The 72089-nt window shown below is 36.8% G+C and overlaps 3 protein-coding genes across 5 annotated transcripts in view; 2 read left to right on the forward strand and 1 right to left on the reverse strand.

Annotated features, from left to right (window-relative positions):
• Window positions 1-4649: 4649 nt before the first annotated feature.
• On the forward strand, window positions 4650-19193 carry Gmfb (glia maturation factor beta). Its single transcript, XM_076850476.1, has 7 exons — window positions 4650-4738; window positions 9080-9176; window positions 10500-10549; window positions 11109-11182; window positions 11628-11716; window positions 13391-13464; window positions 15466-19193. Exons 1-7 carry the CDS (start codon window positions 4736-4738, stop codon window positions 15535-15537), a joined length of 459 nt encoding a protein of 152 aa, XP_076706591.1. The 5' UTR covers window positions 4650-4735; the 3' UTR covers window positions 15538-19193.
• Window positions 19194-43008: 23815 nt separating this feature from the next.
• Cnih1 (cornichon family member 1) lies at window positions 43009-59389 on the forward strand. Its single transcript, XM_076850478.1, has 5 exons — window positions 43009-43168; window positions 47712-47780; window positions 51806-51918; window positions 53177-53320; window positions 55396-59389. Exons 1-5 carry the CDS (start codon window positions 43088-43090, stop codon window positions 55421-55423), a joined length of 435 nt encoding a protein of 144 aa, XP_076706593.1. The 5' UTR covers window positions 43009-43087; the 3' UTR covers window positions 55424-59389.
• An 8814-nt stretch (window positions 59390-68203) lies between these two features.
• The window catches only part of Cdkn3 (cyclin dependent kinase inhibitor 3), a 13597-nt gene continuing 9711 nt past the window's right edge, over window positions 68204-72089 (reverse strand). For 2 of the 3 annotated variants that reach the window (XM_076848373.1, XM_076848371.1), the window contains 3 exons: window positions 71481-71512; window positions 70473-70576; window positions 68204-68564 (listed from right to left, as the gene is read on the reverse strand). In XM_076848373.1, coding sequence (XP_076704488.1) covers window positions 68478-68564; window positions 70473-70576; window positions 71481-71512 — 223 coding nt within the window. In that variant the 3' untranslated portion in view covers window positions 68204-68477. The remainder of the gene's footprint in view (window positions 68565-70472; window positions 70577-71480; window positions 71513-72089) is intronic. The other variant, XM_076848372.1, reaches the window with a different exon arrangement.

Below are 72089 nucleotides of genomic sequence, written 5' to 3' on the forward strand. Positions count from 1 at the left end.
TCATTTTGGGTAGTGTACAGAACATTGATTTAAAATAGTTGAGGTAGATATGAGTAAATATAGGTATGTCAATTACTAGATTTTTTTTCAAAAGGCCATTTAAGAAATGGCTAACTCTGATTAAAATAGTGATAAGGACACACAGAAAAGAAGATTATTTGTTAGAAATGGTTTTATATGTGAGTGACAAAAAAGTAACAACAGTATCTTACTAAAGATAAAGGTTTATTTCTCTCTGAACTTAAAAGTCTACAGATAGGCAATATAGAGCCAATATAGTGCTTCACTATATTGCAAGAGACCAAGACTCCTAATTTGTTCCAACCCATATGACCCCAATTCTCATGGTCCAAAATAGCAGTTCCAGCACCAGCCATCGGGTTTGTATTCTCACTAGCAGGAAGGGGAAAAGAGAGGAAAACTGGGACACCATTTCCATTTAAGGATACTCTAGGGACACAGACTCTAGGGACATACCATACTTCCCATTGACCACATCTCAGCCTTATATCTGCATTTAATGGCAAGAAAGACTAAAAATACAGTCTTTGTTCAAGGTAGTCATGTGCTTGACTAAACTAGAAAGTTCTGTTACTTATATAAGGAGGAAAAAAATTTTCAAAGAGAACTACAAGTCTCTATCATAGGAGAGGTATATGGGTCTTAATGATTGAACCTGAAGCATATGAGAGAAGCAAGAGCTGAAATTCTGGCTTCTTCCACCAGAACAATGATGTACTTGTCTTTCACTGAAATTGAATTCTAAATCTCCAATATCTCACCATTTATTCCTGTTCCCCTTCCCTCCTCTCCTACGAACACTGATCTTAGCCCTATTGAATTACCAATCATCTAAAACACACTTGAGTTGAATGCAGGTTTGTGAGGCCTAAAGCTTATAATTTGGGGAATCCATTCTAAGATGAATACAAACTTACAAATACAAAATTAAATATAAAGACTTTGGAAGAACCCATGCAAATGAGGGCACCCCCAAAACTTACTCTTCATTCATGTTAGGGTACTTTTAACTGCACCTTTATCACTAAGAAAAAATTTAAGATACCATGGATTTTTAGGTACATCTTATTCTATAAAAGTTAAAGTGTGTGTGTGTGTGTGTGTGTGTGTGTGTGTGTGTAGTGGAGAAGCACTGATTTTTTTTTTTTTAAGATGGGGTTTTGCTATGTTGCCTAGGCTGTTCTCAAACTACTGAGCCTAAGGGATCCTCCTACCTCAGCTTCCTGATGAGTAGCTAGCATTACAGATGTTCACCACCATGTGTGACTGGGGTATGGGGTGTGTTAATCTTAAGATCAATGAAATGAACTATTTTGCAGATCTCATAATTGGCCACACATATGTTCTTCCCTTGCTCTCAAAACCCTTATTCTTTCCTCCCCTGCTTCCTCCTAATTTCTACGTAAGCATAAGGATTGATCTCTGCAGCTTCCTTCTCCAGGAAGCCTTCCTGGATGTGTCCTAATCTTTAGGAAGTTGTTTCTTTCATAGCATCCAATATATTTCTGTATGGAACCCCTCCTGTCCCTGTGTAAGTATCTGTTCACTGGTCTATCTATCCTGCTTGTTAGCAAAGGAATGTCACCTAACTGATGTTTGTGCCACAAGCATCTGGTTGTCACATTTGGGATGAACAAATGAATGAAAGAGGTTCTTCTCTATGAGAATAATTGGCAGCTCTAAGGATACTAGGGATGAAAAAATATATAATTCTCACAGCAAGAGGAAGAATGGGTTGGGCACTGTGGTGTATACTTGTAATCCCAGCATTTTGGGAGACTGAGGCAGGAGGATTGCAAGTTCAAGGCCAGCCTCAGCTATTTGGCGAGCCCTAAGCAAGTTAGTGAAACCCTGTCTCAAAATAAAAAATAAAAGACTGGGGATGTGGCTCAGTGGTTAAGCACCCTGAGTTCAATCTCTATACCCAAATAGGAAGAAAGGCCCTTCTTTATCTGTAACTGATCTAGTTTTGCTCTTGAAACAACACTGTACTGAATAGTAGTAGAGGAGAAAAAAAAAAGAGGACAATAGGAATTAACATTTATCAATTGAAACTATCTTAGTCTCCTCTAATTTAATCGACTCTTTTAGGAATCTGATGTATTTTAAGAAAATTCTTAGTTTCTCCTCCTTCTTCTCTTGCTCCTTCCTCCCTAAGATAATATCTGATTGCACAAAATGTTCATGGGATCTCAAGATGGAGGGGGCAGGAAATGAAACCTCATCTCTGCATGATGCCTGTAGTTCTTCACTAAAGAGAAGAAGTTTTCATCTGGCCTTTGATTGCCCCGGGCCAGACCCAACTGCTGAAATCCTGGATTTTAGCCATTTACCTCTGGCTGTAAATCCTTCGTAAGCTATGGCCTCTTAGCTTTGCTGAGTCACCAGACTGTTCATCATCTCCATTTTTACTTATTGGGGGAACATATGAATATGGAGATTCTCCTACACCACGGGCAGTCTACTGAGAACCAGCAGTTATCTTAGGATACCAAATTAAACCACTTCTGCCACTGAATGTCACTGCCCAGGACCAAATTCAAGGGTCCTCTACCTTCTTCCAGGGAAAGTAGACTACCAGCTTCATTTTCTTTAGGTTCTCCACTACCCTACCTTAGGATATTCTCTCCTCTTTCCCCTTGGCAGGTACAATTCTGTTCTTATTCTATCTGCTTCTCTTCATGCTCCACCAGATCAAAAGTGAAAGGCTTTTTCTTGCCACTGACTTTCCTTATGTTGTAGCCTCTTTCATGTTATCAATGTCTGTTTTTTTCTTTCTTTTTTTTTTCCAGTGCTAGGGATTGAACCCTAGATCTCTTGTATTCTACCACTGAGCTACATCACCAGCCCCTGAAATTTAAAAATTTCATAAAACCTTTCTTAATTGTGTCTGGCTTTTTCAAGATAATTGTGTTTCTTGAGGTTAAAAAATCTTATTTTTGAAGTCAAAAGCTCTCTCTCTCTCTCTCTCTCTCTCTTTGTATTCTTTTTATTTATCTCTATCTTTTGAGACTGATAAGTGCTTCTGGGGATGACCAAGGAGAAAGTCCCATTAAAGAATGCAAGAATATTAGCATGTTTTTAAAAATTATTATCTCCATGATATATTTTTCTTGAAACTGACAACTTTTTCATTCATATGGCCTTTTTACATCTCACATTCTTTCTTAGAAGGCAATCTACCTCAATTTTGGAAATATCAATAGGTAGGAATATAATGGGTCATAACTTTGAGGTTCAAACATTGAGACAATCACTACACAATGGAACTGAATTACCAATTTGGCTTTTGATGTCATAGGTGACAGGAATTGTGAAAAATTGTCACTTTCACAGAACCTAACAGTTTAGTCCTTTATAGACTGAACTTTCAAATTGCTCTAGTAAAAAACTACAACAACAAACTCTCATGGTCTTAGATGCTGAGCATCGGTTGCCCAAGCAGTAGGAGGTTACTTTGTGGCCCCAAACCTAAGAAATTCATCTAGAACAGTGGTTCTCATTTGGGAGTGATCTTCTCTTCAACTCAGTATTTAGCAATGTCTGGAGACAATTTTGCATGTTGAAACTGGGAAAGAAGAGTCTACTGGTCTTTGGTGGGTAGAGGCTGGGAATGCTGCTAACCTTCCTACAATCCAGAGTGCACTAACCCACAACCAAGAATTGACTTAGCCCAAATATCAATATTGCTGAGACAGAGAAACTGTAACACAGAAATCTGTATTGGCTCTAGGCTCTTCTCACCAAACCACTGTATCCACCTGCATCCAAGTCATGTCTTCCCCTAGATTACTACAATAACATCCTTAAAAATTTTCTGGATTCTGCTTCTGCCCTCCACAGTCTATTTTGTTTTACACTTTAAAAAACGGAATCTTTAATTTACATATAGTAAGATCCACCATATTTTGTGTAAGTTCTCTGAATTTTAATAGATGTAGAGAGGTCTGTAATGGCATCCTAGTCAGGAATAGAAAATGGCACCTCAGTTTTCAAAGTACAATTAGGCAGTGGCCCATAAGAGTGTCCATTTAAACATCAATCATCATTCAACCATACTTCAGTAAATAAATACTATTGGGTAAAGAAATATATTAACCAGCTTCTTGTGATCCCAGTAGCTCAGAGACTGAGACAGAAGGATCAGAGTTCAAAGCCAGCTGCAGCAATTTAGCGAGGCCTTAGGCTACTTAGTGAGACCCTGTGTCTAAACACATTTTTAAAAGGGCTGCGGAAGTGGTTCAGTGGTAAAGCGTCCCTGGGTTCAGTTCCTGTTACCAAGCCCTGGCAGGAGGGAGTAGGATGGTGGGCGGGGGGGGGGTCAAAGGTGGAATTCTGCAGAGTGTTGGAGGAAGGAGGGCGTGCCTAGATTGGAGGGAGATTAAATTTGGGAGGTAAACTGTGACCAATATACACATTTACCAATAAAATCATTGACTCAATATTGTCACTTTGAAATTGCTCTCAAAGGTTGAAGTTTAAGGATAACAAGATCTGGCGCACGCTTGAAGCCAGGCTGAGCAGTGGGCACTCGCGTTCCAGTTAATTTTGAGCCGCGCCTCCCGCCGTCGGCTGTCACGTGGCGAGCAGCTGCGACCGCGCTGATAGGTGGGGGCGGCTCTGCTGGGCGCCGGGGCAGGAAGGGAGGCGGCTGCCGTGCCATTCTTAAAGGGGCACGAGAGAAGGCAAGGGGTTGCTGCCGGCCGGAAGGAAAATGGTGAGTTGCGGTGGGGAGAGCAGGGCCCAGAAGGCTGGGCCAGCCCGCCGGTCTTAACTGTTTTCTACAATCAGTCGCTGCAGACCGCGGCCGCTTCCACCCCAGCTGCTTGCGGTTGCTCCCACTCAGAAACTTGGCCTCTGCAGGCTCTACTGCCGCGCGTAGTGTAGCATCCTCCATCCTGCCCTGGGGTCGACCCGCCTTGCAGCTACAGCCGGCGGAGGCCCCTCTTCGCCGGGCCCCTCCCGTTGGAGGGCTCCAGCTCCTGAGCTGAAGGTCGGAGGGGCAGGGGGTCTCGCCCTGCAGCAGACTCCCCGAACGCCAGCATTTCTTCGACGGCGGCTGGGGAGGGCCAGGCCTAAGGAGCTCTTGAGCCCCCTGCACCTTCTGCCTTGCGGCGTTTGCAAGGAGGTCTCGAATCTGATTTCATTCTCTCGGCCTTGCCTTAGCTTCTTTCTGTCTTCCCCTTCCCCTATCTTACACTGAACATTTCTCCTTATGCATGCATTCTCCGATTTAAGGCTATGGAAAATCTTTTGACCCAAGGCTTTGGCGCTTGACCGTAAAGTAACTGTCAGAAATTTCGTTTTGTTGAATAAGGGGACGCTCCCTCCAAGCATAAAAATTAAGTGGAGAATTAAATGAATTGCCAACTAGGATCTTCTGGATCCTTCCTATTGGGTTTTTAAATAAGCTCAAGTTTCATTAGAAATAACATCAGAAAAACACTGCTGTCTCTCTGACCTCCCACTCTTTGTCACCACCCACTCTATCGAGTAGATCTTGTCATGGTCACTGAATCCAAAGGATTCTTTTCAGTTTTTATCTTTTCTGACCTTTCAGCTGCATTCCAGAGTGTTGACATTCTCCAGTTTTTGAAGTATTTTCTTCCCTTACGCTTTTTTCTTGGGTTATGGAATACAGAACTCCTGGTTTTCTTCCTGCTTCTCCTCTTGGTCTATCTGCTTCCCATGCATATTATCCTTTCCCTGGACAGTAGGTACTTGTAGGAGTCCCAGATTCCATTGTAATCTTTCTCTTCCATTCTGTATCCTTTCTCCTACATTCATGGCTTCAAGTATCACCTATATTTAGATGATTTGTGAACTTGTATCTGAGATCTTGCTTCTGAGATCCAGTCCAGATATTATATTCCACTTAGTTTTTAACATCCCTGGAAGCTTTTCACCATTTGGGTGCCTCAACGTCTCCTCAGTTTGTCTAGAAGGAACTCCTCTTGTTATTTTGCCTCAAATCTGGTCTTGACTCACTGTTTGGCAACTCAGTGAGGTTGGGCCATTCAATATGTTATACAAACCAGAAGCTTAGGAGACATTTTTATAGCCCTTTTTTCCCTTACCCATTTCATTTACCTCATACCCAATCCATTCATCAGCTCCTTTGTAATGATTAAGAGAGTGGGCCAAAGGTCAGGCTGCCTAGGTTGAATCCTGGCCCCATTAGCTGCATAATTTGGTGGAAGATACTTAATCTGTCCTAGCCTTACTTTCTTGCAAAACTGGAATAATAACTACTCCTTTCATGAAATTGTGTCTAGCATGAAGAGAAATCTGTGTAAAAGATATGACAGTGATTCTCATGGTGTTTAATACGTGTTAACAGTTATTAGCATTGTTCAGTTCTCTTTACTCTTTTCAGTTTCTCTGAACTACTTTTTATCTCTCATTAGGACTAGTCTTGACTGTTAACTAGGTTTGTTGTAATCATCCTGGCTCTCAGCCTGTTTCCTGCTTACCACAAGAAATATGATCTTTTCAAAATGCAAATATAATTGTGTTTTCCTTCCCTATCCTACTTAAAACACCTTATTGGTTTCCCTTTACCTATGAGATAGAAAGCAAAATACTTAATATGACCCAATTCTTCCTGGAGCATGTTCCTGCTCATTGTCTGTGCTTGAGTTCACTTGAATCAGGTCTTTGCACAGGTAGTTTTAATCCTCCAGATGCTTTTTCAGGGAATCATCCTATCACCATAGTATTCTTAACCAGTCACAGGTTCTCACAGTCTTGTGTATCTCTCCTTTCTAGCTCTTGTACAAGTGTACTTATTTTTGCCTGACCCTTTGGTGTAGGTTCCTTCTCTCCTAGACTGTGATATAAGCTACCTGAGGCAAGGGATGATATCTTTTATTTCCTTTTTACATGATTATATCTCTAGCATATAGCACAGTACTGCACTAATTTAATAGTCATCATATGGATAAACCAATAAATGAACACTTTATCTCAACTCTCCACTTTACTTTGTGTGGTAACATTTACCATATGATTTTTTTTAAATGACATTTTACTCCTTTGTAAATGCTTCTACTAAGTGTAAGCAGTTAGAGTTGGCCAAGCCTCAGTCCTCCTTGTAGAAAGGAATTTTGGGCCTTATTGTGGTTTTGAGAAGGGCAAAAACACAAAAATGAGTTATACAGGTTAAATCAGCATATTTTTTACTTGGTTTCTGATCCTAGGATGTTAAGCTTAACACAAGCAGCTCTGAGCGTCAGAACTGGAGGATAAAACTTTCACAACAAATTGATCTTTGCCTAAACAAAAATCTGAAGTGTTTATTAGTTTCATTAATGGATTCTGCCTTTGGTCAAAGAGAGAATAGAAATTTTTGTTTTCTGGTTTTTGTGATCTTTCTTGAAAGAGAGAATAATAATGAAATAGGATTAAATCTTATCTTCAGGAAGCTCCCAATGACTTAGCATCTCTGAAGAGAATGAAAAGGTTGGAAATCCATAATCCCCACGTGATTGTTATTTACTGGATAATATACTTTGATAGGATGTACTTTCCGATTGTATTTTAACATATCCTATGGTATATATCTTACCTTATGTCTTACCATTGTTCTGAATTTAAAGGGCAGTTAAAATTGAAAGCCATTTTCTGCTTTAGCATATGCTGTCTTTTACCCAATACAGGATCAAGCAAACAGGCTCTTATTATTTTTTTATTTTACTGTAAAATTGGAAGCTTTAATGCTTTGGGGTTATGATGAGATGTGTATTTAGCATTTCAAGGAGGAGGAAGGTAGGGGGAAAACCTATATATGAAATGAGACTAAAGTGAATGGACCTTGTATGGAACCTGACTCAATTAAACCAACTATTAAAAAAATTAAAACAAAGAGGGAATTTGAAGACTATTTGGATATTGGAGTCTGGAATTATTGTCTGTCTTTTTTTTTTTTTTAGGTAGGATAATGTTGCTATCTATTTATTTATTTGGTACCAGGGATTGAACCCAGGGGTACTTAACCACAGAGACACATCCCCAGCCCTTTTCTGAATATTTTTTTATTTTGAGACAGGTTCTCACTAAGTCGCTTATGGTCTTGTTAAGTTAGTGAGGCTGTCTTTGAACTCATTTCCAAGTGAAATTACTTTTGGCCTTTGTTGTGTCATAGGTTGCAGGGGCATTGTTGAGGGTGTTGAATGAAATATAGTTTAATGATTGAAACTGAGTAGTATACATAGGTGTCACTGTCCTGCTTTGTCCTTTTGTATGTGTTTGATATTTTACATATTAAAAACAAAAATATTTTTTCACTATCATTTGCAGTAATGCATGTACCACTAAAAGAAGAGTGCTTTTGATCATTTCCTTGCCAGATTTCTGAGCAAGTTTCTCTAATATTTCTTCATAATTTCTAAACAGTTCTTTAAAATTTTATTTTTGTTTCATCTGGTTTTGCTTTTGCATCTTATTAGCTCATTTTACATGTTCATAGTCAATTAAGATATAAAATATTATTCATCTTTCCTCTTAGGACTTGTGTTTATACTTTTGTTATTTTTATTTTAAAAAAATGATTTATAAGATATTTTCCTGTTCTTCCTGAACAGTGTGAAAACGTGATGCTTGCCTTATCTAAAAGCACATGGTGACCCTTGACTTTTCCTGTTTCCTTCCCTTCCTCTACAGTTCTGATGAGATACATATTGTGATGTTTCTGATTTTTTTTCCCCCACTTTAGTACTGGGGATTAAACCCAGGGTCACTCTACCACTGAGCTACATCCTAGCCCTTTTTATTTTTTATCTTGAGACAGGGTCTTGCTAATTTGCCTAGGCTGGCCTCAAATTGTGATCCTCCTGCTTCAGCCTCTCAAGGCACTGGGATTACAGGAATACCATTGCACCTGGCTATGTTTCTGATTTTTTAAATTTATCAACCAAAGAGACTGTTAAAATATATCCTACATAGAAGGTGAACAGAAGTGTATGATTAAACAATATAAATCCAAAGATGGGTGAATTTGAAAGTCTTTAACATACATTTATTGAGGTCATGGCATTTTATTTTTTTTCCTCTTTTATAGAGCGAGTCTTTGGTGGTTTGTGATGTTGCTGAAGATTTAGTGGAAAAGCTGAGAAAGTTTCGTTTTCGCAAAGAAACGAACAATGCTGCCATTATAAGTAAGCTAAAAGTGATTGCTTCCAAGTTACATGATCTTAGCTTGTTTTTATCTTATAGCTGTGTTGAATAAACTGAACCTTTAGAAAGTAGTGTTGCTCCATTTGTTACATCCCTTACCCCTACCTTTAAAAATCAAGAAACAGCCAATCGTACACAGCTCTGGAGAAGATGATCTTCTTGTTCACTTGGGGAATGAGGATTCTCATGTGTAGTGACTGGTCTCTCCATCCTTCTTGGGAAACTAAAAGCCTGGAAGAAATCTGTGCCTATACCTAGAATGATAAAGTTCATCATTGTGTCCAGAGTGGCTTTGGGCACTATTCCAATTCTAGAACTGAATTCTAGTTTCACGGAGAGTGCTTTTAAGTGTGAATATCTTCTGTAAATGGAAAGAATAATCCACAGACTGCCTCTCCACTGTGAAGCTATATGTGAAGCTGTGCAGAGTTCCTTGTATTCATCCGTAATATTTAATATGTAGTTAATGATTTAGAAAGGTAAAAGGTGTGAAAATGTAGAACTACATAGACTATGCTTAACAGAGATGCACTTAGCAGGTGTGAATTAATCAGAAGTGGTGATACCTTGTCATTAATTCAGGTTCTGTTACAAATAATTTCTGTAATGTGAGCATATAATTCTTAAAAGTGAATGTGTATATTAGTACTATTTTACCACAAAAGGTGAAGTGATTTTGAGACCACATTGTATTTCATAGGATTTACTGTGAAATTCATGCAAAACCACACATAACCAGCTCTTCAGACTAGTTAAAAAAAACAAATAAATGTATAGGTTATCTAAACGTATTTTGATTTGACTTTTGATTATGTCAGATGTATTTTAATATGGATATCAGTGCTATTTTATAGTTTACTTTCCGAGACTAATGATAATGCAGCATGAAATCCTGGCTCTGGAGAAGCTGGCAAACACGAGGTTTCTCTTTCCTGACCTGACCGCAGGTCCACTCTTCCTTACAGTTCTAACCACCCTGCCCATAGACCAGTCACATTTACCTTTGGACCTTATCTAGGAAGTTGGGTTTGAGTTATAGAATTCTTCACATACACAGTAAGGAGGTGACAGAAGTTCTAAATAAGCAAACTAGGTGTTGAAAATTGTGGGTAAAGTGTAAAAGCTAACTGCTTAAAAAGCAAAGCTACCAAATAGACCATAAACTAAAACTATGAATGAGTTTTATGCTTGTGTTTCTCAGTGTTTAAATTTTAAATGTCCCAAGAAAGATTGAGAATGCATGCATTGGTTAGATCAAGGTCACATTAGAATCACAGTTTACTCATACTGTATTTTTATTTTAGTGAAGATTGACAAGGATAAACGCCTGGTGGTACTGGATGAGGAACTTGAGGTTTGTTCAATAAGCTAAATACAATTTTTATAGTAAAACAATTACTATCATTCAAAAGATCCTTTATATTAGTTACACATACCTTTAAAACAAGTTCTAAACCTCCTTTAAGTACATACTCATTGTGCATGAAAAGCATGGATTAATTATTGTGTATTGCATTTTCTAGCTAATTTAACTGTCTTTAAGGCATTAATGGAATCCCTTTTAATAAGGGATAGAAGTTATGTCCAGTAAAAAGTGAGTCAGCTTAAGGTAATAATTAAAAACTAAAATCCTACAATTCAAGCATTTAGTTACTAAGTAATTTAGAGTGAAATGAATTAACTTGTTTTTCTAAAATGAGATATTTCCTCTGAGGGGTTAGCTTATCCTGACAGTTGGAACATAAACAGAACACTATGTCTCACAGCCCCATGTTTAGCTATTAATTGAAAGTAAATTTGTTTTGTGACATGTGCTAATGAATTTATAACTATTATTAGAATAGGCTTAGCATATCTCCTAAAGACTTATGGGAAAGGAAATGTTTAAAAGTTGTTTTTCTCTACGGTACTAGGGCATTTCACCAGATGAACTTAAAGATGAACTACCAGAACGACAACCTCGATATCCTTTTTTTAATGCTTTGGAGTGATTTGTTTTCTTTAGTGGTCAGAATTTCATTGTAAATAGCTCATTTGTTAAACTTTCAAAAGATATGTTTTACCAGAATTCCTTCTATATCATGATCAAAACTGAATTAAAATATATCTGTACAGATCAGACTTTAAGAAAAATGAAAAAGTTGATGTCTTAGTGGGGTGAATTATTTTCTTTTAAAAATAATTCTCTATTATAATGTATGTACAATAGAAATTAGAGAAAAATCTATATTAAATCCATACTTTAATAATTTTCTTTTTGACAAATTACATGATTTTTTAAACTTACCTTTGAGGCCCATTTATTATTTTGTAGAAAGACAATAATGAAAGTGTGACCTAAATTAATAAAATATTAATTTGCCACTCAGTAGCTCCCCTGGTGTTGGTAAGTACCGATCTCAGAGCAGTGACTTTAGTTTCTTTAACTTGAGAAAAACCTTCATTGTATATAGTTATAAATATCAACATGATGATGGAAGAGTTTCATATCCTCTGTGCTTTATTTTCTCCAGTCCTGTTGGTAAGTAAATTTCTTTAAATAATGTATATTTGCCTCTGATCTAACTAAACCATCTTTTTTTTTTTTTGGTACTGGGAATTGAACTGAGGGGCACTTGACCGCTGAGCCACATCTCCAGCCCTATTTTGTATTTTATTTAGAGACAGGTTTCAGTGAGTTGTTTTTTGCCACACTTTTTGTTGAGCCTGGCTTTGAACTCACAATCCTCCTGCCTCAGCCTCCGAAGCCGATGGGATTACAGGCATGTACCCGTCTGTAATCCATCTGCATCCAGCCTTAAACCATTTTTATTAGACAGATTTTATGCTTTTTTTAAAAGATTAAATTGTTGAGTAACCTAAATTGAGGTGTGTATGTGTTTGCATACACCTCTGTGCATACGTAGAAAGAAGGTATTACTAAACATCATCTTTAAGAATGTGTTTACTTTCTGAGGATGAATTCCTAGAAGTATAATTGTTGGGTCAAACCTTACATGTATTTTAATAATTATGGCATATAATGACACTTTTTAGATATCAGAAGTTTATTTTAATCTTGTTTATTTAATGTTGTTTAATCTTATTTATAAGTATGTGAACTTTGTGTGGTAATAATAATATATTTTTAAAAAACGAAAAAAATAATAGTATATTTATGTTTATCTTTTAAATAGTAGTCAGCAGTGATATACCTATCACCTTGAAAGTGATCCTGGAGTAGCTTACATTGGATATTAAAATGGATTGGGCTGGGGTTGTGGCTCAGTGGTAGAGTGCTTGCCTCACACATGTGAGGCACTGAGTTCAATCCTCAACACCACATAAAGATAAATTAATTAATTAAAGGTATTTTGTCCATCTACAATTAAAAATATTTTTTTTTAAAAAAAATGGAATGGGGGCTGAGGATGTGGCTCAAGCGGTAATGTGCTCACCTGGTGTGCGCCGGGCGCTAGGTTCGATCCTCAGCACCACATACAAATAAAATAACGATATTGTGTCCACCAAGAACTAAAAAATAAATATTAAAAAAAATTCTCTCTCTCTCTCTCTCTCTCTCTCTCTCTCTCTCTCTCTCTCTTCTCTCTCTCTCAAAAAAAAAAAAAAAAATGGATTGGGCTGAGGATGTGGCCTAATGGTACAGTACTGGCCTAGTGTGTGCCAGGCCCTAGATTCCATCCATAGTATTGCAAAACAATAAATAAATGAATAGTACTTAAGGAATTCATTATCATCTGAATTTTTCCATTATTATTGAGTTCTTTTCTAAACTTGATTATTTGTATTTTTAACCTCTAAAATATACTATATTTTTAACCTAAGAAATAACCAGACAATAATTCACTATCTCAAAATTTATGTATTTAAAGCATCCATAAAATTGATCTTGATATTTAGTGTCAAACTTAAGAAATAGTGCTAAACACTATTTGTAAGTATTTGCAAGGCTCTAAAAGTCAAGATCTACAAAGGTGTAGAATCATTTTTTTGCTTATATGTGGACTTATTTATAGCTGTGTCTGTGCAGGCGGTATGAAAAATAAGATTCAAAATATAGCCCATGTACATTTAGAACACACTTTTTCTCAACTCAAAAGTTAAGGAAATACTAAATATGTAATTTTTTAAAATGAAAATTCATCATTTTTTTCAAAGTCTACACTTCATTTCTATACTAATCTCTCTTTTCCAGGATGTAAGCCTGAACAACAGATGATGTATGCGGGGAGTAAGAATAAGTTAGTCCAAACAGCTGAACTAACCAAGGTAGTATTTATATTTGATTTGTTTGTTGATGGTATACTTTCCTTTAGAGTATAGACAATAACTAAAGCAGTCTAGATAGTTAAGTATTTTCTATGCAGTTGAGGGTTATTTTGATCACAGCTGTAAATTAGCAAAACTTTTTATTATTTTTAAATAGAATAATAGTGGTCTTTTTTTAAAAATTAGAATTTTATGATTATACATAATAGTGGGTTCATCTCTACAAATTCATACATGCATGGAAATCAATTTCAGTTCATGATGCCCTCTTTTCCCTTCTGCCTCACCCCTTACTCCCCTTCTCCTTCCTCTGCTATACTAGATTTGCTTTTGTTCATCTATTAATTTGTATTGGATTGGTTCTTTATGTAATAGAATGATAGTAGTTTTTAAACCAAAATGTGTTTTTTGTTCAATAAGTTGAATACAAGAGATCATATTCAGAATGTGAACAACTTTAGAAAATCCAGTGGAACTATTAAGTTTATTGCAAGCTCTCTATCTTCCATAAAGTAATGTCTAATAGGTAAAGATCAGCATTCAGGTTTCTGTGCTGGAATTCTGTATTGTGTAGCTAACTGTATATGAGACACTTGCTTTAATATATAATATATCTCCATTCTTTTATGGTATTTTTGAAGCTTAATAGTAAGGTGTACTTGTCTCAACTTGATTTAGTTTCCACATACTATTTTAAGTTGTAAAAGTATATACGTTTAATCTATGAAATAGAATATTGTATCATCAAGACCATATTTAACAATATTTTCTTTCTGATTTTATTTTAATGACAGTATCAGTGTTTCCCCTTGGGTGCTTAAGCATTAATTTGGGATTGTCTTTAAGTGCCATCTGCTTTTTCTCTCCAGCCCTTATGATTATCATTGATACTACCAATTTATAGACACAATTTTTTTTTTTCCTAACTTCTATGCTGGAAACATTCTGGAATTGCTGTAAGGGGTTGGATGGTTAAGGAGGAACGCAGAGTGCTTGTCTAGAATGTGCAAAGCCCTGGGTTTGATCCTCAGCACTGTAAAATATGAAACAAAACTAAACTAAGGGAAAAAAAAAAAAACAAATTCTGTTAATAGCCTTAGTCTTAAGTCTTTTATAATGCTTTGTGTGTTCTAAAGTGCTATACTTGAGACATTACAACTTACAAGTTATTTTTATAAATACTCTATTCAAATCCTTATAGCCCTGTGTGGCTAATTAGTATTTCTATTTTGTAAATAGGAAAAACAGGTTCAGAGGCTGAATGCTTTGCCTAGGGTTGCCAGGATTCAAACTCACATCTGATCCATAATCCCATCCAGTCTGCTGTAATACATTGTCTCTCCATAGCCATTATACTTTCTGGGCCTGTGTTAATTCAAATTCTTGCCATGGACCTCCCTTCTATTCTTATCAAAACAATCTACAACTGGTATTTCCATTTGCCAAATTATGGAGAACTCATGGTATGTTCTTCCAGTTCATGACTGATTTTAGTTATATATACTAAAATGCGTGTCTCTTCTAATGAGTAAATTTTATAAAACTGCTATTTTACAGTGTTTGTCTTCTCTCATCTTGATTGCTATACTGAGTACTTAGCTTTTAAAAGAAATTAAGTACTGCTAAAAAATGTATCTAATTTGCCAGGTGCCAAGACACATACCTGTAATCCCAGTGATTTGGGAGGCTGAGACAGGAGGACCACAAGTTCAAAGCCAGCCTCAGCAAAAGTGAGGCGCTAAGCAACTCAGTGAGACCCTGTCTCTAAATAAAATACAAAATAGGGCTGGGAATGTGGCTCAGTGGTCAAGTGCCCCTGAATTCAATCCCTGGTACACACTCCCCACCCCCGCAAAAAAAATATATATATATATATAATTTATTGTAGGTTAAGTCATGACCAATATGAAGGAAGCAGAATTTGGTATTTAATAGAATACTCAGATATATAATGTGTATTGTGTAAATGTCAGAAATATGACTTAAGTTTTTTTTCTTAAGGTATTCGAAATAAGAAATACCGAAGACCTAACTGAAGAATGGTTACGTGAGAAACTTGGGTTTTTCCACTAATGTGAACTTCTGTGTTTTTAAAGTATTTATGTATTAACCTGACTATACTGGAACCAGACATAAATACTTATTTATGCCTAAAAAATGCACTGTTACTTACAGTTTGTTTCCTGCAGTAAAGAAAAATTCTTCATTTGTGCAAAGTTTGAACAAAGAGGAAATCATCTTCATAGTAATGAAACTTTGTAAAGTGTTTCTTTATATTTGTAATTGTTAGGTGGGCTACTTTTCTCCAAGGACTTTTTGCACTCTTGTGACTAATTTCTATAACTTATGGTTCAGAATTTGTTACTATTTACAGACACCATTGGAAAGTGGGTATTAGATTGTGCTAGACAACAGTTGCCTCCTTTTGACAAATACTGGATATTAGCAATTTATATATGAAAATAGCATATTATCACTTGTCAAAGCATTGAAATTAATTTGGGGTTAAAAACTTGAGTGACCTAATTTTGAGCCATGAATAGTAATTTACTGTAGTGTAATCTACATTTCAAGTACATTTTTCATCAATTTTGTACCTCTTGATTTCCTATATCTTTTTAATCAAGTCTAGAAACTATGTTCATCAATCATTCATTTTTAAGGTCTAGGAGTTAGAATTTTTGATAGAGTTATGACTCTTAGGTTTCTTCTTATGGAAAATAGCATCTTGGTCTTCACAGTTGTTAGGTTGTAATAATCAAGGGCTTCATTCCCCATTGTCATTTCTAGATAGTTTTGAATCTAGGTTAATAACACTTCATTTATAAGGCACCTCCTAATGTCTTGTGAACACTAATTATTTTAAGTGTGTTAATACTGTGCCTTTGATTTGTTAGCTTTAAAGTTAGTTTAGGACTTTTACACTGCCAGTATTCTAGATTTGGTGAAATTAATACTTTTTTAAAGGGTCCAAATAAAACAATTTTCTAATGTGTTTATCTAAAATTTGTAATAAAATCAACTTCTTATTTTTAAAATTCCAACTATCTGCTTGCATTGGTGAAAATATGGCAGTTGAGAGTTGTAATTTTGGGTATATTTGTGACTAGTTTTGTGCCATTTGTAAAAGTTGCTTATCTTAAAACTTTGGTCATACTTAATAACCCATTAACAGAAATCACATTTTTAATCCCAAATGTCAGAAGATAGTCTAAACTGGTCATCTGTTTGGTTAACCAAGCCAGTCATGTTAAAAAAAAAAAAAAAAAAGGGAACCCTTGGATAAAGCAAGAATCATAATATATATAGCATACTTTAAAAACAAACATAAGTAACTATTGAATGGTAATTTAATAAAAGATCTAGAGACTCAAGAAGCTTAACCAAATTTGGTGAATAGATTCTTATATTAAGAATAGCATAGTCATTTCAAAATTAGCAAAGGCATTCTTTTTATGTTGGCATATTTTCTATTCATATTATTTTTTGCATTTTATTTTTGAGAGTTCTGTGCCAACTTTAACAAAGAGAGAAAGATAGTTGGAATTTTCACAGTATTGAATAGAGCATCTTCTTTCCCATCTGTTTGGCTTCACTAATCTAGAAGTCAGGAAACATTGACAAGTTGGAAATGGGAAAGTGCTAGAGTAGGTATTTGTTTTAGTTAATAAATGGAACAGTTCCTTTATTTCAGTTTTCAGAGAGAGAAAACTTCATGCAGGAAGTTTAAGAATTCTTTAAACAGCTATTTTGGTATCGAGTAACTTAACAAATAATTCTTCAGAAATGCAAACGAAATCCAAATGAATAGAGAGTGGTTTTAATTTTTTTAAGAGGGAGGTGAGATTTTGTTTTATCTGGTTTGCATCAGTAAGAAACACTAGTGCTGCAAGAATGTATTTTTTAAAATAAGGTTCCTTGTTTCATTTTTAAGATTTTAGCCTAATTTTTTTTAAAAAATATGGAAGTCCTCCATATTCTCAGATAATATTGACCTTCCATACACGGAACTCTTAGTTCTTTTATTTTCTAACAGGAGCAAAGAGCTGTGATAAACTGTGCTGCTTTGAGCCTGTCTCCTTGTTAATAACATGTATTTCTCAAGACAACAGATTGACGTTAGGAGAACAGTAGAACATTTTTTATTCTGTCTGTCCAATAGGATTATTACAAATTCCATGCTCTAAAATTTTCTCAGATATTTCTATGTTTCCCTTTAACTAAATTTTGCATTTTTCTTTTAAAGTACATTTCCTTTTCTTTTTTCTGTCTTCCTACAAATAGTTACTACAGATTTCATAATTCCAGTTCTTACATTCCATATCTTTCTGGTATAGCCATTCCCATTCAGCCTTAAATCTTAACCTTTCCTTTTTGGCAGCAACTTTTTCCTGGGAACCTCCTTCATGGTGTTCTAAGTCAGCATTAGTTTTGAAATTATTGGCCTTGCATAAGTTCTGCATAGCATCTTATGTCAAAATAGAAACAACAAGTAATCACAGTATGGTTTTTGTGGCAACATAATGACATATGAAGAAAATTGTTCTCAGGTTACTATGCTGAAATTCCAAAATGTCTTGAGTTTTGAATAGTATTCACTTTGTTCTGGTATTAAAGAATTATGTTAGGAAAAATAGTTGGTTGACTGACTGTTTTTGTTTAATTCACTTCTAAAATAAATGTTTGAATTGTCTATTTCAAAAAAAGTTTACTAAATGCCTGGTGCAGTTAAACATACTCTTGTTTAAGAGGGTGTTGCTAAATTTTTATTGTCATTGAAGAATCTGTGTAGCAAAATGTCTGTCAGCACTTTCCCTCCCTTTTTATCTCCTATTTTCAGGAGTTAAATGTAGCCATAAACAGTATCCTGGTCTGACACTTTAACTAAACGTTTCCAGGTAGGGGAATTTATGGCCAAATTAAATTTGGCTTTTTCCCCTAACCCATACAAATATTAAGGAAGGTGTACTTAAAAAAAAAAAAAAATGTACGGACTACTTTTTAAACTCAAGTAATGTCATTAATCCATATGTGGACTAGTGATGAATAGATATTTTCATAAGAGTTTAAATGCTGATATTTGGTGGAAGTAGAGAATAACTCATATTCTATCAATTCAAGTACTCTTGGTATGGTTGCACTCCCTATTTGTTTAATAGACTGGTAATACTGGAATCTATGAAGTTTTAAACCTTTACAATTTATGTGAAGAAGTGTTTCAAACGTTTCAGGACAAATCTTATTTTGTATTTCTGGAAGAATGTAAATAATCTTCTAGGCCACATAAAACTATTGGTCCCAAGTTGAATATCCTTGAGAAACTTGTTTCCTGTTAGGCCATTTGACATTTCAAATCAATGATCACATTCCTGTAATGTGTAAAACAACTACATTAAGCTTGTGATAGAAACTGTATTTTCTTGCTTTATGGAGTATAATTCATACACATCTAATTACTTGAATATTATTTGAGATCACTAACATGCCAGGGCAATTCCCACTTATTTAGATGGTCCAATATAATCTCATTCAGGAGGCTTGAAACATTAATGGTTTAGTCTTGTGAATTTTAACAGTTCTCTGTCTTCGTTTAATCAAACCAACAATTGGCACAACTTCTTAACCTGTGGTTTCAGTCTCTGCTAGTTCATACTGCATGTTTATTTTGGACAGTCTTTTGTTAAGCATGGTGCTTGTACTGGTTTAAATAAAACATTAACATGAAAGTACTTCTAGTTTTTCATTTTTTACTTGCCTCTTACACCCCTTTGGTGTTACTGATACCTACCTTGCTCAACTTGTTTAAACCACACATTGTCTCAACAGTTTACTGTATCTAGGGAAAACTGAGAAACAAACAGAAATCACTTGCCAATTTATGAAAATTTGCAAAACTCAAAGACTGATGCTAAAATGTTTGGTTTGGAAAAAATGTCAATGAATGCTATTGGGACAGAGTTGTTTGAAAAAGGGTCTGTTATTGAATATAGATTACAACTATTTAAACATCCATTCAGTACTCATCTTTTTTACAGACTGAACTACATGGTATATGTTTATTAGGTGTATATTAGAATGAATGCAAATCACTACTTACATGTTTTTAGAGTTTACCAAATACTCTTTGTGATTAAATATGTAGTAATAGTCACAATTGATTTTGGTTGTGAAAGGAGTAGTTTATGCATTCCTATGTGTAGTAGAAAGGAGTAGTTTATGCGTTCTGGAGAATTGTCAGAATCCGGAAATCTTTATATCTTCCTTATTTCTCAAATTTGGCCATTTTACTACTGAAACTCCTAGATTTATTTCAGCTTCACTAAAAACTATACATTTTTTTTGTCCTTTTCACTCTTTGGCAGTAAAAAGCATTTGTAAGCATTTAACCTCACGATATGAGCCAACTCATTTGCATGAGGAACACCCTGAGTGGATATTATATTCTTATACAGTACATTTTTAACCATGTCAGATTAAAGACCTTTTTGCTGAGCATCAGGGAGTTTTCAAACAGAAAGTTCTCTCATTCTTCACTTCTTGAGATCTGCCCTAGTCTTCATGAAAGTTTCCTGCTGAGGTTCTGAGATTACCCTCTTTCAGTGATAGGGAAGAAAAAGCAGTGTGTGTGTGTGTGAGTGAGAGAGAGAAAGAGAGAGAGATGGATGGATGACAGGAACTGTTACAGTCACAGTTACCCACAAAGCTAAGTATGGGTTTTCTTACTCTGGAATTTAAAGCTCTTCATATTTTGGCCTATTTCTTACCTGTATTGTATGTCTGTCTTAGTCCATTTTGTGCTACTATAACAATACCTGGCACAGTCATTTATTAAGGGTGTAAATTTTTTTTTACAGATTTAGAGGCTGAGAAATCCAAGATCAAAGTGCTTTCTTCTGGTGAGGGTTTTCTTGCTGTAGCCTCACGTGACACAAAGGCAGAAAGGGGTAAATCCAGTCTTGAAAACCCTTTTAATTGCTACCATGAGTTCATTCACAAGAGCTTTGCAACACATTTGCATTGGGGATTGATTTTCCAACGCAAGAATTTTAGGGAACACATTCAGACCTTATCAACAACCAAGCCCAAGTATGCCGTTTGTTACATAGAAATGCCTGACCTACTCTCCCTGGTTGTACCTTCCTGTTCTCAGCCCCCTCCTACCTTTAATCATATAGGACTCTGTTGCTTCCCATCTAGCTGATTGAACCCAAGGACAGCCAGCCTCCATGATGTTGCCCAACTGGTAGCAACCATGAGCTGGGCCAATTTTCTTGATTGAGGCAGTTAATTGACAGCTGAACTTTTAAAAAGGCCATTAGTTGGAAAAGAGGCTATAAGCAACCTGCAGAGCAGAGGGAAGAAAGATGCTAGCCAGGACAGTATAGAATGAAGCAGGTATAGCTGAATGTTAAATGTAGAGCCCCAAGTTTCCCAGAGCCCCCTTTGACACAGGGATGCTCTTTAATGTCCTGAGCCTTGGTTGATCAACTTTTTCTGGATTCCTCTGCATGTCCATCCTTACCAGAAACCCTCCATTACTTAAGTTAACAAGGTGTACCTATTTTCTTGGATACAAAAGTGCCTAGCCTCAGTGCTAGTTCTGGTTTCATCTTTCACTATTCCCAAAATTTACACTAGCTCCGGTCTAACCTCCAAACATTTCCCTGGGCCTCTTCATCTTTCACCAACAGAAACACTTCCTGCCTGTGCTTCTGCTGCTTGCCAACATCAATAACCTTCAAAAATCATCTCAAATGTCCTTTAAACTGGGAAGTCTGTTGTTTGTTGAAATAGACAAAGTATCCTTTAAAATAAAGTTTTATTAAACAATATATCATAAGAGAAAACTTATAAAATACAAATAAATAAGAGGGAGAAAGATTCTACAACCCAGAGAATATCCATTGTCTCTGAAGCAATCCACTGGCCCACCCCATAGCTTTTCTGATTACTTATTTAAGTATTATGGAATTATGCTAATTTTTACCAGATCATAAAAATTCCTGTCTATTTTCAAGTCAATGCTTCAGTATTATACTTTATTTAAAGCTCTCAGCCCTCCACTGCCTACAAGTACACATGTTGGAAAATCCATGGTGGGGAATGAGACGTGGCTTGTCCCTCAATATTCTCCCTTAACTTCCTTATTACTAGTTGTCTCTGGTCCTCCTGTGTTTGGATGAGGGAACCAAAAGGATTTATCAGCCTGATGAAGATGTTATCTATAGTTGGTGCCTTGAGTGTGGCCAACATCAAATACTAACTTTTTCCCCCCCAGAAAGTGCTTTCTGTGGGTTCCTTGCTGATTCCCCCACTAGGAATTTTGGCTGCAGGTTACTTGACTTGGTTCATGACTCCTCTGGCTCATGACTACAACTGCCCCTCCCAGCTCTTCTAGAAGTTGCCTCTTCATTATAGTCACTTGCTTCTTCAGACCAGCATCTTGACTAAGTACAGCTTGCTCTCTCTGCAATCGGGGTCAGCTCTCAGATCTGGTTCCTGCATACCTCTCATCTCATTTTGTCCTATTCTCATCCTAGACCACAACATCTAAGGTATGCTAGGTTTATTTTGTTCTTACTTCTTCCTGGGAAGATTGCCCACCCTCTCCCTTTTTCCACCCAAATATTCCTGTGGCTGGCTTTTTATTCTGAATTGAGCTTAAGGCTGCCTCACACAGGGGCCTTCTCCTCCTTAACCATCCCAAGGTAGCAATACATTCACCATTATATCGTGTGTTTCAATTGTCTGTATAACATTTTTCTCCATCGAGTATTTTTCCAATTTCTATAACTGTTCTGATTGATGACTCTCAAATGGAATAATGTAACAACAATTATTTTTCAAAAACTGCTATTTCTGTCCCCTGTCAAATGTCTTTTTTTTTTCCTTCTGGTTAGAAAACTTCCTTGGTGATGTAATATTTCCATAATATTCCAGCTGCTTTGTGTTTGAAGTGCCTTTCCTGTTATTACAATTTAATTCTGTTCATTTTTAAAATTTGATCTCATATTTCTTTCAAAATTATTCTCCCTATCAGCATGGGCCAGACTTTTGGCTTAGGGTGGGGAGGTGAGGGAACACATGCCTTCATGCCCAACTGTTTTGCACTACCATGCTCTCTTTGGGAGAGAGGAGGAAAGACACAGGTTAAAAATTGGGTAGGCATCCTTGTGTTGCTGATATGTAGAATATTATTTTTTTGGATTGCATCTCTGCTTAACACTGACTAGCATAAGTTCCAAAAGTGAGGCAAGTATCCAAATGGTGGTTCTTTCCTGGGTGACTTTTTTTTTTTTTTAATCTTTTAGATGGCTTTCCAAAGTTTCTTCAAGGTTAATCCCTCTCCAACTTTTGCTATACTTGGCTTATTGATTATCTTTCCTCATTTCCCAAATTTTCTATGTACTCATTGCTATTTTTCCCAAAATATTTAAACAGATTGGTCAAATGCCCAGCAATCTTTTAAATGCTTCCACACATGAGATAATCTGTCAGTTCATTGTTTTCCCCTTGGAGCCATCCTTCTCCACTTTCCATCCTCTTTCTAAAATGTGGATAGTTTGCCCTCTGGGCATGAGGCACTGCTGTCACTTGCTTTCTTGGTTTGATCACCTTGGTTAGGTCCAATGTATTCATTATCACCTTATCTCATTTTGCTGAAGCTCTTGGTGCGTGTGAGGTGGGTGTTTGTATTTCTGAAATGCTTCTCCTTTATACTTGGGGTTGACTGATTTGACTGGTGTACTGGATATTTTCATTTCGCCTGTCCAGAGCATCTCTCTCCTTCTCTACCCTGATTTCTGTCCCCTGGAGGCTGACCTTTAGGAGTTTTGTCACCTAGTTCCCTTGCCCTGTGGTTTCTTCTTGAATCCAGCCAATATCTAGGTAGGATGGAGAAAGAACAGGGTATTTTCCCTCGGTCCCTCCGTAAGGGCCTCTTTGTTGGGTTGTGACCCTCCAATGAAGTCATTCCTCTGCTTTTTAGTTTCTTCTCTGGGTGAACATATATCTGGCTGCTAATGTTATGGGGGAACAGGAAAAGGGAAAGGGACTGGAAGCTTCCCAACTACAAATAAAGACTTTCATTCAATCACTCTGTCTTCAGTCTTGAATTTATTCCATCCCTCCTATACCTAGTGTTTTCATTCCAGACCTCTCAAGCTTAATTTATCCAGAGAATAAATCTGGGAGGGAATAGAAAAGGGATGATATAAGGCTTTCATATCAGTTTGTTTCAACCAATGGGATATGGGAATGGGAAGGAGAGGTTGGGGTGTACCCTACACTCTTTTTTTTTCTCTCCCAGAGATCCTGTTTCTTCTGGGCTTCAGCTCCACCCACTCAGTCTAGGGTAACTAGCTTCCTCTGGATGCTCTTGACCGCTGGTATTTGGTCATTCTGTCTCTTCTTAGGAATGCTTATTACTTATTGCTGTTCTTGTCTCACCTTGAGATCTCAGCCTTTCCATTAAATACAATTCCCTGTGTTAAAATCCTTATGTTAAATTATTAGAGTGGTTTTCTATTTTTCCTGGTGGGATTCTGATTGATACAGGACAAATCCTGTAACTATGGGCAGTCTTCCATATTTAACTAAAAAGTTTCAAAGTTTTCAATAATAGATCAATTTCCAAACTCAAATCAATATTGGCTCTAAAGACTTAAATAGCTTCTCAGACTGTAAATAAATGGGAAGTTAGCTGATGCTCTGTGCATAGGCTAGGGTGACCCTTGTGCTGGAAACTTTATTGCTTTGTTAAAACCCTGTATTGCTGTCTAGTGATTTGTCAGATCCTTGAACATTAAGAAGATACTTTGCCTATTGAATGGATTTTCAGATCTCACACTGTTTCTTTAGATCATTGAAGGATCATTCTAAAATCATTCTAATTTACCTTGGAAAATTGTCATTGCCTAATGTCTGAGGTGAACAATCCCTAACTTGCAATGTTTACACTGACATAGGGAAGAAACAAGTGTTTCCTTCCTACACTATTTCATATAATCCTCACAGGGACTCCCATTCCCTATCACATAATAAGTGCTCCATAAATATATGTTTTAACTATTTAAAAAACAAACTTACATTCTAAGACTATCATGATGATTATGGTGACTCAGGAGACTGAGGCAAAAGGATCACAAGTTTGAGGTCAGATGTGGGAACTTAGTGACACTGTCTCAAAAAATAAAACAATAAATAAATAAAAAAGAGGTCGGAGATATATCTCAGTGGTAGAGGGCCTCTGGGTTCAGTCCCGAGTACCACACATGCACACAAGGAAAGGTACAATGAACTCTCATATAATCCACCTGGATTTACTCTTGGGAGACCATTTTTCATGGGCCTCTTGATTTCTGTACTTCTTTGGAGTAGAGGCCCTGATAGTTCTTTCCAGCCTCTTCTGGACTATCTTTTCAAAAGGCTATTTGTATAGGGAACAGCTTTGGAAGATAACATCTCTTTATGGAGTGAGAGGTAGGTTTGTTTATTGTTTGGTATGATAAATATAATGTCTGTCTCTGATGCAAAGGTTGCACAGGTTTGCCGGCAGCCTGTTAAAAAGATTGAGGTTTCCTAAGCTCATAGTTTCTCAGCTGTGACCTAACAACACTGGATGTGCGGTATTCACTTGTTCAATTGGGCCCTCTTCCTTAACCCTGATGGGACTTGAGAGGCTGGAGCAATTGGCAGAAGCTGGTACTCTTGCTGCCTGTGATACTATGAGGAATAAACCTCTGACCCTAGAATTTCTTGTCTTCTGCCAGCACCCAAAAAAACTGTAGCAGGCCAAACTTCTGACTTGTAAGCTCGCAAATCTCAGACCCTTCACATTTCTTGACAGAAATTTTATCAATTGTTAAGAACTGGCCACATTTGTGTGCTTCTCCCACCCTCAAACATTCTTCATCTCCTTTAAGCCTGAAACAGTTTCATTTTTCTTTGCCTTTTTTCACAGTGACATTTCGAAATTGTACAGCCCAGTTCATTTATTTTATACAATGCCCCTCAATTTAGGATAGATTTCTCCCACCCCCAGATGGTTCTTTTGTATATATTTTAGTTGTAGTTGGACACAATACCTTTATTTTATTTATTTATTTTTATGTGGGTGTTGAGGATCAAACCCAGTGCCTTGCATGTGCCAGGCTCTACTACTGAGCCACACCCCAGGTCACCAGATAGTTCTTAATGGTTAGATTTAGGTTAAGTTTTTTAAATACTATATGTATATGTTGTATTTTCAACAGATCATATTTGAGTGACATATTAATTTGCCACGTATTTTATTGATGATCAGTAAGCATTTGATAAATGACTGAATAAAACTCTATGAGGTAAGCATTATCTTCCCTATTTTACAAACAAAGGTTTTAAGGAACAAAGAAAGGAAGTTGCACAGAATTACAGAGAGAATGATGGAGCTCAAATTCCAGACTAAGTAGGACTAGGTCCAAGACTGCACACTGAAACACAGGGTCTTCTACTTTTTTCTTTTTATTTATTTTTATTATTATTTTTCTATTTTTAAGGTCTTGTTTAAGTATTTTTAAAATTAGGATAAAATATACATATTATAAAGTTTCCCATTTTAATTATTTGAAGTGTACAGTTCAGTGGATTAAGTATAGTAATAATGTTATGCAACCATCACCACTAAACATCTCCATAATTTATATTTTCCCAAACTGAAATTTGGTGCTCATTAAAGAATAACATACCATTAAATAATAAACATACCATTTCCTCCTTTCCCACAACCTGACAATCACTCTCTATTTCCTATCTTAAGTGAATATATGACCTATGCACATCCTCCTGTATGTTTTAAATCATCTCTAAATTACTTATAATACCGAATACAATGTAAATGCTATGTAAATAGTTGTATTGTTCAGGAAATAATGGCAAGAAAAAAAGACTGTAAATATTTAGTGCAGATGCAATTTTTTTCCAAATATTTTTAATCCGTAGTTAGTTCAATTCATAACTCCAGAACTCATGGATTCAGAGGATGGATATGGAGGGATAGATACAAATTCCTATAGATCTAAATAATATATATATATATATATATACATATATATATGTATATATATAATGTATATTGATTTATAATGAAGAATGGATTCGTGTAATTTTGCAGCTGGGAAATCACACAGTCTTCCCACTGCAAGCTGGAGACCCAAGATTTATGCCTAATGGTGTAAATCACAGTTCAACAGCAGGGGAAAACTGATATCCCTGCTCAGGAAGAGAGGTAGGAAGCAAAACAGGGTGAGTTCTTCTTTCTTCTCCCTTGTGTTCTATTCAGGCCCTCAACGGACTGGATGATGCCCACCCACACCAGGAAGGGCAGTCTACTGAGTGTACTGTTTCACCCACAAACACCCTCTCAGACACCCCCAGAAATGTTTAACCTGGGCATGCCTTCCCCTAGCCACATTGACACATAGAATTCACCATCACAAGGGCCATAAGATTACTAAGGTACAGTGTTAACTTCTATCTGGAGGTTTCCTAAAAGATGCAAGACCATTTGATTCCCTCCTTTTCTTCTTTTTTGAATTTTATTTTTCTCCCCCTGCCATAATCATCTCATATAAGCCCCAGAACCAGGATTGGTGGTTTTTCCCCAGTTTCATTTTCCTGTCTTAATGTGGGTGTACTTCTCTATCTCTGGGATCCCAATGTTCTGGCCTGCCTGGAAGGATTATCTTGACCACCTGTAAACTCCCATAAATTTAGAACACACTCCAAAACCACTCTCAATGAGGGATCCAAAGTGGATTCCTTGTTCTTTGATAGTGCCTCAATGAGGTTTTTGTGAACAGATTTTTGTTGCCTAATTGAAAGTGGCAGAGACATAATCAATGGTCAGATTTTAAAAATAGTTTTATTCAGACAGAATTCACATTTCATAGAATTTACCTGTTTAAAGTATGTATACTAAAAACAATTCAAGGGTTTTTAGCATAGTCACAGAATACTGCAACCATCATCACAATCAATTTTAGAATGTTTTTTGTCACTCCCCAAAGAAACCCCATGTCACTGTTATCACTTCATGTTTTCCCTTTGTCTCTGGCCCTACTCAACTGATCTACTTTCTGTCTTTGTAAATTTGCCTATTTTTTTTTTTTTAAAGAAACAGCTCTTACCAAGCAAGAGTAGTCCCAATAGCAGGGTGCCATTCCAATTTATTTTATTCTTTTTATCTTTATTTTTTTATTTTTATGTGGTGCTGAGGATTGAACTCAGTGCCTTGTGCATAGTAGGCAAGTGCTCTACATCTGAGCCACAACCCCAGCCCAAATTTGCCTATTCTTAATGCTTCATATAAACAGAATTATTTAAATCATACTGTTGGTCTTTGTGACTAGCTTTCCTTCCAGTTTTCAAGATTCATCCATGTTGTAACATGAATCAGTATTTCCTTTCTATTGTCAAATAACATTCCATCTGATGGAATACCACTTTTTATTTATTCATCATTGTTGGGTATTTTCCATTTCTTGGCAATTATGAATAATGCTGCTATGAACATTCACGTTCGAATTTTTGTGTGGACACCTTTTTCCTCTTCATTGTAAAATTACTGGGTTTTATTGTAACTTTGTCATTTTGATAAAATGCAAGACTATTTTTCAAAGCTTGACATTTTTTATTCACACCAACAATGTAGGAGGATTACAGTTTCTCTCCCATCCTTGCCAACACCTGTTATTGTCTGTCTTTTGACTATAGCAATATTAGTGGGTTGTGAAGTAGTATTCAATTATGGTTTTGATTTGCATTTTCCTGATGGCTAATGATGTTAAGTATCTGCTCATGTGCTTATTGACCATTCTTGTACTTTCTTTGAAGATTTTTATATTCAGATCTTTTTTCCTTTTTAAGTAGGTTATACATCTTTTTAAAAAGTATTATTATTATTATTATTATTATTTTGCGGTACTGGAGTTTAACCCAGGGGTGCTGTACTACTGAGCTATATACCCAGCTCTATTGATTTTTTTTTTTTTTGAGACAGTCTTTTACCCAAGCTGGCCTCAAACTTGTGTTCCTCCTCCAGCCTCCCAAAGAGTTAAGATTACAGGTGTGCACTATCATGCCTGATAGTCTTTTTGTTATTGAATTGTAATGGTTCAATATATGTGCTAGACAAAAATTCTTTATCAGATATATGATCTGTAAATCATTTTCTGCTATTCTGCTATTTTCTTTTCTCCTTGTCTTTCTCCTTATTCTTCCTTTATTATTGCTGCTGTTATCATGGGAACTGTAACCAGGGCCTTGAACAGGCTGGGTGAGCACTCTATCACTGAGCCACACCTGCACTCCAACTCTTCACTTTCTTGATGGTGTCCTTTGAAGCACAAAAGTTGTTAAACTTGGTAAAGTCAAATTTGTCGATTTTTCTTTAATTAGTTATGCTTTTGGGATCATATTTAAGAAAACTTTGCCTACTATTCTCAAGATCACAAAAATTTACTTATGTTTTCTTCTGAAGGTGTCGTAGCTGTTACATTTCAGTCCACAATCCAAGTGGGACCCATTTCTGTGCATGGTATAAAGAATGAGTCCAGCTCTATTCTTTTGCACGTGGATATCTAGGGGAAAAATTATTCTTCCTCTCATTAAATTGTCTTGGCACTTTTGTTGAAATCCAATTGATCAAAAATGTGAGGGTATACTTTTGGATTTTCAATTATATTCTACTGATTTATATGTATTTCTTTATGAAAATACTGCACTGTTTTAAGTACTATAACTTTGTATTAAGATTCAAAATTGGGAATGCGAGGTCTTTAATGGTCAAATTTTGAAGCAATTACCTTCAAACTTTATCCATCAACTACTTCATTTAACTTGAGGAAGTTGCTGGATTTTTCAGTTCATCAGTGTTTTTATTTATAGATAGATGTTAAAAAATGACTCACCATTTAACTAAGCTATTGTCAATACCATTTATTCTATATCATGTTTGGAGCAGAGATTAAACAATAAAATCACTTTCTAAAATTGAAAATGATAAATTGAATTTAAGTAAACTGAGTTTGAATTATATGACTTGTAAGAGAGTGGGGTTTGTTTTAGTCAGCTATTTCGATGCTGTGACTAAAGGACCTGACCAGCACAATTATTCAAGGCTCATGGTTTCAGAGGCCTTAGTCCACAGAAGGCTGGCTCCATTTCTCAGGGCTCTAGGTGAAGCAGAGCATCATGGCCAAAGAGTGTGGCAGAGGGAAGGAACTCACAGGATGATCAGGAAACAGAGAGAATCTCCACCCTCCAGATACAAAATATATACCCCATAGTCTGGACCCCAATGAACTACCTCCTCCAGCCACACCCCACCCCCTCCAGCTACCACTCAGTTAATCTTTTCAGGGATCAATTCACTGATTAGGTTAAAGATATAGCCCAATCATTTTTTTAAAATGTGGCATATATACAAATGGAATATTACTCAGCAATAAAAGAGAATAAAATCATGGCATTTGCAGATAAATGGATGGAGTTGGAGAAGATAATACTAAGTGAAGTTAGCCAATCCCAAAAAAACAAATGCTGAATGTTTTCTATGATATAAGGAGTCTAACTCTTAGTGGGGTAGGGCAGGGGAGCATGGGAGGAATAGAGGAACTCTAGATAGGGCAGACGGGTGGGAGGAAAAGGGAGGGGGCAGGGGGTAGCAATGATGGTGGAATGTGATGGACATCATTATCCAAAGTACAAGTATGGGGCTGGGGATGTGGCTCAAGCGGTAGCGCGCTCACCTGGCATGCGTGCGGTCCGGGTTCGATCCTCAGCACCACATATAAACAAAGATGTTATGTCTGCCGAGAACTAAAAAAATAAATATTAAAAATTTTTTTTAAAAAATAAAGTACATGTATGAAGACATGAATTGGTGTGAAGATACTTATATACAAACAGAGATATGAAAAAATTGTGCTCTATATGTGTAATAAGAATTGTAATGCATTCTGCTAACATGTATTTAAAAAATAAAATCAATTAAAAAAAGATATAGTCTAATCATTTCTCCTTCAAACCTTCTTGCATTATTTCACACGTGAGCTTTTGGGGGACACCTCACATCCAAACTATAACAAGGTTCAAGTTTGCAAAGATACAATCTTTTGAATAAATTTAAGATTCAGTTATGTAAGATCATTGAATTTCCACTGAGTAAATGCTCCAGAGTAATACCAATTTTATCACTTGTTTAAACATTATTTGTGTACTTTTAAAAAAATAAATATTTGACAATAACCCCAGGTTCCCTCCAGATAACCTCTGGATAGAGGTCAAGTAATCTACATTCTCTTTGTTCTTAAAGCAATAATAATGAAGTTTATTTAAAAGTACTTCTCACTGTAGGAAATATGGTAAACATATAAATGTAAAAATAGGAGCAAATGATTATCATCCACCCTTTAGAATAACCACTTTAACATTTTAACATACTTTAATTTTCTTTCAATTGTTATACACAAAAGATATTGTATATGATAAGTACACAATTTCATATCATGAGTAATATTATATAAGCATTCTCCATTAAAGCCTTAAAAGCATAATTCATTTTTAATATTTTTAACCAAAAATCATGATTTACTTAAAAATGTCCTTATTATTGGATATTTTGGTGGTTTTCAAAAACATATCTGGGACTGGCAGTGTTGCTCAGTGGTACAGCACTTACCTGGTTTGTATGAGATTCTGAGTTTGGTCCTGGAACTCTGAAAAAACACACAAACACACACAAGTACTAGAAATACATTTGTGAAAAACACACTTAGGTTGATTTTCAAAAGACTTATTATGCTGAACTGGATTCCCAGCAGTTACAGACCAGGGTTCTTGCTAACATTGAATACTTTCATTTATTTTAAGTACTGCTTAATTTGATTGTTAAAATGGTTGTCTTTATTTTGTCAATCAATTACAACCATAAATTGTTGGATCATCAATTGGGGTTTTAGTAGTTTTAGAATTTATTTTTAGTGAGTTTTCAATATGCTTATTAACCCTTTGTTTTTTGTTGTTGTTGTTTTTGTTTTGCTGATAATGTTTTAGTTCTCATTTTTATTTTGGTAATTTTTTTGTTTATGATTTTTTTACAAAATTAAATCTATTTTTTGTGTGTGATACAGTTCACTGCTTTTAGACTTTCTTTCTGTTCTCTTATCATTTTATGCTGTGGATTTACCTAACTATTTGCAATATGGAGAGAATTTTAATTATTAATGTAGGGTTGGGGGTACAGTTTAGTGGTAGAGTGCATATTAGTATACAAGAAGCTCTGGATTCACTCCCCAGCACCACACACCAACAAAATTATTATTTTTTATCTCAACAAAGGTCTAACACCTGTAAAATTATATTCTCTGGTAATTTGGTATGCCAATGTTTAAAATTATACAATTCTTGCCAGGTGTGGTATAGTCCCAGTGACTTGAGAGGCTGAGGCAGGAGAATTGCAAGTTCAAAGCCAGCCTCAGCAACTTAGCAAGGCCCTAAGCAACCTAGTGAGACCCTATCTTAAAATAAAAAAAAAATGAAAAGGGCTGGGCATGTGGTTCAGTGATTAAGCTCCCCTGGGTTCAATCTCTGGTACCAAAAACAAAACAATTCTTACGTGGAAGTTGGTCTTTTTCTGGAATAATTATTTTAATACATTGATCTGTTTGTTCATTAATCTGACTGACTCTTGTGCCTCAGCCATACTTATTGTAGCTTTATAAAGTATTTTCAAATCTGATAGGGTGAATTTCTTTTTACCTATTTGTTTTCAAATATTTATTTGAAATTTTAATGAATGTATTTTCATATATTCATTTCATAAATTTCACCTTGTTGAAATTTCTGGCTATTCACTTTAATCAGGCTTTTTAAATTGCCAGGAATAAAGATTCACCTGGAGTTGGGCATGGTGGTACATTCCTGTTGTTCCAAACTGCTTAGGAAGCTGACACAAATGGATCCCAAGTTCAAGGCCAGCTGTGGCAATTTAGCAAGACCCTGTATCAAAATAAAAAACAAAAAGGGCTGGGAGTGAAGCTCAGTGGTAGAGCACCCCTGGGTTCAATTCTGAGTATTGGGAAAAAAAAAAAATAGGGCTGGGGATGTAGCTTAGTGGTAGAGCTCTAGCCTCCTCAGTGTGAACCCCTGGGTGCCATCCCAGTACTGGGGGGAAAAGATTGACTTGGGCAATCCCTAGTCCTGAGATTAATTGTGAGATTAGATTGAGCTCCAAGATGGCTGCATAGCTGAGCCTCATTGAAATTCACATGTCCTGGGACCTAGCAGGATCTACTTCCAATTGTACAGACTTGACTTTTCTGATTTTCATCTTAAATGCAGAGGTTTCTCAATCCTCTGTCACACATCATCTCCCTATCTAGTTTAATTGCAGTCAGACCCCAGCTCACCTCTCACCAGCGACAAGTGCTGACAAGATAACTGGGTTCAAAAGAGCTGGCTGCAACATTAAGCTAAGAAAATGGCGAAAAAGCACAGGACACAGAAGTAATTTTCATATAGAAGGCGGGACTGCTCTGTGACCTCAAGGGTCCTCTTCTACTCTGGGAGGCAAGAGAGCATGCACCAGAGTCTCTATTTTATAGGGGGACACCCAAAGGAGTTTCAATAGAATGTTCTTCACCAAATAAGGTAGGGGATAAGATTTCAAGGGGGTTGTCCAATCCCATTGGGTAACGCCCAAGTCCAGGGCTAAAACAAACTTCTTTGCAGTGAAGGTGGAGGCCACCTGTATTGCACAGCATAAGGTGAGCAATGCCAGACCAACACCCCCTTACTCAAGGCTGAGAGAGGATGCTTAGCTTATGGCCGGGTGGCCTCCCACACTCACCCTCCATTCTGTTTAATCATCTCTCTACCTCTTGCTTTGGCTTACTCAAAACAGACTGGCCTCCCCTTCACTTCATGGTCTATTTCAGCCTTGCGTGCCTTGTAGCCCCTGAAAACACCTGAAAGAGAACACAAAAAGAAAAAGATAATGGAGGCCGACTTCAACGGACCAGTCATGCTTTATTAAGCAGCAGAGGGGCACATTTTCAAGAAGGAAAAATGGCAACAAGGGTTTAGAGGGGCTGGGTCTTGGCAGGAAATGTGTTGGTTACAGCTGAAGGGAGACCTTGGGCAGTCAGGGGAACAGCTGTAGATAAGGAAAATTGCAACAAGTTCAGAGCCCATTACTCTCCCTTTTTCCTTGGGGGTTGCTATTTCCCATGTCCTTTAAAGGGTGTGGATAGAGATCACAGGGGCTCAGTACTGGGGATAGCCAGTTCAGCGACAGGTAGGGGCCAGGTGTGAGTTCCTTCTGTGCTCTTCCCATTTTCCCTTCTGCCTACCCTCCAGCTGAGGCCTGGGCTTCTATTTTATCCTGCTGCAATGACCAAAGCACCGATTTACTATAGATATCTCCCCACACACATGGCAGGAGGGCAGGTAGGGGAACAGTTGTTGATAAGGGAAGTTCCCTGCGCCTATTTTTCCATATCCTTCAGTTACTCTTGGATTATGAATTCAAATTTGGTTTCTTTTTACAATTCTTTAGATCTGAGTGTGGTTAAGGCTCCTGGTTACTGCTGGCCCAGTGTGCTACACCATCCTTTGTTAATATCCTTTCACTTTGTCAATGCCTTTACAAGTGGTTCAGTGCATTGCAAGGTGGGCATGCCTGGGTTAGCCTCTGCCCCAGGCCTGGCCTACTTAGGTTGTAGCTTGGCTTCAGAATCCATATAATCTTGGAGGTGGGAGGTATAATTTCTTGACTGTTCTATCTTGTGGCCCTCTCTGAGAAACAGAAGTGGAGTTAGTTTAATAACATCAGAGCAAAATATACTCTTCATTTAAAATTATAAGCTTTTTATTTATTTATTTATTTGGTACCAGAGATTGAACCCAGGGATGCTTAACCACTGAGCCACATCCCCAGCCCTATTTTATATTTTATTTAGAGACAGGATCTCATTGATTTGCTTAGCACCTCACTTTTGCTGAGACTGTTTTAAATTTACAATCCTCCTGCCTCAGTCTCCAGAGCTGCTGGGATTATAGGCGTGAGCCACCATGCCCTGCTAGCTTTTTACTTTTTTAAAAATTACAAAATGTTCCTAATAATAAAAGTACACAAAAATTTTAAAGGTATACAATTTAAAGTTAATAAAAAGCATGAAATTTAACAAGTGATAGAAACAAACAACCATATGCTCATTATCTAGTTTCATTACCACATGTAGAAGTATAGAGAATGGTGCCCAGCCATCAGCTGAATGGCACATTCATGCACCAGATATCTGTGTTACATCTGCAAAAGGTCACTCATTTTTATGTTTTCTAAGCAAGTTGAGGAATTGGACTCTCAAGATCAGGTTCTGTGATGTTTAGTTGGCTTAAGATAATCCAGTCAGTGGATGTAAGGAAAAATTAAAGAGAAAATATATTTCCTATGGTCTGAATGTTTGTGCCCTATTCCCATTCATATGTGGAAATCCTAAACCTTAAGGTGATGGGATTAGGAAATAGGTCCATTGGAAGAAGATTGAGGGTGGAGTCCTCCTGAATGGAATTAGTGCCCTTATAAAATAGGCCCAAGGAAGCTCATTCATCCCTTCCACATTTGAAGACACAGCTAGAAGGCTATATCCCAATCCTATCACTTTAATCAGCATGTGGCCCTCACCAGACACTGAATCTGCTAGCTGCTTGGTATGGGACTCCCTAGCTTCCAGAATTGTGGAATATAAAATTGTTCATAAGCTACTTAGACTATGGTATTTTGTTACAGTATCATGAATGGACTAGAACAATATTGAACTTTTGTATGATTTGAATAGCTTCCCGCTCTTGTTTAGGAAGGGAAGGAAGTACCTATGGGGGAAGTGGCTAATTCCATAACCCTCACCTTAACCCTAAACCTAAGTATGCCTAAGTACAGCTTGACCTACTCATAACTTCTTTTATATATGGTTTTAAAATACTCTGGGATTCTGAATACTTCTGGGTTCTGTTGACAGCTTTTTCTTTAAACATCTCTTCACTTGTGCCTTGCTCTCAGTTCCTGAGTGTCTTCCTAAGTCTCCCATTCAAGCTCTTGAGAAGCAAAGAATTCATGTGGCCCATTGGGGATGTTGTCCCTGTGAGGCAGAGGTATCCGCTAGGTGGCCTCCCCCAATGCCACCTCCTGGGTTCCTGAATGACCGGGGACTTGATTGGTGGGCTCAGCCAAAGTCTAAGCTTGGGTGCAGTCAGCTGTGACAGGATATTGGAGTTTCATGATCAGTTTCCCAGAAGAGGCTATGAGTTTGGCAAGCCTTCGGAACATGATCACCTTCTCTTCAAGTTAGTGATCATGTCCCTGTTTTGTTTTCTGGTGTGAATAAATGCCTTTCTCTGTGAGTTTTTTCACTTGGGCTCTGAATCTCCCTCTTTCACTTCCCTTCTTTCTTTTGCATTTTAGTTTTCCTTTATCAAACATATTGAATCCGTCCTCTTCTTGACAGGGATTATTGTCTCTTCTATTGTATCCAAGTTGAGTGCTTTTTCATCTCATTGAATCCTTACTTTATGAAGTAGGTGTTATTATCATCTACACTTTTTCTTAGAGGAGGCAGTGAAGACTTTGAGAGGCAAAGCTGCTTCCCCAAGGTCATTCCAGAGCTGGAAGTAGCAAAGGAGGGATTTCTGACTGCTACACTGGCCTTTGAATGCTTGGTCAGGGTACTTTTCCACAATAAATTCCAAGGTCAATGTGTAGTTCTTCTGTCTAGAAAGGAACCAGTGGTAAGTCAGCCCATGTGGCTTGGGAGACAGTTTAGGCTGTAGCTCAGTTATTCTATTTCTAGCTCCAGGAGATCTTCTAGAAGGTCTTACATAGTCTTGTCCCTTGCTCAATGGGTTGGAATTTTCATAAGCCCTTAGGAACCTTTATTATTAGTTGGACTTTTTAGGTTTTGGTTGCATATGTGATCAAAATTAAAATTTAGAGTATGAATCAATGTTTACGGAAGACTCTGTATACTTAGGTGCTCTGCAAGCTGCTGGCTTTTGGTTAAGTTCAGCAATTGGCACACAATGCTCGTGGCCTTGAGTTTTCGGATGTGTGTCCAGATTCCTGTGTGTGATCTGGAGTCTCTGATTCTGTGACCCTTGAGAGGCGACACTGGACCTGAGATGATGCTGTTACTATAAAGTTGTGGCACTAGAATGAGGACATCACATGCTTGTTGCTCTGAAGTTCCTAGGTTTGGGGGCATCAGCCTACTATGGAGTCTTTTAAAGACTTGCAAAGGCTATGGTTCCTTCCTAGCACCTTTGCCTCCCAGCATATCTTTAATGGTAAACTTTCATAGAACTATGACACTTGGGCACCACTCTGTTCCTTGCAGCCCCAACCAGCCTGACTAGCCCACTCACAGATCATATTGGTTAAAAAAAAAAAAAAAAACTAAAGAGCAGAACATCCCATAAAGCCATCTGGTCTCCTGCAGAGATTTAGTTCAGATCCTCCTCTCTGGTAGGACCCACTCTCCCTGAGAGTGTCTTCCTTTCCCCTTTCCTATCCCTTCTAGCAAACTCATGTCTGTTATTCTGAAACAAACAAACAAAACAAAACAAAAACTTTCAGAAACTTAGTTCAGCAAAGAGGACACTCAGATTATAACTTCAGGAAATCAAATGTGTGAAATGATCACAAAGAAGATTAAGCCGTCCTCAGTGATTACAGGTAGTTAATATTCTCAATATAATTATTGGTACTTTCTTCACTCTTCCAGCTAAGAATTGCTTTAGCTGTTCTGGGTCTCTTATTTTTCCAGATGAATTTCATGATTGCTTTTTCTATTTCTATGAGGAAAGTCATTGGAATTTTGATCGGAATTGCACTAAATCTATATAGTGCTTTTGGAAGTAAGGTCATATTGATAATATTAATTCTGCCTATCCATGAGCAAGGTGATCTTTCCATCTTCTGGAATGTGATGATCATTTTTATCCAAAGTACATGTATGAAGACATGAATTCATGTGAATATACTATTATACAACCAGAGATATGAAAAATTGTTCTCTATATATGTAATAAGAATTGTAATGCATTCTGATGTCATACATAAATAAAAAAATTACATAAAAAATAATTATCGATACTTTCTCTCTTGTATCCCCCTCCCCACAATAGGAAGATAGCCAAGTTCTTTAGACTGCTTTGCCTTGAGAATTTTTGCAGGCAAGACAGAAAGAAGCCATCTGACATCAACAGCTTTTCTTGCCTTTTGCAAAATCCCTTATTGCACCACAAACACAGTAGGAAGGTGGTGAGTGAAGGCTTTTGGGGTCCAGGAGAAAGAGGAAAGAAGAGCTACTCTCCTAAACTGGGAAAGGGTCAGAAAGTTCTGTGGGTCTTGTTGGCAGTGAAGACATGTGCTTTGTTTGGTCTGTAGAACTTGGGGCTTGGTGACATAATAGAGAGGTCAATCCTGGGGGGCCTGGAGGAATCAGAGTTCCCAACTTTAGTCAAGACTCTACCATCTGCCAGTTCTACTGTTGTGACGGCATACATTTCTAGGACTCTATGTAACTCTCAGAAGGAAGTTGTCCATAAGACTAAGATGGAAGTTTTCACTAATCCAGGGGAAAGGGAATTGAAATTGGAATTGGAAAAAAGAAAAAAAAATTTAAACACAATAAAGAACATAAAACCTTCTCCAGAAATTTTGCTCCTAAGTATTCACACAAGAGAAATGAAAATAAATGTTCACAGAAACAAAAGACTTGTACAATAATGTTTGTAGTTAATTTCTCTGTAATAGATCCAAATGTTCAAGAGTTGGAGAATAGATAAACAAATTGTGATGTATTCATACGCTGGAATATTTCAGAGAAATAGGCATAAACTACTAATAACAACAATATGGATAAATCTCAGAAATATACTACTCAATGAAATACACCAGATATGAAAGGACATACTGCATAATTTTAATGATGCTACTCTAGGAAAGAAAAATGTTGTCTATAATGACAGCAAGTACATTAGTGGTTGCCTTGCAGTGTGGGTTGGGAAAGACCAGGGTGTAACTTTTCTGGGGTGTTGTAAATGTTGAACATTTTGATTGTGGGTGGTTGTCTGAGTCTATAATTTTATATAAACTCATTAACTGTACCTTCAGTCTGAGTACATTTTGTTTTATGTAAATCATAATAAGATTGATTTTAAAATGAATGAACTATAGATACATGTAGCAAGATGGATGAATCTCAAAGAGAAACCTCAGAACATTAGGCAGACGGAAAAAAAAAAAAAAAGCAGCTAGAACCAAAGGATACAAATCAAATGATTCCATTTAGTGAAGTTTAAAAACATGGAGAATCTGTTCTCTGCTGAAGACTGGGGAGGGGACATTGTGGGGTGATGGCAATATTTTCTACCTTTCTACTCCTTGGGAGGAGTCTTCAAATGGGTATGTGCATATGTTGGTATTGAAACTCCTTGAATTGTACACTTGCCAAGACCTGCATTTCACCATCCTTAAACTGTCCATTTATGTGACTTTATGAAAAACAGCGCACATAAAAAAATAAGAACATTAAGGAGGCATATTCTTGTATATGGGAGATTGTTGACTCAGTAATTTCTATGCACTATTTCCTTCATAATGAGTGTGTAACAGCCCTTCCTAGGGCAAAGGCCAAGTTGATACACACTGATACTGAGAAACCACACCCTGCTGGACAGTTCTATGGTTTCCACTTTTTTTGTTTGTTTGTTTGTTTGTTTTGGTAGTTCGAATTGAACTTAGAGGTGCTTAACCACTGAGCCACATCCCTGTCTCTTTTTTATATGTGTTTTTTAGAGGCAGGGTCTTGCTTTGTTGCTTAGGGCCTCACTAAGTTGCCAAAGCCGACTTTGAACTCACAACCCTCCTGCCTCAGCCTCCTAAACTCCTGGGATTACAGGCTTGTGCCACTGCACCTGGCTATGCGTGCCACTTGAATGCAGTCTTAGCCTGATGTTTTAGACATGTATTTAGTGAACAGAAAATAGCTGGGTACAGTGGCTCACACCTATATTCTCAGCATGGGAAGCTGAAGCAGGAGGATCACAAGTTCAATGTAAGCCTCAGTAATTTAGTGAAGCCCTGTCTCAAAATAAAATATAAAAAGGGCCTGGCATGGTGGTACATGCCTGTAACCCCAGGGGCCTGGGAGGCTGAGGCAGGAGGATCATGAGATCAAACCCAGCCTCAGCAATTTAATGAAGTCCTAAGCAACTCAGTGAGATCCTGTCTTTAAATAAAATACAAAGAAGGGCTGGAGATGTGGCTCAGTGTTTAAGCGCCCCTGGATTTACTCCCCATTACCAAAAAAGAAAGAAAAAATAAAAAACATGAACGACAGATTGTCAGTTCAGCACACACAGAAAGCAAATGAGAGTCATACATCATATTCTATTATACTCCGGAGGGACGAAGGCTATCTTTCCCAAGATCTTCTCTGAGCATATAGCATGAGGGTCATGAAACCTTAAGCAAACTCTAATCTCTATGAATAAGGAAGAGTGGGGTGGATTTGGGGACAACTCATACTTTCTGTTATCCATCCCATTCTTGCCAGCTTCTTAGCTATTCTTTACAAGGCTTAGTCACAGGCACATATCTACATCCATAAGCCACCCACAAACATTTCTAATCCAGATAGTTTCTTCCCCAAATACGTAAACCTCTTTTGGAAGAGTAGGAATTATGATTTTTTTGTGTGCTCAGGTTCTTTCCTCTTGGAAATGCCTTATTCAAGGCAAGGGTTCAGATCCTCCCAAAGCATTGTGGGCTCTTCATGATATTCATAACTGGGATGACTTGTAGCCTTCTACTTCTGTGGGAGTCCTGCATTGATTGAAGGTCATTCAACAAGCATGGGGCTTTCCTTTTTATGTTACCACCTGTCTTTAGTATCCTATGCCCCACTGTCCGCTGGCAGCCCTCAACTGACACCCACAGGGCGCCAAGGGAAACCAAAAGAAAAAATTGATCTGAGCTTCCAAGTGACTCCCTGGAGTCTGGCAAAGCAGTGCTTGTTCCCATAGAGGCTGGAGATGTTTTAAACTCACGTTCTCCTAACTACTTAGTACTTCCCTTCCCCTTTCTTCAATGCTGGCTTTCTTTATCTAGTCTGGGGGGCTGGAACATTTCTCAGGTGTATATTTCAACTTTCTTTGGTCTTTTCTTAGACTAGATGCTTGGCTTTGGGCCTTATTTCTCAGGTCTCCAGGGCCTGGTTTGTGTCTAGGTGTCCAAGTTGGGAGCATGGTCAGTAAGGGCTGTGGAGATAAACTGCTAGAATGACAAATTGAAGAAAGGAATTTGAGGGAAAGAAGGGGAAAAGAGAGAAGAAAGAAGGTAAGGGAAGGGGCTGGGGTTGTGGCTCAGAGGTAAAGCGCTCGCCTAGCATGCATAAGGCACTGGGTTAGATCCTCAGCACTACATAAAAATAAAATAAAGATATGGTGTCCACCTAGAGCTAAAACGTAAATATTAAAAAAAGAAGGCAAGGGAAAAGGGGTGTATAAGATCAGTCTTTTTTTTTTTTTTTTTTTTGCAATATCATTTAACCCTATTCATATATACTAGTAGAAGCAGGATTGTAAAAGTACTCCCACAGACTGAAAGAATTAATGCAAATTCCAAAGAATTCTGGGACTTGGCTGGGTGTGGTGGCACATGCCTATAATCCCAGTAAATTGGGAGGCTGAGACAGGAGGATCACAAATTCAAGGCTAGCCTCAGCAACTTAGTGAGACCCTCACCGACACAGTGAGACCATGTCTCAAAATAAAAAATAAAAAAGGGCTGGGGGTACTTCAGTGGTAAAGTGCCCCTGGGTTAGATCCCTGATACACACACACACACACACACACACACACACACACACTCCTTCCTTTCTCTCACCGAAATTTAATTAATCAGTCCTGCTGAGCTTGTCTCTCAAATACTATCAAATATGTTCATTCATTTTTGGGCTTAGCTTCCACTGTTTTTAGTTCAGATTCACAGCAACTTTTGCTTGGACAATTGCTGTGAGCCCACTTCTGATGGACCATTACTCAGGGTCACCATGTACAACCAAATTTAATTTGCTATCAAACAGTATTCTGCACACAGGAGTCTGGCCAAAGAAGTTAGTGGGTTTGAAGCATAGCCTACATTTCTCTTCTCTGGTTTGGACCTCTATCTATCTGGAGAAAGTACCTTTACAAATTGCACAAAGATTTCATTTAATCCTGGTGGTATAGACGTACCCTGTCCAGTACAATAGACACTAGCTGAATGTGGCTTTCAAATCTTTAATTAAATTAAATAATGTAAAATTTAAAGTTTCAATTTTACTGACTACTGATTGGACAGCACTGGTATAGCAAATTTTCAACACTGCAGAAAATTCTATTGGACAATACTGGGTAGACCCATCTTCTAAACCATTCTATACAGTTTATTATGTGAGCAATATTTAATGCAAATCTAAACATGCCAGTCTCTTGCCTGTCAATGTCTTTCACTTCCATCACTAGCAATCAGTGGATGGTGAATCAATATTATGGGTTACCACCAAAATTAAAAACAAAATAGAAAAAAAAGGAAGTACTTACAGGCTCTTTAGTACTGTTTTGTGAAATTTTTGTTTTGGTTCTGTTTATATTTATTTGTGTCTATACTAAGATGTCCACCTCTCTGAAATGTGATGTGTTTATAATGTCACTAGTTTGCAATGAAAGAAATCTTTCTAATTGTGTGTGATGAGCAAAAAATGTTTCAAAAACTTGGGCTTAGGGAATATGAATCTTAGCTTCCTAGCCAGGCATTTACCATTCTCTATAAACTAATCTTCGATTAACTCTTTTCTAACTCTTAACTCTCTATCTTGCACTAATGTTGACTAATACAGAAATGCTTCTGGTTTCACCTAAAACACCTAACTTTTGTTCTTCCTTTTCTTTTTTTAAATCTCTGTGTCTTTGCTCATTGGGAACTTTTTCCTTGCCTTGCCAATTCTACCGTCTCTTTGCTTGAATGACGACTACTCATCGTGTAAGTCTGGGATTAGGAAATACTTTTAACCTAAAAGCTCCACGGTGGGCAGGGAGCCCTTCTTAGACCTTTGGTAGCATCCCACAGAGATCTCTTTAGAGTTTTTAATACAATCATTATTTATTTAGTTGTTCATTTCCGGTACTAAACTGAGTTCTTTCGATACAAGTAGTATCTTATTCATTTTTGTATCTCAAGGATAAACACAGTACAAATCAGCAAACTAGACACTCATTCAATAAATATTTATTCAAAGAACACTTTGGAGAATGAAGGACAAATCAATCAACTGTGAGGACAACCCAGGTGCGACGCAGACTCCGGCCATCAGAGGGCGCCGGCGCGACTGGAAAGGTGCGCAGGCGCGCTGGGAAGGCGGGCGCCGCGGCAGCGGCGGCGGTCGTGGCTGCGGCCGGGGGAAGTGAATGGTTTTACCCAGAGGGCCCTGCGCCGCCTTTCTCCGCTGGCACCGGCGCCGCTGCCAGCTCCTCCTTCCCGGCCATGGCGTTCACGTTCGCGGCCTTCTGCTACATGCTGGCGCTGCTGCTCACCGCCGCACTCATCTTCTTCGCCATCTGGCACGTGAGTAGCTGGGGTCGGGGGAAAGAAGGCGAGGCGGTGGCGCAGCTTCCTGTCGCTTCGGGCCCGCGGTCCCGGCAGTACCGGTTCTCCGAGGTCCGCGCACCGGGAATGGGGCAGGGCGGCGAGGGCCCCGAGTGCGGGGTTTGCGCGCGCTCTCCTGCGGGCGGGGGCTGCGGCTTCAAGAGAGCCCCGGCTTGCGGCCGCGAGTGGATGTGCCGGCGGTGTTAGGGGCGCAGGCCGCGCCCCGCTACTCCTCTCAGGCTGGGTGGGGCAACCTCGGTGCCTATGGGCCCTTGGGACAGCGCCAGGCTCGCAGGACCCTCTGCCGGCCCGCTTTCCCGCATCCCGGGAGGATGTCAGGTGCGCACAGAGTACTTAACGTCAAGTTTTCTGAATTTTTATTCTTGTGTAGATTGTCTTTCTAGGGTTTCCGCAGGAGCATTGGCCAAATGATGGGATAGTTTATAACCTATTTTTAGATGAATTTCCAACTCTACTTTTCAGCACTTGGTGGGTGCCTTTCAAGCAGAATCATCATTTTTCGGAACCCTATTTCCTGGTGAACTTTGATGCCGGTTGGATCGATTGCTTTGTTAATCTCCGAGCTTTCCCACTAAGTAGTACTTGATCCTCGAGAGTTTCTGAAGAGACAGTCTTCCAAACCACCCCTGTATTCAGGGGAGCTTGATTTAGTAGAGGGAATTTTAATTAGATTTTGAAAATGCTCAGAAACCTTAAGCTTCTCAAGAACAGTTTTATTTCTGTTACTTGCATCATGTTGCACATCTTTACTGGGCCCTATAAGGAACAAGTCTTAAGTTCACCGTGACATAGTTCTACAAGAAGACTTTTTAAAAGGATTTCTGTTTTTCTAGCATAAAATTAGCATTGAGAACTTTGTGGAAATCAGCATTCGGAAAAAATTGTTTCATGTTTGCTTTTGTCTTCCCCCATGTTCTAGTACCTTCTGGGATATTCGTATTAATTTGAATGATTGAGCATGTTCACTCAGGTTTCATGACAACCATTGCTTGTGAAACTTGGACAGAATGATTAAATTGCTCCAGTATCATCTGCAAAAAAAAAAAAAAAAAAAGCCTCAAAAGTAGAGGGCTATCATATCCATCCCCTTTTGCTAAAAGTGTGTTTCTACTTATTTAAAACCGCCTGCTTATGTACCACATGCATAGGTTGTTCACGTGTCAGAAGTAACTGCTATCTAAAAATCTTGTCATTAGAAACCAAAAGCTTAAAGAGCATCTTAAGTTTCACTGAGAGGCTGAGGCAGGAGTATCTCAAGGTAGAAGCCAGCTTCAGCAATTTAGGAAGGCCCTCAGCAACTTATTAACAACCTGTCTCAAAAAATAGAAAGGGCTGGGGATGTAGCTCAGTGGTAAAGCATCTGTGGGTTCAGTCCTCAGGACCAAAAACCAAAACCAAAAACAATATAAAGTGAGATGCCAACTAGCCCTGCCTTAGCCTCTGATGAAACTAAGATGTGTGGTTCTCTTCCATCTACAGACATGGTTTTAAATCACTTTCTGCTTGATGGGTGTTCTTTTTTTCTAGGATGATGGAGAGTCATAGAAGAGAGCTATGGATAACCTTTTTCATGTTTTCACATTTTTAAACCAGGTTGTATTTGACTTATGGAAAACCTGACCTGCACTTTTAAAAAAAATGGGTGATTTACTTTCAGCTTTGAAAGGAATGTGTGTCTGGATGAAGTTGATAATTTTAAGTTCTATTAATAGAATTTTTAAAATTTATATCACAGAATAGTGGAGAACTTTTATGCTTAGGAATTTCTTAGTTCAGAGAATTACTTCATCCTTTTGAAAACAGTTTAAAATAAATACTTAAAATTTTTTTATTTCCCATATAACCTTATTTTTTAAGATAGTTTAAATATCCGCTAGGTATAGTACAGAGTTGGAGGTCTAGGTGGTTCAAAAGCCCAAAATGCAGAAGTCATTCCTTCAGGGCTTTTATCAAATTTGAAGATACCTTGAATTGTGTGCTTTGGCATCTTTAAAGGTTTATCTGTTTTATTGCTTTTACACTTCTGTGAAATATTTTGTGAATGTTTTTGTTCAGTTGCACAGCTGCAAAAGGTTTAAAAACTGCTAGTTTTAAGAATATTTTCAGAAGAATTTTGAAAACTCTTTTAGCACACAGCACTCAAATAGGAATCTATTCAGCAACATACTCAAAAGACCTTAAAGTCACCAGAAGAAAATGTCCAATCAGAAAAGTTAATTTAAAAAATAAGTTTTGTATTCATTTTGCTATTAAGTTGAATATTGTTTTAAGCAAGTAATTGCATTTGTTGCAATTATAGTCTTCATTTTGAACTTTTATAAGTAAAGTACATTGGGATATATCATAGCTAATAACATGTAGCTGACCAATATTCATAACTAATCAGAAATTGTTTTCTTCTAATTACACATTTATATATTTAACTTTTATCTGTGTTAGAAGTCATTAGCAAAGGAAAATTCCACTGAGCGAGGTGGCATGTACCTGTAATCCCTCGGACTCAGGAGATTGAGGCAGGAAGATTGCAAATTCAAGGCCAGCCTCAACAACTTAGTGAGGCCCTAAACAACTTAGTGAAACCCTGTCTCAAAATAAAATGTGTTGGGGGTATACCTCAGTGGCAATCTCCAGTACCTTAAAAAAACGAAAGAAAGAAAAAAAAAACCCTTTTGGTGAGTTCTGTACTTTTTCATATAATTATCCTAGTTTTTTTTTTCCTTCACTTTTTTCTCCCCTGCCATTCAACAAATGAACATTTAACACTTAAATGTGTGTGAATGAATGAATTTTTTGAACACTTAAATATGTGCACTATAAAACATAGGCCTATAAAATATAGGTATTATCTTTTAGGTCATGGGACATAGTAGTAGAGAGTCTTTGCTCTCCTGGAGATTACTTTTTTAAAAAAATTTTTTTGTAGTTGTATATGGACAAAATGCCTTTATTTTATTTGTTATGTGTACTAAGGGTTGAACCCAGTGCCTCATATGTGCTAGGCAAGCACTCCGCCACTGAGCCGCATTCTCAACCCCTGGAGATTACATTTTAATGTTTAATTATTTTCCTTCTATTCTTATTTGGTTGGATTTTTTTTTTTTTTAAGTTGTAGATGGACGTAATCTTTATTTACTTATTTTTTGTGGTGCTGAGGATCGAACCCAGTGCCTCACATGTGTGGCACTGGGTTCCAACCACTGAGCTACTACTGTCCCAGCCCTGGTTGGAGTTTTTATTACAGCAGATTGATGAATTTTATAAAATTCTACTAGAGATTTAAAAAATCTTTTTTTAAAAAACAAAACTAAGGACTTTAGGGAAATAAACATATTAAAAGCTAGAAATATTATAACTCTTCATCACTGATAATGTTGAGTAATACTATATAACATCTATAGATACTGTTCCTAAACCACCAGGGGAAGTAGGTTAAGTAGGTTAGGTTCCATGTCCTGTGGGTGACCTGTGGCAGCAACTTAAAACAACTCCCTCATACACCTGCTCTTTGGTTTCTTTAACACCTGAATTAAGGTGACAGAGTGGTGTAAAGCCTCTATTGGTACATTTTGACTTTGAAGTTCTGTGTTTTAGTAACCCTTAATGTTAAAACCATATTATTCCATAGTATGGACGAAAATATTCTTAGAAATTTATGTGTTTGGGAATACAAATGGGAATACACTCAAGTGTTTGAGTCCATCTCAAGTGTTTCTCTAAACACTGTGATTGGGGGGGCAGGGTCATGTACAGATATTTTTAAATGATACTCCTTTTTGTTAAGTGGGATGAACAAACCTATACTATTCTTTAGTGTGAGAAATGCCATATTGATAGCCTTATCAATATGGAGTTGTAGTCAGGGATGCAGTTATTTCTATGCAAGAGAGTTTGGAAAACCTTCAGAGAGGGGGTCCATACAGGAAGAGGGGTTTTTAGGATAAAGAGGAGTTTGTATTAATAGTTGTGTAGGAGAGGGAAAGTTCATTTTAAATTAAAAAACAAACAAAAAAAACCTTGAGCAGAGACATTGAAGAAATTGAAAATTAAAGAATGATCACAGTGATATCAGATCTTTATATTAATATTATTATCTTTTTTTGTGTGTGTGGGTGGGCAGTGCTGGGTATTTAACCCAGGATGCTCTACCACTGAGCTACATCCCAGTCCTTTAAAAAAAAATAATTTTTTTTTTTTTTAGATAGGGTCTTACTAAGTTGCAGAGGTTGAGATCCTCCTGCTCTGCCTCCTGAATAGCATACATATGTCACCGTGCTCAGCTACTTATCAGATCATTTCAATAGTCACGAATAAAAGTATTACAAGTTCTTTAAATCCAATTCTGGTACTTCTGACTATTATTAGGATATATTGAAGTTACTGTAAATTTGGTACCTGTAAATGCACTTTTGCTTTATTTATTCAGTAATTATTTGACGATGGGGCAGGTTTGTTCCTGCTTTTATTGAAATGAGTGGTTCTAACTTTTTAAATTTTATTTTAGATTATAGCATTTGATGAGCTGAAGACTGATTACAAGAATCCTATAGACCAGTGTAATACCCTGAATCCTGTAAGTTGTAATATAGGATGTATCTTTAGATTATTAAAATGTATTTGCTTTTTACTTGATATTTTGAAAATGGCCAATATTCTCAGTAGCATGATATATTTGTATGTTTTGAAGTAGGCAGAATTTGAAAAATATTCTTTTCCTGTCATGCTTGACTGTTCTGACAATTATTAATCTACTGGTGATCTTATCAGCTGTCATACTAACATTCTTCCAATCTGCTTTTTACATTGTCGGCCAAAGACAGTTGAAAAGGTCAAAAAGATTAAAAGAGTCAAAATTGCACTAAAGGTGTGTACTGCTTTTTAGTTTAATGTTTTAATGCTGCATTCATTTCATGGGGAGGGTTAGGGCATTTGTATTTGTACTGTTCTGTTCAGTGTGCTCGTTCATATGCCTGTTGAGGTTTATTATTTCATGAAACTTTATGTTTTATGCAAATGTTTGCTTGCTGGCCCAGTCAAGTAGGGAAAGCTGTTAAATGCTTATGCATTTTTTTTTTTTTTTGTTATGGCCATAGGCACATCTATATTAAATTATTTGGTGCTGTATTTGGAAGTTGGTTAACATAAAATGACTTAATAGATTGTGAGTTTATTCCTGGTTTGTGACTTATGAAGTAGTATGCAAATGTAGTATAGATTCACTGGCCATATCTAGTTTTATCTGTGATTATGTATTTTTTTGAATAAACTAGTTTGGTCTTTCAACTGATGTTTATTTAGAGACTTTTAGGTAGATAGCTCTGTTCTGGAATCTTGTAATGCTGTCCTTTGGACTCTATAGATGCCTGAATTTTAAAGATAACAATTCATATACTAAATGTTTACATAGTTATTTCTAGTGTATTCTATCTACTCTAAATTTCTTATCCTAAGTTCTGAGCTATGGATTTAGTAATATTGTGGCTGTTATTGTTAGGGGCTTTATATACATATATTTTGCTTCATTTAGGAGGAGTTGTCTTTAATTTCTAGGTTTGATTTTGCTTGATTGGTCAGAAACTGAAAAGTTTTTAGTGGGTATATCTTCAAGTAATAGAAAACAGTAATTCATCTTTAAAAATTTCTTACTGAAGGTTAGAATTTGTGTAGACTGTAGTTGTGTCAAACTCTAATGCTCTAGCATAGTAGAGGGTCTTATTTGGAAAAGCACCTATAAACTCAGTTGGCTACTTTCTTATAAATGTGAATGATGGAATAGATTTCTACTTTGTTCTTAGGGCCCTGTTATAGTAGGTACAGTTTTGATGTAGGAACAGTTAAAAGTCTTAACTTACTAGCTGCTTCTCTGCTCTTAGGAAGCAAAACATGAGATGATGACTTTCCAGATTGGAAAGTACTGTGTATTGTAAAACATTTTTACCTTAGTAATTGAAACTAATTGCTACCAAGAAATTAAGAAACTGAAATTTCTCCTTTTGCTTAATAGCATTGTATGACCTTTGACTTTGCATTACTTGAAAAAACCAAATGATGATGAGCATATTAAATAGCTGAAATCAGTTCAGCTGAAATCAGCCTGCTGGGTGCCAGGCTCTGTGCTCATATGCACATTCTCTGGATTTCTTTTCTCATTCAGTTTTCATGACAATCTTAATAGGTAGGTGTATTGTTATTTTAATGATTAGGACCCTTAACTGAGGTGTTTTGTGAGATTGAAGCATGTTGCTGAAGGTTACACAGCTAAGGTAGACACCAGAATTTGAATCCAGACAGCCTGACTTTTTGAAGCTGAAGTTGTTGTGTTTTCCTAATTTACTGTAACTTTAAGAGGGACTAATTTCATTATAATAATGTGTGATTTCTGGCTTTTCTTAATGGAAAGAAATTCTCAGTGAGAAAAGACATGTGCTTGGGGACATCATGATCCTGCAGGAGGTCTGAAGGGCGGTATAATAGCAGCACAAGTTGCATTTTGGATAGGGTGCCGATAATTGGCTGAACAGCAGTGCATCTGACAGTTTTCCCTATTTAATTTGTTTTGACAGTTCTGCCAAAGTATGGGGGAAGACAAATATTATTTTTTAAAATGTGAACTTTATAACAGGAGAATATTATGTTTTTGCATGTTTTAAGTTCTGTCATTTCAGCCATATTTGCATGAGGTATTTTTTATCTGGATACTAGTTTTTGTGTACACTTTGGTTCCTAAGTAGGAAAATGTTTGTGGTGAAATTTTATCATTGAAGAAGGACTGGTTTTTGTGAGAAATGTGTAATATGTTTCTGGACTTTTTTTGAGTAGGGAGGGAGTGAAATTTGTTTCCTGTTTCATGTTTGACTGGTAGAGTCACAATTACCTTTTTAATACTCTTTTTAAAATTGGTTAAGTGCAATGGGAGTCATCCTGATTTCAAAATCATTCTTTCTCCATACCTCAGTCTGCAAGTGTAGGGCAAAACCTTACAAGATAATTTGTATTGTTAGGTATTAGTTGATCTTAGAGGACTGAAATAGACTTTGTTATATTTTATCCTGTAATTTAAATTAGTATTATAAAAGCAACTTTAATGGTGCTCCTAATATGTATTTTTCTTGGTATGTTCTAGCTGTAGTTATTTAATTTCAAAGATGTCCTGTGGACACTTGTTTAGAGAACTTTGATCTTAAATAGATGCTGGCTTAAAGGTTCTTTTATTTATGAGTTTATATGCAGAATTTACCTTTGTTATTTATTCTGTTGCTTAAGTTTGAAGAAAACTTCTGGTTAGTGGCATAGATTAGTTGGTTTTTACCAAGATTTCATTTAAGATAGTATTCATTAAAAAGTGCATTCTAGGACTATAGGTGGCAGAGCACTTTCCCAGCATGCACAGGCACTGTTTCATCTCCAGCACCATCAAAAAAAAAAAAAAAAAAAAATAGTTCACTCTAACTTTCAACTGGAAAATTTGGGAGTGAGTGTTAGAAAATGGACTTCAATGTGTGGTGTAATTATATTATTTCTATAGCCACAGTTTCCCTTCAGGAAAGATCTGATTATGTGGAGAATTCATATGATTTTTAACTTGGTATGAAATGAACATTTGTGAAACTGGCTTTGTAGCTGTGATTTTTGGGAGATTTTTTTGGCTGAAACTTGCAGTGAAAGGTTTTGGTCTTTTTATTTAACAAAATCATTAGTCTGAAATCTTTGGGATGAGAAAGATGATTTAAAATAAAGCAGTAAGTCTTGGTCATTTATAAAAAGCATTTTGCTTGAATTAATTTTTCTCTCTCAACACTACTTACTTTCAAAAGATTTATGTTCTTTTCGAGTTCTGAATTTCTCCTTGTCTTCTGCCATGTAGCATTTTGCTGGCAAGCAGGAGTAAAGGAACTGAAAGGCAATGTAAGGATGAGAATTCAGGAACCAGGAAAATTCTAATTTTATGCTTAAAAATTCAGTCTTTTCCCTCCTACATTGCAGAAAGCACATCATTTGCATTTGTGCATATTAGTGTTCCTCCCCCCTGTGCTGAGATTATTGGCTGGTTGGCTTTCCATTAAAAAATTACTTTTGTGGTAATGTGATGTGATTTGCTAGACATTGTATTTGTAGCATTCCTGGTTTTTGTTAAAGGCTGAAAAACACTAATGTATAAACTTCTAAAGGGGAGTTTTGTTTTTGTGGATTTTTAAAAAATCATGTTGCATGTGATCAGATAACTCATTTTTGTATTTTTATTATTTTTTAAGTTGTGGAAATAAAAAGTATTCCAACTGACTAGCAAGTAACTGAACAACCCTGATGGTTACTTTCTATAATTTATTGTGCTGCTGTAAGAATTTGGGCTTAAAATTTTAAGTCATATCTTACTCTTTTAGTACAAACTATATATCCTCTGGTCAGTTTGCTTGTAATTCTGCTTTTGACAAAAAGCCAAATGTGGAGATAAAGCTCAGTAGCATCTTTCATTTCTGATTCTAAGGAAACAGTGCTTTTTTTTATTATTAGTAGAAATTTGGTTTCCTCCTGATTTTCAGATTATCAGTTGATCTACTGCCAAAACATTTTCATAACGGACTTGTATTTTTCTTCCAGCTTGTACTTCCAGAGTACCTCATCCATGCTTTCTTCTGTGTCATGTTTCTTTGTGCAGCAGAGTGGCTTACACTGGGTCTCAATATGCCCCTCTTGGCATATCATATTTGGAGGTAATATTTAGATATATTTTTAATATTTTTCCTAATTAAAATTTAATTATACTGTGGTATTCTATTCACCTAAATGACAGTTGAAAATTAGCACTTATTTTTAAAAATATCAAATAACTTTAATACTTCTTACGAGCTTACGTCATTACCTTTTAAAGGATTTTTTAAATAGGTGAGGTATGATTTGTATAGTAATGTGCACAAGCCCAAAATGTACAACTTAATGAATTTTTATGTATTCATACATCTGTGAAACACCACACAGATCAAGACATACAGCAGTTTCAGCCTCCAGAAGACTCCCTTGTGCCAGGTAGTAACTCCCACATATGCCAAGACCATTGACTTCTGTCTACTTAGATTAGTTGTGCCTGTCTTTAAACTTCATATAAATAAAAGTATACGGTGCATTTCTTCTTTCGTCACATTTACTTTGACTTTACAACCATTTATGTACTTATAGAAAATAACCATATTTTATAACATCAAATGCTTATATCTACCCTGTATGGAATTATTATTATTATTATTTTTTGGTACTGGGGATTGAACTCAGGGCCACTCAACCACTGAGCCATATCCCCAGCCCTATTTTGTATTTTATTTAGAGACAGAGTTTCACTGAGTTACTTAGCCCCTCGTCATTGCTGAGGCTGGCTTTGAACTCTTGATCCTCCTGTCTCAGCTTCCTGAGGCGCTGGGATTATAGGCATGTGCCACTTTTCCCGGCTGGAATTATTGTTTTTTGCTTTAAATAGACAAGCCAAAATCTCTTTGCCTTTGATTTTAGGAAGTATACACTAAAGAAATATTTAGGAGCAAGGTGGTATAATGTGTGTACCTGATTCTGAAGTGGTTCAAAGAAAAAGGCACTGGTTAGAAGTAAAATGAGAGAGAGAAGGATAATGCAGGTGAGGTAAATGGGAATGTTTGGGTGAAGGATTCTTATACACTTTTGTCTAAAATTATAGCAATATATAAAAGTTAGAAGGACCTGGTTTCTTTTTTACACTTCTATTTTTCTTGAATTTCTGAAAATACGGATACTAGATGATTTGTTTAGCTATCCTGTTTGGCTTATTAGGGGCTCTAGTTTTAAAATTAAGATGATAAAGGAAAGAATTGCTCCTATAAGTAAGTTTGCTTCCCTATCTGACCTTCTCTCATTGTAACAAAATGTTTGAGCAGAGAAATCCTTCTTCCTGTCCTGAAGGTTTGCTGCCCTTTCTGAGTGGCTAATGGACTATGTTTATTCCAGGTACATGAGTAGACCAGTGATGAGTGGACCGGGACTCTATGACCCTACAACCATCATGAATGCAGATATTTTAGCATACTGTCAGAAAGAAGGATGGTGCAAGTTAGCTTTTTACCTTCTAGCATTTTTTTACTACCTGTATGGGTAAGTATAAATATGAAAATGAAAATGATTTTACTATGCCGCCTAAGAAATTTGTAGACATTATATGGGTTTTACTTGAAGAATAACTCGGTGTCTTGGATAGTGATAACTGCTAATATCACAGTGCACACCAGCAAATTTCCACACATTCAAAGAGAAATACACAGGTACATGTTAAAGCAGCAAATTGGCATGCAGAGATAGTGCTTCCTAAATTTGCAGACACATTTAATTGGTAAACAACAGTCCTTGTTCTCCATGGCTAAGTGATTGTATTGAGAAGATAAGACTGTGCAAATTTGCAAAATAAGTATTTCTCCCTGATTTCAGTATTTCTCCAAGTATAATGTTTAATTTTTTTGCCTTATCATTCTTTATAAATAGTATGTTCTACTCTTTATTTTCTGGTTTGCTTGATCTGAATGGGACCAGCAAAATAAAAATAGTTCTACACTACAGTTGCAGTAACAATTTTTTCTACTTTATACAGGGATGGACTTATCTCCTTGTTCCTCTAGGTTGGGAATTCTTATCTTTGGTACTATTGATATTCTGTACTGGATCATTCTTTACTGTGGGAGGCTGCCCTGTAGGTCAAAGGATGTTCAGCAGCACCCCTGACCTTTACCTGCTAGAGGCTACTGATACTTATTCCCCCAGTTGTGAAAACCAAAAATGTCTTTGGACATTGCCAAATGCCCCATGGTGCAAAAGTGTGTTGGTTGAGAACTATTGTTCGAGGGCTACTGTAAGTACAGTCAAATGACTGCTTGTTAATACTAGAAAAGGACACTGTTAGGTGTGGAATTAGAATTTTTCTTTAAGCTATATAAATAAACCAGAGAGGGCTTTTCCACTTGTTTTCAAAGTATTTTTAAAAAATATCAATGTAAGGTGAAATTGTTGAAATAATTCAGTTTCTATTCCTTCTCCTTTTTGTGAAGTATTATCCTATAGGTTTTTTCATGTTTTTCTTTATGTCATTTAATGTTTAATCATAGGAAAGCATGAATGAAGTATTAGATTGAAATTTACAATAAAGTTATTTCAGAGGTTATGATGGAGAAAATGAATATCCTTAGTACATCTGTAGATGTTGCCTGTATGTGAAACAAAGATAGTGAAAGGTTCTAAACAGTGAAATTTCATGTGGTCTAATTTCCTGTTAATTTTCACTTTGTAAGTTTCTATAACAATGTGTGGAACACTGCTGGCATGTACTAGGTATTTAAAATGTATTTGTTGAAGGAAAGAAAAAATGAATTACTGAATAATAAAGTTGGAGATGTGCAGTTGTGGGAAAATGTTCACCAGGATGTGGTAGCACTAGAACATCTGTTCTCTTTTAAAACTCATTTACCAAGTTTTCTCAATTCCTTGCTTTATATTTCCATTTAGAGATACGAAAGTGCTTTCTAAACCATGCCTCTCTGCCTTTCCCACATAATTCTTTATGTAGAATTGCTCTTGGACCTTGTAGGCCTAAATCAAATGCTTATTACTGCCTTTATTTTTTTGGTTTGTACTCTTTTAAAACCCTGTTTCTCCTGCTTAGACCCTTTCCCGTTAGAGAAAGGCTATAAGCAGTAGGCTTTAATGGGAATATTCCTCAATTGACCATTCCCTTCTGAAAATAGGAATAATGACAGTACCTGCCTCCTAGGACTGCTTGGAGGATTAAGTGAGATAATGCATATGAGGGACCTAATGAGTCCAGCATAAAGTGAGCTCTCCAGAGATGCTCATTCCTATTATTAAACTCAACTCCAGAGAGTGCGTTTTAGATTGCTAGAGGAGCTTGGATCCCTATTAAGCTTTCAGCTGTGCTGTTCTGCATGCTAAAATTGGAAAGGAAATAGGGGACAACTATAGCACATGCACTGAGCCAAGTCGTGTTAGGCAAAAGTCCATAAATGTAAATTAAAATCACACTGAACTTGTCATTAGTCTTTTCATTTTCTCTGATGGAATGGTACCACATATTAGTTTGCTGTATAAGGCATGCTTAACTTTTTTGTGCACTAAATTTTTATAATTAGGAATGTTTGAATTAATAGCTTCTTTCTTCTTTTCAGCATGATTTATGTTTTGGTGAGCTCTTAGAACAACACACAGAAGAATTGGTGCAGTTAAGTGCATGCAACAGCCACCAAATGAGGGGATTCTATCCAGCAAGATCCTGTTTCCAAGAGTAGCCTATGGAATCTGATCAGTTACTTTAAAAAATGACTCCTTATTTTTTAAATGTTTCCACATTTTTTGCTTGTGGAAAGACTGTTTTCATATGTTATACTTGGATAAAGAATTTAAATGGAATTATGTATAAATTAATATAAAATGATTATCTTTGATGTTGACAGGTTTGAACTTGCACTCCTTAAGGAACAGCCATAATCCTCAAATGATTGCATTAATTACTGACTGTCCTTAGTCCATTGGAAACTTTTGTTTATAGGAACTTGTAGGGCCCATTTTGGTTTTATTGAAATGCCATTTAATTATAAATTAGCTGTAGCTATCAGGTGCTTCTGATGAATTGAAAATATGTATCTGACTTGTGGGAAACTTTATAGGTTTCCTCATTTATCATGTAGATGATTATATATGGATACATTTACAAAAATAAGAAGAGTGGGAATTTTTCCCTTCAACTTGAATATTATCCCTGTATATTGCATGAATGAAAGATTTCCCATATTTCCATCAGAGTAATATACTTGCTTTAATTCTTAAGCATAAGTGAACGTGATATAAAAATATATACTGAATTACTTGTGAAGAATGCATTTAAAGCTATTTTAAATGTGTTTTTATTTGTAAGACATTACTTATTAAGAAATTGGTTATATTATGCTTACAGTTTTAATCTGGTGGTAAAGGTATTCTTAAGAATTTGCAAGTACTTTAGATTTTCAAAACTGAATGAGAGAGAGAATTGTATAACCATCCTGCTGTTCCTTTAGTGCAATACAATAAAACTCTGAAATTGACTCATTTTCAGTGCATTGTTTTAAAGATTACAAATAGCTATTCCTCACATTTGCTTGATCCATATTAGAGACATGAATATCATTGAAAAAAATAGAGTATTATTACATTGTGGGTTTTCTAAAAATTCCCAGATCTTTAAATGGCCAAGCACGTCATCTCTGTTGTCATTTGAGAAGATTCCTAACTATTGATGGTGCAGCATTATCCTTTCTCTTGCCAATTAAAAAAGAAAAATTATTGTGGCAGTTAAAATATTTTAAATTTTTTCTTTTTGAAATGGCTCATTTTAAGGTAAAATGACACATAAATTTGAGTTTTTGCTGCTTTTCATGAAGAAAGTAAATTATGGCTAGTATGCTTTTGTAAGCATTCTTCTGATTTATTTGGGATGAGAAAGTTAAAGCAATGGGAAATAATGTAAGTGGTTCAGAAGTTTCTTGAGCATAGCATTAAAGGAAGATAACCAATAAGTGGAAAATCCCAGAATGACTAAGGAGGTTGATGGATGTTGTGGAAGTCTGATTCTAAGAACTTCTTGTATTAGTTGCTATTGTATTCTCTACAAATGAAAAAATGCTTGGAAATAATCCTCCTTCACTTTTGTGAGAGTAACTTAACATTTTGGGATTGGGTAATTCGGGTGAGTACATTGAAGAAGAAAATGTAGAACCAGAAGGGTGAGAAGAGTCAAACCATTTCATAACAAGGAAAGCTTTAATGGCCTTTTAATTTATAGTCTGGAGAACCACTAAAGGGAACTTTTTCAGTTTGTGCAGTAAATTATTTACTGAGCACTTACTAGGCGCTGAAGATTCATGTAGTCATTTAGTTTCTAATCCATTTAATTGTACCAGCATCCACTCCCCATTCCCCAATAAGTACTTTTGATTATGGAAGATCTGGCCAAGTCTACAATACAGATAGATTTCCTGAGACTGTAATTTTAGTATTCCTGTCATAAAGTATTTTTATGAACCCCTGCTCTCTTAGCAAATACTACTTTGTTTTATAAGTTTTAGCAAAATCCTTATAATAATCTATAATCTTCTCTGGGATTAATGAAAAGCTTCTTGGTTGGAAGCCATGTTTTCATGCTGTCAAAAATTCAATGTCTTCATCTGAATCCTTAAGGATCTCCACAGTGAGGTTCATCCATTTCACTGGTAGATTGTTAGTGCCTACACAATAAGTGATTAGATGATTGAGTACCTGGATGCTCTAATATCTGCCCACTTTTGCATTTTTTTGTGAAAGCAGAAACAATACTATACCTGACAATATTCTACTGGCTCATTTCTTTGCTCTGAATTGGGTTTGTTCTCTTCTTTGTTTGGGATGGCCCTAGTCTTACTTCTATTATTCCTGTAGGTTCAGCTGAAGCATAGTTAGCCTAGACTTATAATCTTTCCAGTTTATATCAAATGCCTACTCTTTTAATTTTTTCCTTATTACAATTACTTTTGATATTATATGCTTCATTTTATCTTTATGAACTCTGTAGCTCTCAGATGTTTTCCCTGTTTGCACCTACTTTATTATGTCTAGTGTAGCTACATTTATAGCTACGACCAACACTTCTTTGTTGCTGTGGATACTACAGAGTCTCTGGAATTAAAAGTCTTATTAATGTAGTCTGTTTAGCAGTTATTCTGTTAAATAATACTATATCATGGTAATAGGTCACTTTAGTCTGAGTAGACGTAGGGGTAGAAACTATTGAATACCTGTATCTAAATGTTATTAATGACATTTGATGGTTTTCACAATGTTTAACTGATCCCCTTCACTCCTCATTGTAGGGTAAAGGAGAGTTTCACTCCAGGCTATAGACAAATTGTTAAGAAGTTTGAGTTATTTTTAATGGGAAGGGAAAGTAATCGGAAATGAACAGATAAATCTCGAGTATTAGTAAAACATTTGTGATAATGATCTCTTCTCAGGCAACAAAGTACAGGGCAGTTTGCTGCATGATTCTCTTTGAAAGTCTGTTCAGTATTTTTCAACTTGAGGACCATTCATGCTAAGAGCTTATAGAGCTCTCCTCTGCTCCCTATATCAACATATACTTTGAAGGTATGTCTTATATTTGCATAGAAAGGAAATAAAACTATGTGGCAAAATACTTTTCTTTACATAACACTTATATATTTATGAATACTGCTCATAGAATATTATTGTCTTGGAGCAACTAGTGACATCTGCGAATCTTTTCTACCCTGCATGGGTGAGCTTTCATTTTAGGTTTGAAAATATCATGGCACTATGATATATTAAGTCCATTCAAATAATGATTTATATTAAAAAACAATTTCCCTCATTTTAGAGAGGAAAGAAAAATACTGGTACCTTGTCAAGCATTGTTCATAAAGGTACTCATGTTCATCCTTTCTGAAAAATGTTAGTCTCAAATAATTTTAAGTTCTTTGCTCAAACCCATCATTGATCTTTAGTCAGACCAGTGGCTAGAAAGTCTCTGGTACTAGTTGTATAACTCAGAGGAGATGGTTCTGAACTAATACCCCAGAGTGATGCCAAGAGAAAAAGCGTGGCTCTATTTCTGGATATATTGACTATATTTCTTAGAACAATTTTACTTTGATTAAGATTCAGAAAGATAAATGTCTAAAAAAGAAATAAATAACTTTTTGTTTTGGAAAATAGTATTAAACACGTATGAATACCAGTCAACAGTGTTGGAGTGAGGCTTTTGTTCTGCATTAATGTTCTTAGTGCACATTGTACAAATATAGAAGACATCTTGACCTGTAAAGGAATGAATTGCATCTCTCATGTTAATTATATTTTATAATGCTGTTTCTAAATATTACAGTTTCTTTGGATTATGTTTATGTATTCTGGAGAAGAAAAATTTCTTAAATAGATTGATAATTAGATAGACCCTAAAACTACCAAGAGAAACATAAAATGTGGTTAGCTCTGTATGTTCACGATTTGTTAAAATCTTAAGCTTGGTGGTGCTGTATCACTGTCCAAAGAAAATGCTCTTAAGTAGCCCTACTTTACTCCTTAGAGCTGGTTATTTTGCTTTTGTACATTTAATAAAAACAGTCTCAAATATTTCTTTGTGTAATTCATGGGTAATGGTTGAGTCTCTGTGTTAATATCATCAAATACAGCTAGTTTGTGTTCACCTTTCCTACCCCATTGTTTTGAGGGCTGTCACACAGTTTGGGCAGAGAAAATACTTTTCCTAGAATATCGGAATCACATGTTAATAAACTTAACTGGACAATTTTATTTCAGAATAGTGTCATGCCTTGTTTCCTTGCTATGAAATAATTGATGTTTTCTTATATACTTGGCATTAAAACAATTTAATCAAGCATTTTGAATACAGAAGGTTTAATATGGAAATTAAGATGCATGCACTTTGAAAATTCAATTGATTATTAAAGGATTTGATTAATACATGCCAATATTTTCTCTAGTATTCATGAGTAAGCTGTAATGCCGCAGTCTGGCTGGGCACAATTCAGGAGCCACTTGTCAAAAGAAACTAACTTTATTTTTAGAACCACGCACGCCAAACAAAACAGCTCCGCAGGAAAAACCCTCAGAGCCCAACTGCCACCACCAGCTTCCCACAAGCCTCTTCCTCAACCACCAGCCTCCCCGCCTCCCACAATCCTCCTGCTCTTGAGGCCGATTGGCTGGGTTGCATGGGCGGAGCCAAAAAAGTCCCCCCATGAGCAGCTCCATGGCCTGAAAGGGCAGGGAAACAGCCCAATGAGCATCACCGCAGAGGAGCCGATCAGCTAGATGTTGCTGGGGCCGCTGTGAGCCAATCATCAGCTGGCAGTCTGAAAGTTTGCTGGGGCCCCTTCCGCTGTGGCTCTCAACATCTCCCCCTCTCTGTTTAAACAACAAGCATGTGGCTTAGGGACCGTGCCTGCCTTAGGTTGTCCAATAGTTCATATGGTCCTTACCCGTTATCGGATGAGCTGACCCCAAGGCGTCAGCCTCCTGTCTTAGGTTGGTACTATTGTAATTGGATCTTACCCGTCACTGACTACCGGTCCAGTATACAGCCACACCTGTGTAGAGGTCTTTGTACCAGCGGAGGGGTGAGGTTCTTTGCCTCACCTCTGTTGGCCCCCAAATTTTAGCTGAAGGATCATGACAAGCAGAAGGGAGGAAGATACACCAAGCCAATTGATGGCTCCTTTTGGAAAAATTGTACCACCGATGACACCATCAGCATAAATACCCCAACACTACCAGAAGCCGCTGCACCAACAGATAGTTCACAATGCATACAAGTGAGTTCACAATGCATACAAGTGATACATAGTCCAGGCAAGTTCTGCAAGCAGTTCAGTGATGGCTATTGCAGAAGATGTAGATTGGTTTTATGTTTGTCTTCATGCACTGGATGAAGATAGGAATTCTGGCAATAATGGCTAAAGAAAAAATTATATAACATTCCAGAGGGCACTAAAAGAAAACAATTTTCTTAACAATTTACATTGTCTTCACTGAAGACAGGAATTCTGGCAATAATGGCTAAAGAAAAAATTATGTAACATTCCAGAAGGCACTAAAAGAAAACAATTTTCTTAATAATTTACATTTAAGAGAATTATTAAATATAATGAAAAGGAAAGGTGAAAGTAAACAAACAGATCTGTTAACCTCCTTTTTTGTTCATATATTAAAACAATCCTTAACAGTTGTTTACATAATTTAAATTAAACCATTTAAATCACGTGAAAAAAAATTATTTGGATCCATTTTTTCATGAGCTCTCATCATATATGACATATGGACATACGTACATTCAAACACAAAATACAACTGTGCACACATAATACATACGACACATAACATAATAGTAAAGGCCTTATAACTTTTTACAGGTAAAATCTCCATTGCAATGTTTAAAAACTCTATAGTCAAAAAATAGAACTGATCAGCAAAACATTAACCTAGGTCTGTATGAGCTCAAAAAAACAAAATATGGGAAAGGGCAATAATAAAATAGATATTGAAAAAAGCATTCTGGTTCTGTCGCAGATGTAAGAATAACCAAACTGGAGTTCTGGATATCACATCTTCTTTTTGGTCTGTAGAAATCGCTTTAGTTAATCTGTCTGGAATCCAAATCACCTGCTGTTCTCCCTGTGGAAACACATAAACAGACCCCGACTCCAGACAATTACTGGGTCAGGACCTTTCCATTGTCCTGTTAGAATATCCTTCCAAAGTACCTTGGGCTTATGTACATTTTTTGGACACATATGCCTTTCCGCAGCACTAAGCCCTGATGAATTCAAATTTTAAAAGTTTAGAGTAAAAAGGGTTATTTTAAGTTTATCTTTTGGGAAAATATACCTCTTCCCAATTCCTTCTTTTTGCTTTAATAAGTACATTTTAATAGTTTGATGAGCTCTTTCAACTATGTCTTGTCCCTGTGGATTGTATGGGATTCCTGTTATATGAGTAATGCCAAATGATGAGCAAAATTGTTTAAAAGAGGTTGAAGTATAACCAGGGGCATTATCTGTTTTTAACTGTTTTGGAACACCCACAGTGGCAAAATTTTGTAAGCAATGAGCTATAACATCTTTAGTTTTTTCTCCGGCATGAAGGGAGCCCATCAAAAATCCAGAAGAAGTATCAACTGTAACATGCAAATATTTCAATTGTCCAAATTCTGGCAAGTGTGTGACGTCCATCTGCCAAATATGGTTAGGTATCAGTCCTCTAGGATTGACTCCAAGATTAACTTGTGGTAAAAAGGTCACACAATTTTGACATTGTTTTATTATTTGTCTAGCTTGTTCCTTAGTTATTTTAAAACGCTTTTGTAAAGTATTAGCATTGACATGGAACTTTTTATGAAAATTTGTAGCTTCTTCTAGTGTAGAGAAAATATGTATGTCATGTGTAGTTTTATCTGCTAAATCATTGCCCAAACTAAGGGCTCCAGGCAATCCTGTATGTGCCCTGATATGTCCTATAAAGAATGGATCTTTTCTGTCCCAGATTAGACTTTGTATAGTGGAAAGCAAAGAGAAAACAGTAGAGGAAGGGGAAATCCTACCAGCATCTTCAAGGGATACTATAGCATTAACTATATACTGACTATCGGAAAATAAATTAAATACAGAATCTTTAAACATCACAAAAGCTTGTAATACTGCATTAAGCTCTACGTTTTGAGCTGATTGTTTGGGTACTAAAAATGTAAAAGTTTGATCAGGTGTAACTATTGCTGCTGTACCATTATTTGATCCATCAGTGAATAAATTTGGAGCATTCCTGATAGGTGTTTTTCTTGTCATTTTTGGAAAAATTACAGGATTCGATGACCAAAAAGATAATAAAGGATTAGATGGTAAGTGGTTATCAAATGAAACATTAGATTTGCACATGATTATTGCCCAAGTATTTAACTCATTAGCTAACTCATCAATATGGAGTAATAATTTTATTGGGAGAACTTCCAAACACTCCCTTTGCTACTTTTATTCCTTTGAGTATTAATTGTCCTACAGCCTCAGGATACCTAGTAAGAATAGTGTTAGGAGAATAAGATAAATGTATCCATACTAATGGACCTTCTTGCCAAATACTCCTGTAGGAATATTTTTTGTTGGTAGTATAATAAATAATAAAGGCAAACTTATATCAATTCTATCCAAATGCATATTTTCCATATATGTTTCAATGATTTTTAATGCCTTTCTTGCTTCAGGCGTTAACATTCGGGGTGAATTTGGATCTGATGGACCTTTTAGGATATCAAATAAAGGTCCCAACTCTCCTGTTGGTATACCTAGATAAGGCCTTATCCAATTTATGTCTCCTAATAACTTTTGAAAGTCATTAAGTGATTTGAGTTGATCTACTCGTATTTGAATTTTGGGTGGATGGACCATGGTTGAGGATAATAGAACTCCTAAATAATTAATTGGAAAATTTAATTGTACTTTATCTATTGCTATCTCTAGATTATAATTTTTTAATAAGTTTGTAAGTGTGGCATAACATTCTAGCAATGTGTTTTTAGCTTTGTGTGCTAATAGTACATCATCCATATAGTGAAATATTTGTAGTTCAGGATTTTGATTTCTAAGTGGCTGGATTGCTTTGTTAACATAAATTTGACACATAGTTGGGCTATTAGCCATCCCTTGAGGGAGTACTTTCCATTCATATCTCTGATCAGGACCTTCATGATTCAGTGCAGGAATAGTAAATGCAAAACGTGGACTATCCTCAGGATGAATTGGAATTGAAAAAAAACAATCTTTAATATCTATAACTAAAACATACCAAGTTTTTGGCAAAGCAGACAATTGAGGAATCCCCGATTGAGCAGGTCCTATAATAACCATGTCATTATTAATGGCTCTTAAATCTTGCAATAATCTCCATTTACCAGATTTCTTTTTGATGACAAAAATGGGAGTATTATGGGGAGATACAGAAGGTTGTATATGTCCTTCCGCTAATTGTTGTTTGACCAGATCATGGGCTGCTTGTATCTTTTCTTTAGTCAGGGGCCACTGAGGAACCCATACTGGTCTTTCTGATTTCCAAGTAATTTTTATTGTCTCAGTGGCCCTTTCTGAAAATCCAACCCATGTCTGTCTGTTCCTTGATCTATTTGTATTGGTGCTGCTATACCTTGTTCCTGTTTTTCTAATCTTTTTCCTTTCCTAAAACCTTGCATTTTGGTTGATGTTATTTGTTAATGTCAAACCTAATTGATCTAGGACATCTCGTCCCCATAAATTTATAGGAAGATGATCCAATACATATGGCTGTATAGTTCCTTCACATCCTTCAGGATCCTTCCAATCTAATACCATTGCACTTCTATGGGGATTAGTCGCCACTCCTAGGCCTCGAAGCATTTGAGTGGCTTGTTGTAATGGCCAATGTTTTGGCCATTCTTGACGAGAGATGATGCTAAGGTCTGCACCTGTATCCAGTAGCCCATTAAATTCATGTCCTTGAATATTTAGTTTTAGCATGGAGCGAGAATCTAAATTTAAAGACAGCATAGCCCAATCTACACCTGTGGAGCCTAATCCCGTGGAACCTCTTTCTACAGCATGACTGGAAAATTTATCATGTAGGCTTGGTATTATTAGTAACTGTGCTATTCTATCTCCTGGTGAAATTACAGATATACCGTTTGGAGAACTGGCTATAATTTTTATTTCACCTTCATAATTGGGATCAATTACCCCAGGACTTATCATAAGTCCTTTTAGAGTAGAAGAGCTGCGTCCCAATAATAAGCCTACTGTTCCTTTGGGAAGAGGTCCTTTCCCCCCTGTGGGAATGATTTGAACTCCCATCTCTGGAGTTAGTACTGCTCTGGTGGAGGCGCAGATGTCCAACCCTGCACTCCCTCTGGTTTGTCTGATGAGGGATCTGATGGACAATGTGTCCTGGGCACTACCCTGATGGGGTTGCTGGGTTCCCCCAGTGCTCCGTATATTTGTGGTTTTGGGCCCCGGAGCATTGGGCCCCCTTGTCCATTTTTTGGCAATGGAGCCTGATGCCTTTCTCCACGATATCGTGGATAAACACTTGGTCCTTGTTCGTTTTTTGATAATGGAGTACCCTCTATGGTGGTTTGAGAACGGCATTCATTAGCCCAATGTCTCCCTCTACGGCATCGTGGGCAAATACCCGGTATTCTACTCCTTTGATACCTAGTTTTGTTAAACCCTCCTCCTATGGGGCAATTCCTTTTAAAATGTCCTGTTTGTTCACAATTGTAGCATGTTCTTGGCTTGGCATCTAAAGCCTGTTTTACTGCAGCTGCCACAATTTGCCCTAGTTCATTAATGTCTCTACATAATTTAATATATGTGTTTAAATCTTCGTGTTTCCATGGTCTAATGATATCTCTGCACCAACAATTCACTTGGTCATAAGCCAGTTGTTTTATTAATGGCATTGCTTGTTCTGTATTCCCAAAAACTCTGGTAGCTGTTTGAATAAGCCTATCTTCAAATTCAGCGTAAGATTCATTAGCTCCTTGTATTATCTTAGATAATTGACCTTGTAAACCTCCATGTCCTTGTAAAGTCTTCCATGCCTTAACTGCATCTACAGCAATTTGTAAATATACACCAGGATCATATGCAATTTGTTGCTGCTGATCCTCATAAGGTCCCTTTCCTAACAACATATCTAGATTTCTCTGAGGATAACCAGCTGCTGCATTTCGCCTAGCCGTCTCCTTGCAAAATTCCTCATTGGCAACCTTCCATAACAGGTATTGTCCTCCACTTAGCACAGCTTTACACATATTAGCCCAATCTGCTGGCGTCATGTTTAAGTTGATAATGAATTTGACCAAGCTTACAGTGAAGGATGCTTGAGGACCATAGGTTGTTACAGCCTCTTTTAGCTGCTTCACTGTTTTGAAATTTAAAGCATGGTAAATTCGCTGCCCTCCTACCTCAAATACAGGGCATGTTAATACTTGAGATCCTGTCTCAGGATCCCAACTATCAACTGCGGGGGTTGGGGGCCTCCCAGCATATGGAGGTGGCCTTGTCAGTTGGACACTTACGTCCTCTGGTGATAGCTCCTGTAGAGGTGGTGCTGTTGGTTGGACACTTACACCCTCTGGTGATAGAAAGTTGTTAATAGTAGTCTCCTGTTGTAACTTTTCTCCTGATGGCTTTTTCTGTTCTAAACTTCCTTCCTCTATCTTTGTCTGAATTGAAGGCTTTGGACTAAGCAAACCAGATATGAGCGTCCACAATGGCAATGTGCCAACTGGCAGAGTTCCTGGGCTGTTCTTTTCTATTCTTTTAAATCTTCACCATGATGGTTCCATTGTGATATATTTAACAACTCCTCCTTAAAAAGCCATGGGCTACATTTTTGTATTGTATCAACGTATGCCCTGACTGCTCTTGATTTTACTGGGATGCCTCCTTCCTCTAACAATTTACTTAACAATCTTTCGGTTTGTTTTTTACTAATTTCTTTTTTTTTTTTTTCGGGGAAGAAGAGGGCAAAACTTTATTCTGTCCTAATTAACCTGAATTCATGGTGACTTAGAGAAGATATGACACTTGAGAACGAGGCAAAAGGACCAGGTGGCACCCAAGAAGGGAACACCACCAATCTGCAAGGATCTCGGGAAAGCAGGAAGACTACAATTCTGATGAGCCATCTATGAGCGGTGCCACCTTTTGGGCTTTGGGTGGCGAAACAAGTCCCCAGTCATCAAAGGTTCACACTACCCTTCTTGTCATCCCCACCAAGGAACAATGTAGTGCCGCTCTCCCCCTTCACATATTCTGCCCGCCTGTCATTGCTTTTTGATTTTGGGTTGACTAACCCTTTGCAAATGTTTTGTTTGCCTGGAGGGTGGGCAAGGAGACCCGGGTCCTTACTGTCGAAGAGGCAGTGGAGAACAGGAGAGCTTTTTACTAATTTCTGATCCCGTATTTCTACTATAATACAACCCAACAAGATAACACCAAAGAAAACCGAGACAGAATGAAAGAACAATTGAACCACCCAAAATCATTATAACCTTTCTATCCTCCTGACATGTGCATCCGTCCTTTCTCCCTATCTGTTCCTCAAACGTAAATAGTTTTTCCTCAGATGTGAGCGGTTTTTCTTCCGTCTCACTCATCTCCAGGGACAGGCAACTTAAAACAAAAATGAAGCAAAACAAAAGAGGAATCTTAAAATGGCTACCCATCCTCTCGCCCTGCCCTCAGGGGCGAGCGGTTTACTTACCCTCAGTCGCTCCCCATGCGAGACACCAAATATGAGGAGATTGGTAATGTTAGATTTGTAAATGTCAGTTTTAGTCTAAAGTTTTACAGGTATTGTGATTTTAAATTGTACTTGGTTGTAATACAAAAATAATGAAGGCCAATCTGTTGTTGCAACCTATACTCTTAAGCAAACAAACAAGTAAATAAACAAAAACTGCGTTACCTATAACTTTTGGCATTTATGATCCGATAAGAAATCTAGATTAAAGATTAAATACTGGTGGAATATCTGGAACACCCATCTTGCTTAATATTAATAAAATATTAAGTTCTAGCAGCAGGGCATATATAAAAGTATTAAAATATTGATTTTGTATTATGGAACATACTGGTGCTCTTGTCTGAAGTTCACAAACAGCGCTGGTAATTGTTGTGTAGTTTTTCTTAATGAAATTCAAGTATTTTATCAAGAGTGTGAGACAAAGGAAAACTTTGGGGCACCTTATGATTATTTAAATTTTGATGTGATGAAACTGTCTTCTGTAGAACTGCCTATGGGTTTGCAGCCTGTTGGTAATAGCCAATGACCACTGATTCACTTTTGTGATCTCCAGTAGCCAAGACAGCCATGGACCTATGTATGGGTGTGGTACTGAAACCATCAATATCTGTGGAAAGAGGTGGCTTTGACCCAAATGATCCTTGTTTATGGCCCAAATGATTGTATCGGGTAGCTCATTTAAAGACAAAATATTTCAGTAGTATGCGGTGAGGTGAAGGAATGGGAGAATGAGAGATTATTAATCTGTAGTCAAATATTTTGTGAAAGTGAAAGGAGGACTAAAATTCATTCTGTGTAGTTTTTAGGGTGGAAAAATGAATGCTGTAAAAATGGAGCAACTGTCTGAACTAATGAATTCCTTATCTCTGAAAAAAAAATCCCAACAGATGTTGGTAAATACCGGATTTGATTGATCCAGTGCTGGGAGATCTCTTACAATGCTAGAAGTCTATGAAGTAGAAAAACTAATGGAAGAATTTCAGGAGGAATAGAGTGAAAGTTACTTAAAAGTTCAGCGTGGGTACTCATACAAAAACTTCATACTTCCAATACCAAATGCCAACTCATAGTAACCAGTAGAAAAATGAGACAGACATGTAAATAATACAAATTTGCTTGTATTTTTTTTCCCAGCATAGGTAAAATATACCAGAGCAGCCAGTATATTTCTAAAAGGAAAACTATACCAAATTTTCTGTCTGTGTGTTATGAGTGAAAGAGACCATTTTGTCAATAAAGGCTTTAGGGATATCTGCATATATACATTTACATTGAAGTGGATAACACTGGTAGTTTGGTTTTAACACAAATGATGCTAGAGAACTCAAATTTCAGACATGGTCACATATACATATATGCTATTTGAAACTCTTTATCTTGACACAGATCTTGATAGTGAATCTCTTGATGATAGATATGCAGCTAGTTTATCCCGGAAGTCATGAAGATAATTATATTGCTGCAAAAAGTAAAAATATACTGAAATACATTGTAGAAAACTAGTTACCAAAGTATACACAATACTAGCAGGAATAAGGAATGAATCAAAAAACAACTGCTAAGAGCAATTCTACATCTTTTTGGCTAAGAAAACATTTGTAACTTGGGGAAGTTTATCTCAAAATCTGAAAGCATGAAATTTGGATGAATGTTTTATAAGTTTATAGAATCCTTTCTCTCTATATTGGCAGAACTAAGTAAAATTAAAAGCAGTAAATATTTGCTAATGTTTTTTCCCTGTGAAATAAGGAGAAGGCACTTTCTATAGCAATTAATAATGGCATATTCAGGAATGGAGTTGTGGCTCAGACGTAGAGTGCTTGCCTACTATACATGAGGCACTGGATTCCATCCTCAACATCACATTAAAATAAAGATATTTTTACCACCTATAACTAAAAAAAAATAATAATGGCATATTCAAGAAAATCTTGAGTTATTGAAGCCTCTGTCTCTTGCTTTTTGTGATGATATATTCTACCTAAGAAAAAAAAAATTCTTAGAGAATATTTTTTTAAGACCAAACATCACTAATCACACAGATAAGCAAAATAAAAGATTTTTTAAATTTATTTGATATTTAAATAGTTTCCCAAAGAGTATTTTCACTCTGCCAAGCTGCCAATCATTTCATATTGTTCCTTTTGTGTGTGTGTGTGTGTGTGTACTGGGAATTGAGGGGTGCACTACCACTGAGCTACATCTCCAGCCCTTTCTGTTTTTAAATTTTGAGACAGAGTCTCACAAAGTTGCCTAGGCTGTTATCCTCCTGCTTCAGTCTCCCAAGTTGATGTTATCATTCCTGAGACACTGAAACCATGTGCTGCCAACTTACATTGGCACAAAGATGGTTAAAACTAGTTTGCCACAGAATGCCCAGGTGATAAATTGACAGCTCATAATAGTGTGGGCTTTATTCTTTCCAGTATTAAATATGGAAGATAGGCATATTTATTCATATATCAGCCCATATATTTTGTTTCAAAGAGAGTTGAACTTCCTGAATTTGAAACATTTGATTTTAAAATAAGGGGAATTCTCTTTTCAGAATGTATACTGTGAAGCAGACCTTGTATAGATTGTTTTGTGAATGACCTTATTTAATCCTTGAGAATAAAGCTGCTTGGTGAATTTATCAATAATTACAGTAATTCACCATATATGATACTAGGTTATACCCATCCCAGCCCTGGGAAGATAGACTTTCAAGCCCAGGGAGCTGCTTTAATGGCCAGGATTCCCCCCCCCCCCCCCCCCCTGCTTCTAGTCCTAGAGCTGAGACAGGGTACTTGGAAAAAGAAGGCAAAATTAGCATCATAGTTCTACAAATAAAGTGAAATCACAGACTCTTTTTGGTATCATGATTTTTATATAATATCCTTAGCATTGCTACTGCAATGTTTTTGAAGTATTAAGGGCACGGTAAATGTAGAAGAGGTCACTTCAGGGTAAATGTAGAAGAGGCCCATGGTTAAAGACAATTAGTACTGATTTACATTTTTTAAACTATTAATCTTTGTTCAATGTTTTGATGATATAATAGGATCTTTAGTTCTTAACCAAATTTATAGTAACTATCTCATTATTCCAAGTGACATGATCCATTCATAGAACTGAATGGGGGGAAAAAACTGCAATGGTAGATCTTGAAAGAATAAAGTAGAAAGTTTAAAAATCTCATTTTTTTTTAAAAATACTGAGCTTTTGTAGATATCTTGGTTATATTTAAACATAAATTTAAAAAATAAGTGTGTTTGACCAATAGCATGCTTTGGATTTTCATCTGTGCCCTTTGGTTGTATATTACACTGTCCTTATAACAGATTGCCCCTAACTGCAACCAAACAGTAAGAGTCAAGTGTCTCACCTTTATGGTCTGTATTGCCCCAGATCCTCTTACATCTCTCAGGCTGTCTATGGCTTGCTGAGGTGACACAGTGTCAGATAGGTATAGAAGGAGACAAGCAGCTACTAAGAGAACATGCCAGAAAAATAATATATTATTAAAAACTAGAGATAGGGTAAAACATTTGATATCTAACTAGATTTATGTTGGTATATGTGGGGAGCCACAAGGAATGACCTCATTCTTCCAGTCCTTATGTCTCAGATTCTGAATGCAACTACTGCATTCATTCGTTCTGGTTAGGGTGGATTCTAGCTAGGATAGTAAGATGGTCTTCTTTGTGGGATGTGCCCCCCAGTGTTGAGTTACACTCATCTTTCCCTCTTAGCCCTGCCTCTCCTGGCCTTTTTTGGATAGAACTTTCTAAACAAGAGTCCCCTCAGTGAAAGCTCACTTCTGAAGGTGATCTCTCTCTCCCTCCTCCCCCCTCCTTCCTTCCCCTACCCTCCCCTTCCCTCCCTTACACCCCCCCCTTCTTTCTCTCTTTCCTTTCTCTTGCTCTCCCTCTTGGGGAGCCTGAGGCCGAAAGTGGAGAAGCCATCCTGAAGCTTGTGTAAAGGTAATTTGTGTCTGTATTTGGTGTCCTTGCAAATTTGCACTAGCAATCTTAGGTTCAGCTGCACACAGGTTGGGGGTAGCAAGTATAGAAGACTCAATTTAAAGTATACAATTCCATAAATTTTAGTCTATTTACACGTGGCAACCATCATTACAGTCAATCTTGGGACATTTTTGTCACTTTAGACAGAAGTCGTGTGCCTTTTCACTATCACACCTTTCTATTACCCCATTAATCTCTGTTTTAAGCAACCAGTGATCTGTTTCTATAGGTATGCTTATTTTGGACATTTCACATAAATGGTCATGTGATATGTAGTCTTTTATGACTTCTTTTGCTTGTAATGTGGATCAAACAGAAGTCTACCTACTTTGAGGTTAAAAATATTATCGTGAAAATGTGTTTCTTACCAAGACAAGATCTCCCAAGTCCTCCATAACAGCTGAAAGGGAAATACAGTTTTGAAATTTATATATTGTCATTGCATTCAACGTTTTGACTAAAAGCTTGCTTTTCCTGCCTACTATCTAACTCCAATGACTAGCACAGCACTTTGCACAGACATTAATATTGTTTAATTAACTAATCAAAAGTTGAGTGTGCTTATTTATTTGTGGAGAAGTATTCTGAATATCTCCAAGGGTCAGGATAGACAGGCCCCTTAATATTGACCCCTTTAAACCCCAAGATCCACATCTGAGAAATGGAGTGTTACTAGATTGGTAGAAATTGATTTATTTTTACTAACTGCTACTTTGATTATTCTCTTTTAGACAAAACCTGAGTGGTTACAGGACAAATGCTATCTGCACAGAAATAATTTATCTAGTGTCTTTAGAAAAGGAAAACACGACATGAAGTCAGAGACACACAAGGAGAATCCTGTGGTGACAGAAGCCGAGACCTGAGTGATAATTACTAGCCAAGGAACACTGAGGAATGACAGCCACCACCAGAAGCCAGGAAGAGGCAAGAAAGTCTTCTACCCAGTCTCAGAGAGTGTGGCTCTGTTGACACCT

The sequence above is a fragment of the Callospermophilus lateralis genome, chromosome 3 (genome assembly GCF_048772815.1).
Source record: "Callospermophilus lateralis isolate mCalLat2 chromosome 3, mCalLat2.hap1, whole genome shotgun sequence".
Taxonomy (NCBI): Eukaryota; Metazoa; Chordata; class Mammalia; order Rodentia; family Sciuridae; genus Callospermophilus; species Callospermophilus lateralis.

What these genes read in the sequence shown, in the direction of transcription:
- Gmfb (XM_076850476.1), top strand. An exon ending in TACTGGATGAGGAACTTGAG is followed by an intron (nt 10,550 to 11,108) that starts GTTTGTTCAATA and finishes CTACGGTACTAG; the next exon opens with GGCATTTCACCAGATGAACT. An exon ending in CCTTTTTTTAATGCTTTGGA is followed by an intron (nt 11,183 to 11,627) that starts GTGATTTGTTTT and finishes CTTTAACTTGAG; the next exon opens with AAAAACCTTCATTGTATATA.
- Cnih1 (XM_076850478.1), top strand. Translation starts at nt 43,088, where the DNA reads ATGGCGTTCACGTTCGCGGCCTTCTGCTACATGCTGGCGCTGCTGCTC. An exon ending in TCTTCTTCGCCATCTGGCAC is followed by an intron (nt 43,169 to 47,711) that starts GTGAGTAGCTGG and finishes ATTTTATTTTAG; the next exon opens with ATTATAGCATTTGATGAGCT. An exon ending in TTTTTTTACTACCTGTATGG is followed by an intron (nt 53,321 to 55,395) that starts GTAAGTATAAAT and finishes TCTTCTTTTCAG; the next exon opens with CATGATTTATGTTTTGGTGA.